The sequence below is a fragment of the Hippopotamus amphibius genome, chromosome 9, assembly GCF_030028045.1.
Source record: "Hippopotamus amphibius kiboko isolate mHipAmp2 chromosome 9, mHipAmp2.hap2, whole genome shotgun sequence".
In the NCBI taxonomy this organism is placed as follows: domain Eukaryota; kingdom Metazoa; phylum Chordata; class Mammalia; order Artiodactyla; family Hippopotamidae; genus Hippopotamus; species Hippopotamus amphibius.
This window is the reverse complement of record NC_080194.1, coordinates 75,746,796-75,818,884: the sequence shown is the minus strand read 5'-3', so window position 1 is coordinate 75,818,884 and position 72,089 is coordinate 75,746,796. Positions and strand designations below refer to the sequence as shown.

The following is a 72,089-nucleotide window of genomic DNA, read 5'->3' as shown; positions in this document are numbered from 1 at the left end:
ATTTAATAACTTTCCGGGGGGGAAGGAAAGCACTACCACTGAATATCTATATCAATTATAAGAAACCCATTGATTTTAGAAACGTTTAAACATGGGGGAACTGTGTCTTAGAAGAGAAAACAAAGCAAGTTTAAAGTTAGTTTGAAGAGCTCTTGTATATTCACTATTTAACATAATCTTACCACAATTTCACAGGGTAGCTACGATTATTATTCCCATTTTACAGGTCAGAAAAACCAAGTTTCCAAGATGTTAATGAACTTGCTCAAGATCTCTCAGCTACTAACCCAAGATGCTAACTCTTTCGTTCTAAATTCTGTGTTCTTTCCACCACCCCATGTTACCTTCCTGTCTTGAACTAGCAGAACTTTTTAATCTAAAACATTTTGCTGATCACTAATAAGGAAAGATAACTTTTAAAAAGACTGCTACAGCAGATTCTTCCTAACTGCTCCTGAGATTCCTTCATGCTTAGCTAAGATTGTCTTCACACCAACTGTAATCAAGTTGGTATAAATCAAGTGCTACAATAATTAATGAGTTAATGGGTCAAATAGAGATACAGCTATTCAGTCTTCCAAGATATGCAGTCTTCCAAGAGCAGATGTGGATCACTGAAAGGTCTAATGGATCCTGGGGTGAATGGCTCGATGCTGCTCACTTCATTACATCTCTCTAGGGAAAGGACGCCTGCTTTTGCAGATTGAAACTTTGAATCGGCTACATTAATTACCATTGGTCTGTTGTGAATCTTCACTTCTTTCTATATCCTTGGCCAAATAAGTATGCAGTGCCCACGAACTTTCATTAACTGGGTGTGTAACTATCCCTACAGCATCTTAGTGATCAGGAGGGGTTTGCAAGAGGCCATCTCCATTACCTAGACTACTGGAAGTGGATTCTGCTGTGGGGTTTGACTATGCCTGGGTATGACTTGGACACCCTTAGGAGCTCATCAGATCTAGAGCTGGAGGTTCATTTGCCTGATGAAGACCTGTTCCAGGGAGGGCAGCATCCAAGCCTTCAAGATGGGAAGGTGGTGCCAGGGGACATCTGACATCCACCAGGCTCTTGCCAGTCAGCGTGGTGGCTGTGGTGTGAGTGGGCAGAGGAGCAAGAGTATACCTTTGTCAACACAATCAGTGCCACAATCTTCGAGAGAGGAAAGGATGCCCCACCTGCTCACATCCTCAGACCCACAGGAAGAGCCCTCAGGGCTGTAATGCTCATCAATGTTTCCCACATTAAACAAAAGGCAAGTGTGTTTTGGACTCCGTCCCCCATCTCACTGTGGGGATACAGTTCCAGAGGCTATAGAAATGAACTGGGGGACTTCCTAGGTGGCACAGTGGTTGGGAATCCGCCTGCCAACGCAGGGGACACGGGTTCGATCCCTGCCCCAGGAAGATACCACGTGCCGCGGAGCAACTAAGCCCGTGCACCACAACTATTGAGGCCTCATGCCACAACTACTGAAGCCCATGCACCTAGAGCCCATGTTCCGCAACAAGAGAGGCCACCACAATGAGGAGCCCAGGCACCACAGTGAAGAGTAGCCCCCACTATGCTGCAACTAGAGAAAGCCCATGTACAGCAACCAACACAGCCAATAAAATAAATAACAAAAAAAAAAAAAAAAGAAAGAAAAGAAAAGAACAAGGAGTTTCTATTTTGGTCTCGACAAATACCAACAAATAAGTAGAATATTTGTTTATGTTTATTCATGAAAGAGTCCCCCACACTACAAATTTAATAGAGATTATTTCAGAGTTTTGATTTGCTGTTAGCTTTCAGGGGCTGGCTTTTTGCTTTAGGCCTAATTTTCCTACTAAGTCACTTAGCATTTAAAGAAGGAGATATTATGACTGAGTGAACAGTTTAGCAAAGACAAGAGAATGAGGCCAGAGAGAGGAGCTGATGATAAATCTGGAACCTAGTGGAGATTCCAAGGGCAACACCTAAGTGACCTCCCCCGCATACCAATCAGGCCCTTTGGGAGACAAGTGGACCCTTTGAATGCCCTCAAGAGAAAACAACACAGAAAATGGAGACAGCATTTCAAATGCAAGAGAAAACTTACTTTACTTCCTCTTTCAACTTACTTTGGAAACAAAATGAGATACTCACAAAACAAATAAGAAAATTGAGCTGGTCGTTAAGAAAATACCCTAACTGTAAAGAAAATCCAAACTGGCTACTTCAAGAGAAACCCCCTTTTCCAGAAGCCACTGAGAGGGGGCCCCACAGTGTCACCCTGGCCCTGTCCAGAGGCCAAGGAACACACAGGAGATTACCTCAGCAGCCCCATCGCCTTAGGAGGCTCGGGTTTTACTCTTCCCACTGTTGTAGAAACGGAGCAGATGTCCCTTTGGCAATTTTTCTCCAAAGGACCTCAAAAAGTAACAGCTGCTACAGGCTTCAGCCATGCCTTCCAGGCACTTCTGAAGATGAGGGAATTTCCTTCCTTCCTCTGCGCCCTCCCCGAGTCTCCACCCACAGAGCATGGTCTGCTCCAGCACAGAGTGCAGGACAGATCTGATATACATAAATCAACATATTACTCATTTTCTAGCACTGCCTTTGACAGCTGTTACATGAGCACATTGTTAGAAACTGTCAGGCAGTGATACACAGTGCCTTTCACAACATATGTTGACTTTTATCTAATGTGGTTCCATAATTAGCCCCTGGGAAAGCAAATCCGGGCATCCACCTGGCTGTGTGATCTCACTTAACCTTTGCTTTCTTCTGAGGAAAGTTAGCAGAGTGGGGGTGGAGACCCTGGCAGCTGGGACCCCAGGACTCAGAGAAAACCAGTAAGGATGTGAGCTGGGCAGGGTTGGCATACTTCTTATAGCATCCTGCCTTCTGCCCTGCTCCAGGGGAAGTATGTCAGTGATCAGAGGCCGAGGAGTCTGGGCGTCCTTCCTGGAAAGAGCTCCCTGGAACCTGGGCCATTCAACCTGAAAGAACTTGAAAGGAAAAGCTAAGCATTGCTTCTATCGTTATTGTTGGTTCTCCTCCGTGTTTCTCTTTCAGAAAAAGACAAAACTTGCAAACCGCAAGTGGCAATAAAAGCACATTTCCACTGAACTTCAGAGTTCAGCAGGTTATTTAGCAAGGTCACTTAGCAAGGGCACTCAGCAAGGTGGCGTAACAGGCAGAGAATATAGGCTTGAGATAAGAGGGGTTCCAGCTCCTTCATTTACCAACGGAGAAACACTTAGAAACCTTGTGATGTGACAGGGCCTCCACTTCCTCAGCTTCAAATGGGAATAAGGGCAGCAGGTGCTGCCACTGAAGCCCGGAGTTGTTCTCCACGGCTCCTCCAGCACCACGGACAGTGCCTGGATCCAGAAATATTTTTAGTGAATGAATTCATGCACAGGGTATTCTAATGAAGACCAAATGAGATGTGGAAACTTGTTGAAGACAGAAAATCTAGTCCAAATGTGAGTTATCTGATTTAACTTTCTATGTCTGGTTTGGGAGCCAAGTCAGAGATAGAGCTCTGGTTATCTTAGAAGCGATGGACCAGAATAGATCTGAGACAATCTGAAATGCATGAACAGGACTAAAGGCATGAGAGCTTTTTAAATATTTGAAGACAACTAGAATTTCCCACATAGACACACCCCAAATCAAAAGGAAAAAATCCTAGAAAAGAGAAATTTCCGAGAGGGTCTTCTCCAGAAAGCTCTGTAGCTCCATACTGGTCCCATCAGTTATAGATCCTGTCTAAGCTATCCATGAGCATCAGTTCTGCCTTTCTCCCTCCATGAGCATCACCTCTGGTACTGCAGTGTCACTGCAACTGTGGGAATTCACAAGGAATACATGCTGCTAGTCTCTTGGTTAAGGCCCCCCTGGGATGCAATGAAGACAGGATGCTGTCCTTGACCTCAAGGAGCTGATGGACCAAAGGAAGAGAGAATCCAACTTAGTGACAGTAAAGTAACAGCTACACACAGAAGTACAGGGTGAAAGAGAAAAGGGCCAAAGGCAGAATCCCAAAGAACAAACATTTAGCATATGGGTGAAAATGAGAATCCAAAGTAAGAAGAAAAATAGGAAATAAATATGTCATAGAAAATGATAGAGAAGAAAATTTCAAGAATAATTCCTTGCTTAACAGTATTAGATGCCATGTAAAGTTCAAATAATATAGGAACTGAGAATGATTCAGCAGATTCACCGACTAGCAATGAGTATATGATTTTATTGAGACATGTGAATGCTTAAGCAGCATAATAATGGAGGATCTGACTAGGAGTTAAAATTATAAATGATATAGCAACTCAGAAGACAGAAGAAAAGATGTCTTAGGACACAGAGGTTAAAGGGTGATTCATCTAGAAAGTACGAATTGAAGTGGGCCTCAAAAGCTTAGTAGAATTTGAAAGAGAAAGAAAGTGGGACTAGGCTTTACAACTAGGGGCAGTGGTTTGAGTAGAGCACTGGGTTGTGCATGTTCAGTCCTGTTCAAGGGCCAGAAGAGAGGGTCTGTGGGAGATGAGGCTGGGAATGAGTCTGGAGTCAGACTCCCAAAGATGGGAGAAAGGCCTTAGACACCATATTCCCAGCTGATCCCACAGGCTTTGGGACAGGGTGAACATGGTGAACTCAGAGACTGGAGAAGAGGAATTAACAACAGTGTATTGGGTAGACTGGAAAGGAGAGAAGAAGCTAGCTGAAGGAAGAGAAGGGCAAACATGGACAGTTACTCTTCTCCATAAAAGCAATATTTTAATCATAAAAGGAATAAGAAAGCACTTGCCCCTCGAACAAAGCACGGAGCAAATCTCCTTGTCCCTTGAGTCAGTGTGCTAGATGTCCTTAGGGCTTGAGAACATGGGCTCTCGAGCCATGCAGAGCTGGTTCCAAGACCCAGCCAGTGATTCCCATAGGACCCTGTCAGGTCGCCTATCTCCTCTGAGCTTCAGTTTCCTCATTTGTAAAATGGAGAAATTCACAGCAGCTCTTCCAAAGGGTTTAAGTATATTAAAAGAGATTTGTGTGTAAATGACTAACAAAGAATAAGCACTAAAAAATGTCATATCATACAATATTACTATTAAAGAATATTGCTCGACCAGGTCAGAAATATCTACAGATGAGGAGCATATGAAATATTTTATAATGCAAAAGTTTACATCTTTTGACTCCCTTCACCCATTTGCCTATTCCCAACCCCTGCTCCTCTGACAACCACCAATCTCGTCTCTGTATCTATGTGCTTGGCTTTCTTGTTTGTTTGTTTTGTTTTGTCTAGATTCCACAGATAAGTGAAATCATACAGTATTTATCTTTCTCTATCTGACTTATTTCACTTAGCATAATGCCCTTAAGATCCATCCATGTTGTCACAAATGGCAAGATTCCATTCTTTTTTATGGCTGAATAATATTCCATTGATGATAGATAGATAGATAGATAGATAGATAGATAGATAGATAGATAATAGATAGATGGATAGATAGATAGATAGATCTGTTTCACATCTTCTTTATCTATTGGCATAAAAACAGACACATAGATCAATGGAACAGAATAGAATAGAGAAGCCAGAAATAAACCCATGCATATATCGTCAATTAACCTATGACAAAGGAAGAAAAAACATACAATGGGAAAAGAACAGTCTCTTCAATAAATTGTGTTGGGAAAACTGGGCAGCCACATGCAAAAGAATGAAGCTAAACAACTATCTTAGACGAAACAAAAATTAACTCAAAATGGATTAAAGACTCAAATGTAAGACCTGATACCATAAAACTCCTAGAAGAAAACACAGGCAGTAAACACTCTGATATCAAACTTGGCAATGATTTTTTTTGGATCTGACTCCAGAAGCAAAAATAAGCAAACAACAACAAACTAAAAAGTTTCTGCACAGCAAAGGAAACCATCAACGGAATGAAAAGACAACCTACCGAATGGGAGAAAATATTTGCAAATCACATACCCAATAAGGGGTTAACATCCAAAATATATAAAAAAACTCATACAACTCAATAGCAAAAAATAAACAGTCTGATTTTAAAATGGGCCAAGGATCTGAATAGACATTTTTCCAAATAAGACATACAGATGGTCAACAGGCACATGAAAAGATGTTCAATATTGCTAATCATCAGGGACATGCATATCAAAACCACAAGAAGATATCACCTCACACCTTCAGAATGGCTAAAAGACAAAGAGATAACAAATGTTGGCGAGGATGTGGAGAAAAGGGAACCCTTGTGCACTATTGGTGGGAATGTAAATTGGTGCAACCACTGTGAAAAACAGTATGGATGTTCCTCAAAATATTAAAAATTGAATTATGATATGACCTAGCAATACCATGTCTGGGTATTTATCCAAAGGAAACAAAAACACTGATTCAAAAAGATACCTGCAGCCCCATGTTCACTGCAGCACTGTTGATGAGAGTCAAGTTATAGAAGTAACCTAAGTGCCCCCACTGACTTTTAGTTAATCAAAAGGGATCTTATCCAAGTAGGCCCGCCTAATCAGAGGCTCCTTTAGAAGAAGGTAAAGTATCAGAGGCATCCTCCCATTGGTCTTGAAGACGCAGGCTCCACTAGTTCTACAGCTTTAAGGAAATGAATTCTACAGGCAACCAGGGGAGCTTGGAAGAGAACCCGAGAGTCAGATGAGCCCCAAAACCAGGCTGGCATGTTGATTACAGCCTAATGGGACATGGAACAGAGGACCTGGTAATCTGCATCCAGACTCTGGTTCATGAAAACTGTAATATAATGAGTTTAAGTTGCTTTAAGCCACCAAGTTTACGGCGATTTGTTATGCAGCAATAGACAATATACCAAGTGCTGGCAAAGATGTAGAGAATTAGGAAACTGTACCTACCATTTCTGGGAGTATGCTTGGATCCCATTTGGAAAGCATTTTGACATTATCTAGGAAGCTTGACACACATGTGCTGTGTCCATCCAATTTTGTGCTTTGGTACCTAGTCTATATAACCTCCTGCCAGGTGTGTATGTACCAGAATGTCCACAGAAGTGTGGTTTAAATAGCCAGAGAGTAAAAACAACCTAAATTAAATGTCCATCATGATAAGAATAAATGAATTGTGGTAGAAAATGGAATACTAATTGGCAGTGAAAAATGAACACACTACAGTTACATGATAAATAATATGGATGAATCTCAAAAACATAATATTGAGTAAAGGAGTAAGATACACAAGGGCACACAGTCCATTTCCATAAGGTTTGCAAGCAGGTAACTAGGCAGTTCCTATCCAGGCATACCTACAGAGGCATTAACTAGCATTTATAGAGGCCACGAAATAAATTTTAGAATAACGATTATCTTCCCCTGGGGGAAGAAGGCATTGTATGGGGGAACAGGAGAACGGGGGTTTTCTGGGGTGCTGGCAATGTTTGTCTTTCCTTTTACACTAGTGTTTGCTTTATAATATTTAAAACTGTACACACACATTATATGTGCTCCTCTGTGTGAACGATGTATCTCACAACAAAAAGAGAGGGTCTGAAGGCTTGAATGGTGTATCTTATCACCATTCATGATAATGGCTTATCATTCATCTGCCAGAAAGTCCTGGAAACGTGGGTTTGGAAGCTCCTCTGACAGGGGGAACCCACTGCCTGCTCTGAGCTTGAGGCTGATGGCTCAGCGCGCCTCCCCCGCCCCCACCCCACCCCGCGGAGCCGTCAGCCTCATGGCACCTGTGCCAGGCTTGGCAGCTGCGGCCAGCAGGAAGGAGCCGTCAGGAGCAGTCACTGGCAGCAGACTAATAATAAGATTCATTTCTTTGAGACTCCCAGGACACAGCCAGCAAGACGGGAGAATGCTAATGCTGCCTGCTAGGTCTCTGGGAGTTGGTTACTTATTTTTATTTTTTAAGGTCAATTGTTTCAGGTCGGCACACTTATTAGAGAAGGGATCAGTGGAAAAACAACGTGTGCCTCTGTTCTAAGACTAAAAGGGAAAACCAGATAAAAGGAAGACATTCATTCACTAACCAGGTCTGAATCCTCCATTCTAGAGCCTGCCTGCAGTGGCCGAGAGCAGAGTCAAGACCCGGGGCTCACAGACAGCCTGAGTCATAAGTCTGTACTGACAACTCGGACTTCCCCTGCTCTCATATGGCTCCAGCTGTTCCTGAAGCTTCTCTCTCTCTTTATCATGATCACTATCACTGGATTAGTTTCCTATTTCGTGTAACAAATTACCACACTGAGTGGCTTAAAACCACCTAGACTTAGTATCTCAAAGTCCCTGGAGGGCAGAAGTCTGGGCCTGGTGTGGCTAGGTTCCCCACTCAGGGTCCAACAAGGTGAAATTCAGGTGTTGCCCAGGCTGCGGTTCTTATCTGGGGCAGAGGAGAATCCGCTATTGACTCAGTCAGGTCATGTGCAGAATTCAGGTCCCTGCAGTTCTAGGACTGAGGTCCCCGTTTCCTTGCAAGCTGTCATGCTCCCAGAGCCGCCCACATTCCTTACCACATGCCCCCCTCCATCTTCAAAGCCAGCAACAGAGAATCTCTTCTGCATCCAATCCCCCCAGGCATCTGCTTCAAATCTTCCTTTATAAGGCTCAGGTGCTTAGGTCAGACCCACCTGGATAACCCCCCTATCTTAAGGTCAACTGATTTGGGTCTTAATTTTTTTGCAAACCTTCACAGCAGTATCTAGACTCATGTGTGCATAACTGGGGAAATGTATGGGTACACTAGAGGCCAAGAATATTGGGAGGTCACCTTAGAATTCTGTCCACTGCAGTCCTCAATTGCTCCCGCTGTTATTCCAGACAAAGAACTCATAGGGACGTGGCCACAGAGGTGGGGTGTCCAGAAATGCTCCAGCCCCAGGGACTCCAGTTCCCAGTACCTGTCTCCATTCTGGCTGCTCTCCTCTCTCCTCACCCCACTTTTCTGCTAAGATCTATACACATCTCCACCTAGACTACTTCACATCCTGCCAAGCCTTTAAGCACTCGAAAAATTCACGGGGACAGGGCCCAAGTGATGGTTCAGAGTACGGATGCACCCAGCATTCCTCACCAGGGGCTCACACAGCAGCCCGTGCAGTCACTACCCCATGTTGGCCCCACAGCCACACCTGACCATCTGACCATTCCTGTGGCTCCTTTGGTCTCCTCAGTGCCTTGCACCCAGTTCATCCAAGGTGAGCTCTTCATTTGACCACGAACCCTCTCCCCATCCTCCTGGCTCTATCTCAGGCTGGCCCTCCCGCACGCCCTACACACACCCACACACAACACAACACAACACACTTTCTGTTCACTTTTGAATCCCTGCTCTCATAACAAAGACTGCTGATGACAAATAGTCTCTCATTCTAATTCTATTCCTTTGTAAGCAGTCTGATTTCTCTCTTTAGATGAGAAATTTAAATTATATATTTTTCTTTTTGTCCTTGATATGTTGCTATTTCACTGTGAGGTATCTAGATGTGGATTCATATTTGTATTATTCTGCTCTGTTCTGGAACATACTTTCAATATGAAGGCTAATTTTTTCCTTTAATCTTAGAAAAAATAACACTATCTCTTCAAATCCTACCTCTCTGCCATGTTCTGCCTTGTATCTTGTATCCCATTCATTCCTCTTGGATTCACTTATTTTTAACTAATAAATTATTTTTAGAGCAGTTTTAGATTTATAGCAAAATTGAGCTGAAAGTACAGAGATTTCCCATATGTCCCCTTCCCCCCACCTCAACACACACATCCTCTCCCACTATCAACATCCCCCACCAGATGGTACATTTGTTACAGCCAATGAATCTACAGGACATGTCATTATCACCCCAAATCCACAGTTTACATTAGAGTTCACTCTCGGTGTTGTAAGTTCTATGGATTTTGGTAAATGTGTAAGGACATGTATCCATCTTTATAGTATCACACAGAGTAGTTTCCCCATCCTAAAAATCCTCTGTGCTCCACCTATTCATCCCTCACTCCCCCTAGCCTCTGGCAACCACTAATCTTTTTACTGTCTCTATACTTTTGCCTTTTTTGGAGTGTCATGCAGTTGGAATCACGCAGTATGTACCCTTCTCAGATTGGCTTTTTTCACTTAGTAGTATATATTTAAGTTCCTCCATGTTTTTTCATAGCTTGATAGCTCATTTCTTTCTGGAGCTGAGTAACATTCCATTGTTTGGATTATCATAGTTTATTTATTCATTCACCTACTGAAGGACATCTTGGTTGCCTCAATTTTTTGGCAGTTATGAATACAATTGCCATAAATATCCATACGCAGATTTCTGTGTGGACATAGTTTTCAATTCTTTTGGGTAAATACCAAGGAGTGTGATAGCTGGACGGTATGATAAACACATGTTTAATTTTGTAAGAAACTTCCAAAACACAATCCAGAGTGGCTGTACCATTTTGCATTCCCACCAGTAATGAACGAAAATTCCTCTTGCTTATTAGATGTGTCTTTTGAAAATATTTTATCCCAGTCTGTGGCTTGTCTTCTTTCTCTTGACATTTTCTTTCACAGAGCAGAAGTTTTTAATTATCCTGAAGTCTAGCTTATCAACTATCTTTTTTGTGGCATGTACCTTGAGGGTTGTACATAAAACAGCATCTCCACACCCAAGGTCACACCCAAGGTCATCTAGATCTCCTCCTATGTATCTTCTAGGAGTCTTACAGTTTGTTTTACATTTAAGTCTCTGATCTATTCTGACTTAATTTTTGTGAAGGGTACAAGGCCTTCGTCTAAATTCATTTTTTGCATGTGGATGTCCAGGTGTTCCAGCACATGTGTTGAAAAGACTGTCTTTGCTGCACTGTACTGCCTTTACTCCTTTGTCAATGATCATTTGCTTATATTTATGTGGGTCTGTTTCTGGGCTCTCTATTCTGTTCATTGATTTATTTGTCTATTTTCCCACCAATACTGTCTTAATTAATGTAGTTTTATAGTAAGTCTTAAAGTTAGGTAGTATCAGTCCTCCAAATTTGTTCTTTCTCCTTCAAGATTGTGCTGGCTGTTCTGGGTCTTTTGCCTCTCCAAATAAACTACAGAATCAATTTGTTGATATCCACAAAATAACTTGCTAGCATTTTGATTGAGATTTCATTGAATCTATAGATCAAGTTGGGAAGAGCTGACATCTTGGCAATATTGAGTCTTCCTACTCATAAACTTGGAATCTCTCTCCATTTACTTATTTCTTCCTTGATATCTTTGATCAGAGTGTTGCATTTTTCCCCATATAGATCCTATATATATTTTTTTAGATTTATACCTAAGTATTCCACTTTGGGGGGTGCTATTGTATTTTTTATTTCAAATTCCACTTGTTCATTGCTGGATTCACTTTTCTACTTGCTGAAATACATCCTTTAATATATTTTTGTGATGGCCTATAGGTGGAAAACTCTATTGTCTGAAAATGCTATTGTGTTTTTCCTAGCACTTGAATAATATTTGAAGTGAAGCTAAAACTCTGAATTGACAGTTATTTTTCATTAGCACTTTGAAGATATTAAACTACTGTCTTACAGATGTAGAGAACAAATATATGGACACCAAGTGGGGAAAGCGGGACAGTGGGGTGGTGGCTGGGGTGGGATGAATTGGGAGATTGGGATTGCCATATATACATTACTAATATGAAAAAAATATCGAATTGTACACTTTAAATATGTGCAGTTTATTGTATGTCAATTGCATCTCACTAAAAGTTCTTAAAGAAAAAATAAATAAACTACTGTCTTTTAGCTTCTATTGTATAGTAGACACTGGTGGTGTCCCAGACACACTCCCTCTACCTGGGCTGTGCTTCATTCCCCAGCTGCTGTGAGGGCTGGGTGCCAGCAGCTCACAGCTGCACCCTTCTCAGGAGATCTGCCCTGGGATGGGAAGAACCCACTCACCCTGAAGTGACAAGGAGGCTGCGCTGCCTCCACCCCTCACTACCCCATCCCACCCCATTCCCTGGTGCCCCATCCAGTGACTGACTAATACAGGGATAGAAACATTTAGCTCTGTTGCCTCAAGGTGGGAAAACTCCAGGTATTTTCATGGATTCTCATAGGGTCAGGCTAAGACTCGCCTTCAGCTCTTGTCTAGTGGCCAGACTCTCCACGGCTCCCTTGCCCTGCCTGGCTCCCCTCACTATCTTTTAGGCTTACCCCTTCAATAAAGAGTCTCCATCTCAGGCTTTTCTAGGGAACTGGACCTAAGACATATTTTAGCTGACAATAATAATTAGAATAATGGCTAAAAATTATCGATCACTTAATGTAGGCCATGCACTGATAAGTCCTTTACTGTATTATCGCACTTAATTCTCACAATGACCCTATGGGATATGAACACTATTATTTCTACTTGTGTTAGTTTTCTGTGGCCGCTATAACAAATTACCGCAAACTGGACAGCTTAAAACAGAAATTTATCATCTCACATTTCTGGAGGCCAAAAGTCTTAAATAACGGTATTGGCAAGGCCACATTCTCTCTGGAGGCTCTAGGGGAGAAACTGTTCTTTGCCTCTGGGGGCCATCTGCTTTCCTTGATTTGTGGCTACATCTTTCCAATCTCTGCCTCCAGGGTTACACTGCCTCCTTCTCTTCTATGTGTCTGTCTTATAAAGATACATATGGGACACCAAGTGTGGAAAGCGGGAGGAGTTGGGGTGGGATGAATTGGGAGACTGAGATTGCCACATATACACTGCTGATAAGAAAAAATATCAAATTGTACACTTTGAATATATGCAGTTTATTGTATGTCAATTGTATCTCAATAAAAGTTCTTAAAGAAAAAAAAGATACATATGATTGTGCTTAAGGCCCAGCTGGATAATACAGAATAAGCTCCTTCTCCCAAGATCTTTAATTTAATACCTTTTTGCAATATAAGGTAGTACTCTTTTGCCATATAAATAGTTGTAAATTCTGGGGATTAGGAAATGAACATATCTTTTTTGGATGCTACCACCAGCTCAGTACATTAGTTTATGGATGATGGGAGAGAGGGCAAAAGCAAAAGTAAAAGTATCCTAAGCAGAAACCACAAATTAATATGGAAGAAATACATCAGTAAAAACAATAAATTTAAATGGCCAGAGCATTTCAGAAAAGAATGAAAACAAAATATAGCTAAATGTGGTTTACAGGAGACACACCAAAATTATAAGTCTCAAGAAGGTTGAAGGGAAGGAGACTGAAGAGGATACACCAGGAAAACACTATTTCAAAGAAAGCTAGAATGGCTATAGCCATGATAGACAAAAACCAACCTTAAGGCAGAAGGCATTCACAAGAGTAAGTTGGAAGCATTAGTTATGATTGGTTAGGTTAGGCTGCGGTGACAAACAACCCAAAAGATCTCAGTGACTTACTCAAAAAAGGTTTATTTGCCACTCAGCAACATGCCCATTGCAGGTTGGAGCAGCTCTGCTTTCAAATGCATTCACCCTTGGACCCTGGCTGATGGGTTAATCTCTGTCTAAAACTTTGATGGTTCCATGACAGAAGGAAAGAAAAAAGCATCATGAACTACGTGCTGGCTTTTAAATCTTCTATTTGAAAGTGGTGCTTCTCACTTCCACTCAACTTCACTACCCCAGCCAAGTTACACAACTAAACTTTATGACAAGGGAAGAGAAGTAGAATCTTCTGTTAGTGGGAGGAGTGAATATTTTAATAATAATACAGTCTACCATACTGGGCCACTGCAGTATGATCAACAAAACAATCCACCAGGAAGTTATAAAAATTGTTATTTTATGTAAATGATGATCTTCCCTCAAAATATATTTTAAACTGACAAAATTACATTAAGAAATGAATATTTTGCAATCATACTTGAAAATTTTAGAATCTTTCTATCCCAAATAGATTAAGCAAGTAGAAGAAGTTAAGATATTAAAGACTCACTCAACAAAGCAAGCAAGTTTGATCAGATAGACATGAATATGGAATGCTGCACCAACAAGTGAAGAACATCCATGGAGCATTCATGAAAACTGAACTTGAACTAACACAGAGAACATCTCAGAGATTTTAGAAGTATTAATAACATAGAATGAATTTTCTGACAAATTGTATTTATATGAAAAAGAACAATAAAGAGACCAAGATAGTCCAAGAAATGAATATGTTAGAAATTTCAATGCATTCTTAAATAACCCCTTGGATATCATAAATTACTACTTAACTAACAAAATATTTAGAATTGAGCAATAAAAATATAATGTATTAAAATTTACAGGACACAGTTAAAGTTGTACTTAGAGGTAAATGCATAGCCTTAAAATGCATTTACTAGAAAATAAAGATTGAGAAATATCTAAATATCAAAATGTAGAAAAATAACTAGGTAATAGACAAAGCTTTTTTAAAAAACAAAATAATAAAAACTAAGAACAAAATTAATAAACAGAAAAGAAAAAATGAGGACCAATAAGAAAGTTCAGCAAGTTTGTTACAGATGTAATAAATTTCTAAAGGTCAGTTGTGTCCCTAGGTGTAAGTGAAGGTAGCTTTAAAATAATATTTTTAAAAACGTTAATGTATATAAAATAATAGAAAAATAATAATGGTATAGAGAAATAATAATAACAAAAGCTATATATTACATTTCTGAAAAAATGATAAAATGTTATTGAAAGATGTTAAAGAAAGCATAAATAAAGAGATATGTCATAAGTGGGGAGATAATACTATGAAACTGATCTTTCTCCTCAAATTAATCTAAATATTTTGTGTAATTGCAGTAAAATGAAAAAAGAATCTTAGAGGACCATGACAAGCTGACTCTAAAATATGTATAAAAAATAAAAAAGATGAAAATTGATCAAAAAATTTTAAGAACAACAAAGTAGGCATAATCATTATATCAGATATTAAGATAATATAAAGCTAAAATTAAAATAATGTGACTGCTGCAGAAATGAAGAAAACAAAATAGAGGGCCCAAGACAGAACCTTACATGTGATGAAAGTTGGTATATAGGACAGAGTGATGAGTACTGGGTAAAGTACATGATAATAAGTAAATCATGCCAAGATTACAAGGTTAGTCATTTGGAAAAAACCAAAATTATATTCCTCACTCCAGACCAAAAGTATATTCCACATGGATCTAAAAACTAAATGCAAAACAAATCTTTAAAAACCTTCAGAAGGGGGGACTTCCTAGGTGGCGCAGTGGGTAAGAATCCGCCTGCCAATGCAGGGGACACGGGTTCGATCCCTGCTCCAGGAAGATGCCACATGCCGCGGAGCAACTAAGCCTGTGCGCCAGAACTATTGAGCCTGTGCTCTAAGAGCCCGTGCACCACAACTATTGAGCCCATGTGCTGCAACTACTGAAGCCCACGCACCTAGAGCCCATGCTCCACAACAAGAGAAGCCACAGCAATGAGGAGCCCGTGCACCACAACAAAGAGTAGCCCCCACTCACTGCAACTACAGAAAGCCCATGCACAGCAACAAAGACCCAACACAGCCAATAAATAAAATTAATTAATTAATTAAAAAAAAAAACCTTCAGAAGAAAATGAAAGAATACATGACTTCAGGGTAGGAAAGGAATTCTTAAGACATGAAAAGCACCAGCCACAAGGAAGTCTTATAAATTTCACATTAAAACTTAAAATCCATGAACATGAAAAGTCACCATACACAAACTGAAAAGACAAACCACAAATAAGGAAAAGACTTATGCATGACATACAGCCAACAAGGATTTACATCCAGAACGCATAGAAACTAAATAAGCAAAAGCAGACCATCCTATGAGGGAAAATTGGCAACTGGAATAAATGGGCTATTCACAGGGGGAAAAAAGCTGAAATGGCCAACATATGAAAATATAGCCAACTCACTAGTAATTATAGAAATGTAAATTACAACAGTGGTATACCATTTCGCACTCATCTACTGGCAAAGATTAAAAAGTCTAATGATACCAAATGTTGGTGAGAATACGGAGCAATGCGAACTTGCAGCAAGGCAAAATTAATACAACCACTTTGGAAAACAATTTGGCTAAGTCTAGTCATGTTGAAGATGTGCATGGCCTTAAGATCTAGCAACTACAACGCTAAGCGTATTCCCTAAGGAAACCCCACGTGTGTTCATTATGAGCCCTGCATGAGAATATTCATTGTAACATTTTTTGTAATTGGAAAAATATAGGAAACAATTTGAAAGACCATCAATAGAAGAATGGATAAATTGCAATAGTCATGCAACCTAATGCTCTACAACAGTGCAAATGAAAAAACTAGACCTACAGTGAGTAACATGGACCAAGGATGCTGTCCATCTACATACAATGAGCAAGAGGTCAGATGTGACACTGTGCGGACCTCTGCGACTGGACGCATTATCTCCACCCCAGGCTGCTTGTTAAGCTCTTTTCCGAGAATTCACGCCAGAGAAAGGCACCCTATCCATGCAGTTGCTCCAGCCAGAGACCTGACAGCCCTTCCCCCTCCCTCCCAGCTAACCCACCACAACAATCGGGGTGCTTCTCCCTGTCCATCCACTTCTTTCCATTTGTCAGCACCACCTCCCACCTGTTTCTACCTGCCCTTATCCCACCTGATCTTCCACAAGAGTTGCCCCCAGTGTGGACAAAGGACTCCCTAGACACTACCACAGGGACGCATGTATTCATGCAATCATCACCTATGACATTTCCACAGTGCGCCAGCCCCTGTGACAAGCACTAGATACAGACTGTTATCCAGACTGGTTAGAAAAGTCATGACGATCCTTGCATTTTTAATGATGGAACATGACAGCCATTAAAAAACAAACATGAAAATCATTTTACTTATAAGTTGGGTAAGCACTCTGAAGGAAAAGATCTGTTCTTTGAGACTGTGTAACCAGGGAAGCCCCACGTACTTCCAGGCACTTGGGAAAGGCTTCTCTTTTGACCAGAGGCTGAGAGGGTCACAGTCCCCTTCTTTTGCCCTGTGGCAAAGCCAGACATAATTCAGCTCCCACCTCCCTTCCTGTCCCACTTCTTCTCTACTTCCTCCCAGCAGCCTGGATTCCTCCCAGCCCCGAAGGTGTCACCTCCCTCGTGTCAGGACCTGCATGCATGTCACACCTGCATCTCTCCCCCTTCCCACCCCGTCATCCAGCCAATCCCTGTCGGGTATGGATTAGCCACGCCTTGCTCTGAGAAGCCACACCTGTGACCCCGAGAAGAGGGTCTGCCTAGGTTTGTGTGTCACATAACTCGTCCCTTCAACATCTATTAGACGCCAGGCTCCATCCATGCAGGGGCGCTTCTGTCTTCCTTCTCACTGGACCCGAGGACGTGGGTAATCAAACATGCTTCACACATAACTACTAAAGAATCAAGTGAATGAATGATGTGCCTGACTTGGCTTTGTAGAAGCTCAACCTTCGAACTGAAAAGGACCTCAGAAGCCACCTAATCTTCCTCCCACCAAATGCACAATCACATACATCACAGCCTCTTCCAAACTTTGCCCCTGTCCCCCAGCTCAGCAGAGAGCTCCTCAAGGACCAGGGCAGTGACTCATTCATCCTGGTACCTCCTTCCTCTATGGGATCACTGACCAGAGAGCTCCAAGAGAATCACTGTCTCCATACACAACCTAGAAACTACATGGTGCAGAGCAGCAAGTAACTTGCAGATTCCGCCAGATCTGGCTACAAACGGGCTTGTCCTGGCTCCTGTTTCACTGAGGGTCACTCCATGCTCACCGCCAACCCTGCCCTGTCCCTCCAGAGAGTCCAAGGCTCACACTGGCACATTCCATTTTCTTCCAGGAACACCCTCTCCCCCTCTCAGTGTCACCATGTGCTTGTGTCACAGGCCAGATGGCTAGCCAAGACCTGGGTTTCTCCCTGGCACTGTGATCTCCACTATAGGGAGTGACTGGGGAGCCAAGGACTGCCGTGCTCACACACATGCATACACATGCACACGCACACACGTGCACACACATAGCACGAGCTCCAGAAATGGAGTTTACCTCATTTCCCATCTTCAGGGCAGCTTCCAGCTTTAAGTCTTCCACTCTTGGCATCAGCCTCTGCCTTTGGGGAGAAAGACAAGCAACCTTAGAGTGATATGGAAATCACCCTCAAACATTAGCAAGCCTTTCGGGACTTGGAGCTGGTCCCAAACCAAATTCAATCAGCCCTTTTTCCCCCCCTACACGGCTGCCTCCAGCTGAGACCCATCTCATACAGTGGAGCCCAGTGAATGAGGTGCACCTGATAAGCCCCGCGAGGGCCCAGCCCCACAGAAAGGCCCACGAGAAAGGAGGAGGGGGAGGGAAGGGAATGGAGCCAGGACTGGGACAGCTGCCATGCTCAGCCTGCTTTTGACAGAGGCTTCTGCCTGCACTGAGAAGGACCTTTGGCCAAAACATAAATTTACACAGCAAGGGAGTGATCCTGCTGGACTGCTGGGCCCAGATCCTGAGTTTTTAAAGACTGAGAATGTTCAGCCTCTCAGTGTCTGGCTCAGAAAGCTCTAAATCTCCCTGGCTTCTCAGATTAATAATTGATATTTGCAAGTGGATATTGTAATACTAGTACCTCTCACCATCTCTTATCCATAGAAACCTAATTGTCAAGGATTCGCTGGATTCGATCCTCTGATGAGACAGTGAAATTTCAAAGGACCCATAAGGAGAGGCCGAGGAGAACCTTCAGCACACAGCCCTATGTGCTCTGAAAACAGAACAGTGTGTGTGTATAACTGTATCTCCCCAGTGACAGGAGAGTCTGGGGGACTAGTGAGCAGAGAGAGAATCAGAAGGACAAGAAACTGACCAAATGAGTGTGAACATAAATGTTGAACAGAAATTCCAAAGAACACAAAAGTGTTTGCCCGAATCCTTCTCAAGACTGGTAGTATTTTCTCCACCTGTCACATGTTATGAACAGACAGCCACTGGCACACGCTACACCAGGGTTTCCCTAGCAAAGCCCCCACCAAATCCTGTTATATCAAAATAAGTATCAAACATTTGGAGGATCTGGATACCCTAAGTGATATCTCTCTCCATGAAATGTCACAGTCTAACAGCCTAACAAGAGTAAATCCAAGGCGAACTGGAAATCTGAAGGCTGTAAATGCCTCCCACTGTGCAGCGGGGAGAGCTCTCTCCTGTCCTCCAAGCAGCAGGGTCTTGTGTTGGGCTGTGTTAGGTTGAGTTTGGTTGGGTTGGGTTGTATTGGGTGGTGTTGTATTGGGTCAGGTTGGGGATGGGTTGGATTGTATCAGGTGGTGTTGGGTTGGGTTGTGTGGGTTGAGTTGGCTTGGATTGGGTTAGGTTGGGCTGTGATGGGTTAGGTTGGGTTGGGTTGGATTGAGTTGTGTTGCTGTGGGTTTCGGTTTCATCATTCTAGTGTTTAAAGAAATGAGACATGAACCTTGGACCCAGACGGTCTTGAGTTTTACTACAGCCCCACAATGCTGTGACCTTAGATAAAGCATTTAACTTCTTAGAGCCTTGGATCCTGGGGTAGGAATGGGAGTAGAAATGGGAATAATATTTACTTGTTTGGTTTGTTTTGAGGCCAATAATTGCTGTTATCAATGACATTTGTGCTCTGTGAGCACTGTCACGCTCATCACAAAGTCCCTGCAACTGTACAAATGTGCCTGTCAGGTGAGGCCATGCATCCCTAGGATCTGCAAAGTTAGTTACAAGAAGGTGAAAGTTGTAGTTGCTGATCCTTCCTGGTAAAACAAAATCCTCATGAATTGTACAAGATGCCTCATGTGTAAACACAGATATCATTTAAAACAAAGTTATTTCTGAACTGTGCTTCAGCACTTTGAACTATGGATTCCTAAGTAGATTCAACCTCTAATTTCCTAATAAATCCCCCATTTCCCAAAAAGGGGACTGAAAACAAATCTCTATCTCCCCTCGAGGACAATCACCTCTGAGAGTGGATATCCCTGCCCCTGGAGCACTGGTCAGCTGTGCCGGCCCCCAGGGTCAATGCCCCCTCTTGGAGATGCCTGTTCTAATGACAGAGACACTTCCCAAATCCAGGGCAGATTTGGGAATCCCACACACAGACTGCGGGTCAAACTCATTTCCTGCCTGTAGTCTGTTTCACTCCTTCCAGGCCCCTTCTCCCACATAGTCCAAGGATGCAGCTGTGTTTGGGCTAACATTCCTGCAGGGGAAAGAGAACATTGCTGCAAGGCAATAAGAGGATGATAATTAAAACAAACAATAAAATGAAAATGTCATCGGCACTTTCAAAGTATGAGTTTCAACCAACAGCACTATATGTGGAGCTGGGGCAATTCCATTTTGGCAAACATCCCCAATGCTCGGAAGAGGGAGACCACCGTGTCCCTCCAGGAGGCAGTCTGGCTGGGGCCCCTGGGGGGCTCCAGGAGAAGCCTGTGTCCTTGGGGCCTGGGTCTTCTCCCCCGCTGTAAGTTTGCTGCCTTTGCAGTGTGATTGCTAGAGCTCTGTAACACCAAGCCTCTGAAGGGTAAGCAGGAAGGAGAGGTGACGTGGGTGGGACTGGAGTGAGATGATTATCTTTGCTCTGGGAAATGAGACAGATTCAAGTCAGCTGGCTCCTGGGAAGAAGATGTGGTCAGGCCAAATGGACAAGGCTGGAAAGAAAGCAAAAGAATTCAACAGGCACCAAGGGGTAAAAGCCAGCCTTCAAGTCTGGCCCACAAGCCTTCAGAAAAGCCAGTCAGGGCTGAGAGCAGAACACCCAGGGTCCAGAGCTGAAGGTACAAGATGTAAATATCAAAAGCACAAGAAAGTTTATAAATTACCTGTGCTACCCCCACACCCAGAGACAACCACCGTTAAGATGTTGGTATACATCCTCTATTCCTTATATTGAGTTGGCCAAAAAGTTCGTTCGGTTTTAAGTAAAAATAAAAGACACTTTTCATTTTCACAAAGAACTTTATTGAACGTGTTTGCTAACCAAATGAACTTTTTGCCAACCCAATACACATATGTACAATGACCTGTAAAGTTCAAGATCATAACTATACAATCTACTGTGTACCCTGCACCCTCCACCTGGAATTCCATGAACACTCTTCCATGTTGCTTCTTAGTCAACACAGGTTTATGATAAATGAAACCCACTAAAAGTAGACACAAAGGGAGTTGATTATATAAACAAGGAATCTGTCCTAGAACCCAGGAAAGGTCAGCCAGGCCCAGTTCCAGCTCCCTAGTCTCCACGATGCATGGTGCCTGGCTGTGCTCTCTCTGCACCATCCTTTTCCGCAGCCCAGTCCCCTGTCTCTGTGACCAGCAGCAGCCCCTCTCATCCACGACATACAACAGCAGCCTACTAAACTCCCAACCCAAACGCCCCAGCCAGGTGAGGTGGCCGACTCAGTTTAGGTCATCTGTATGCCCCTGAAGCAATCAGCTGCAGAGGCAGGGAACTGACGTGCCAGTGCATTAAAGAAATGGACTTACCTACAAATGTTATTTACTGTTTCTTCAAAGGATTTGTCAGGAAAACAGTCTGTGCTAGTCAGGGCAGCCTAACTGCTATTTACAAAAGCCCCCAACACTTATTTCTTGCTCACATCCCAGTAGACTGTGGGCCATCAGGGATGGTGGGGGTGGGACCAGGAGGGGCAATGCTGCTGGGGTCACTCGGGTAACTCGGAGTCGTCCCCTGGTGTTTCTGAGCCCAGGTGGCCAGACGAGGGGACGGTCAGAGGGGAACATCTGACGAATTCTCAGACACACTCACTGCTGCCTCCTGCCAAACGGGAGAGGGCAGGCTCATGGTGTCTTGCTCTCTTGGTCACTCTTGTTTTTTGCAACACAAACACCTCAAAGGCTTAGCAGCTATTGATCAGTTTGCTTCCAGTCAGTCCCTATTTGAAAAAAAACAATCTTTTCTAGACATAATTCTAAAATGTATACAACTTTTTAGTTTCTTTCCTCACCTTCGTGTCTCTCTTTTTCTCAGCAGCTGTCTCAAGGCTTCAGTGGGATGCCATACCCCAACCTCATTTTCTGCTAAGGGACCAAGTTTTGATTTCACTGGGTCAGTGTGTCTCACACACTTTCTCAATCATACCTCCCACTGTTCAGGGAGCAACCAGCTTTCCCAAACCCTTTGAGGCAGATCGTGTCCAAAATATGGCTGTGGCCATTTAGCCATCCAGGCTCTCTGTTCTCCCAAACCTGACACTCAGCCCACTATGCACTAGGGCCTCACTCCCCTCCTTCTAAGCACAAGCAGCCTTAGTGACTTGGTGATAGTGACCAGCAGGAGGGCAACAGGACACTCATGCCTGGCAGCCCAGTCCCTGGGCTGTAAGGATGCTCTTACTGCCTCATGCAGAAGCCCCCAGCCCCCAGTGAGTGGCGTCAGCTCCCACACCTGTGAGTGAGTGAGCTTCCTGAGATCCCAGCTCCCCGCCCTCCAGTTTCCCAGCCGAGACCCAAACACTGTGGAGCAGAGGCAATGACATCCCTGCGATGTACTGCCTGAATTCCTGATACACAGGATCTCTGGACGTAATAAATCCTTGCACTTAGGATCAACTTAGGCTTATAGCACTAAATTTTAGAATGATTTCTTACATAGCAATAACAGCTGGAACATGTTTGATGCCCCAAATTTCCATATTTTCTCCACTCCCTTTTATTTTTCTTGAAAGCCAGCTAATTCTTTTCTAACCTTTTTTTTTGCAATACCTTGCCAAAGACATCCAACAGAAGCGTGTACATGAACAGACACACTCTGCTGAGATTCTACCTTCCCAAGTCCCCTCCTGGAGCTGACGCCGCAGGAGGCATGCAGTCTCCCTTCCAAGTCATCCCCATGCAGCCCTACCAAGTGCTTTAGCCCCACACGCGAGTTGTCCCGCCTCCCAGTCGTTACCACCTGCCGCCTGACTGTTAAGGCAACGTCCCATGTTTCAGACTTTTTGTTCTGGAAGCACCACTTCTGGGATCACTTTCTATATCACTCAGGGTGGCCTAACCTACAAAGAGTCCACAATTCAGCATCCTAACTCTTCAAAGTCTGCTTTTCAGAACATCCCTGGTGGCCCAGTGGATAAGACTCCGCGCTCCCAATGCAGGGAGCCTGGCTTCAATCCCTGATCAGGGAACTAGATCCTGCATGCCGCAATTAAGAGCCAGTGCAGACAGAATAATATATTTTTTTAAAGTCTGATTTTCACTCACATCACACAGCCTGACGTGCACGGGTGGGGGGGCGGGGGGGCCTGCTCTGACTTGGGCTCCTGCTGACCAGTCAACTCCTCACCAGCAACACCCAGCAGCCCTCCTCCCAGGTCCTCTGCGTCCTGCCGGCATGGAGAGTGTGCAGTTAGTCACCTGACCGGGCCTGGACATTGCAAACCCCCTCCTTCCCACAGTCCGTAGGTGCCACATAACTATAAGGAAAGCGTGCCTGGCTCGGCTGCACCCCCCAGGAAGAAAAAACGAGCATCCTGCCAGTCCCTTCCGCTCTGCCCAGACTCAATGAGAAAGGTCAGTACCGGGCCCTGACAGACCCCTCCCCAGAGTCTCTGCTCTGAGGACCAGACCCTCCCAGCAGCTGTCCTTAGGCACCTGCTTGAGGTTTGTCCAAGTACTGCCAGGTTGTGGCAGGATAAGGGCCCAAAGATGTCCGTGTCCTAACTCCCACTCAGTGAGTATGTGACCTTACATGGCAACAGTGGCTAAAGGACATTCACGAGGATCATCAGCTGAGCCCAGCCTAATGACATGAGTCCTTAAAAGCACAGAAACCTTTCCCTGCTTTGGTCACAAAGGTGGGGGCAGGGGGAGGAGAGCACAGAAGAAGGTCAGTGAGATGCAGTGTTGCTGGCTTTGGAGACAGAGTTGGGGACCATGAGCTGCAGGACTCGAGAGGCTGGAAAAGGCACAGGAGGAAACTCCAGGAAGGAGCGCAGCCCCACTGACACTGTGACTTTAGCAGCTGAGACCCATGCTGAACTTCTGACCCACAGAACTGTCAGATAACAAATGTGTGTTTCAAGCCACTGCTGGTGGCAATTTGCGTGGCAGCAGCAGAAAACTAACACAGTCATGAACCACTCCCAGCTCCAAACTCCGAGTCTCCCGTTCCAATAGTGCATTGTGTCCCAAGCTCCTGGAGGAATGCGCTCCATAGTTCTGAAATCTGGAAACTCGGCCAGAACTCAGGCCCGACTTGTCCGCACCTCAGAGATCCATCCTCATCCTCTTCAGTCCTCTGAGACTCAGGCGGCCTGCCCTGAACACTGGTTTTGAGCACCATTCTGTCCACACACTGTGAGACACAGCCCTCCTCCTGGAGCTCAGGAAATGCCGGGGTCTGTCCAGAGGCACAGCTTCGAATGGGACTCTCTGGAGTAGGACAGAGGGATACACCAGCATGTCCTAAAAGTAACGGCTGGAGACGTAGCCCTGGCAGCTCTAGAGAAAGTGTGACCACATAGCCCCCCGACCCTGGTCTCACTATTCTTTCCCCTTTTCTCTTGTTGAGACCCCACCCTCCTTCAAGGCTCTCAGTGTCCCTTCTCTCCACCACCTTCGATAACTCCTCTCCAGAGAGGACCTGGAGGTTATTCCCCTGATGGATATGATGAATAATAACTTAAAAAGAACTGCACATTCACCCATGGGAGATGGGCCCCTTTAACACAAATTCACGATTTAAGCCCAAAAAATGAAGTGTGAAATTTTAGGCAGCTGGTGAGGTGAGAGCACGATTATTTGGGTTTCTGAGTTTTCTCAAGATGCCTTAAATAGGCAATATGCTACTTGCCCAGCCAAAAGTGAAGTCTAGCCCCGTCATGAAAATAAACGCACAGTTGGGGGAAGAGAAGGAGAAAGAGAGCTGGAACTGGATACGAACTGAAGACACAGGCACAGAACTGATAATGTTCTAGCTAAAGTATGAGTGATGAACCCTCTGGGGGTCAAGAGCTGCTTTACAGGTTGTGGGCGGGAGCAGCGGTGGCTGGGCCGAGCCTGGGGCCAGGTCCCCGGCCTGCAGCCCCTGTGGGGAGGGTGCAGAGGAACCGGCTCCGCTGCTCCAGGGCACCACTCGCCCCAGGATGCTCTCCCAGCAGGGCTCAGCCCGACTCCCAGGGAACACACCGGCCACTCCACTGGACAGGCAATGGGGACCGCAGGAGCGGCTCCCACTCCAACCCAACAGCCTCTCCAGGTCCTCTGGGGAATCCCTGACACAAGCTCAACTGGGAGTCCCTGTGATGAGCCATAGAAATCCATTAGCATAATTAGACCCGACACACTGTGATGTCATTACAATCCTGTGCTGTCTGCTCCCTTCATTAATAAGCACATAGTCAGTCAGAGTACAGCTGTCCAGTCCTGTCCTCACTGGCCCTGCAGAAGGGATGGGAGGGGACGGGGTGTCAGTGACTTGTTGCCCTTGACCTCCTGTCTCCCTGCACCCTCTCTGCACCTGCACATCCCAGCCCTCCTGGGCGGAGAGGAGCCTGCTGGGCAATGGCTCTCCTGTGTTTGAAGCTGGAGAACCAAGGCTGATCCCATTGGTCCAGGATGGTTCGTGGAAAGATCACCCTAAGGCCAAAGGAGAATCTGCCCAGGTGCCACCAGGAGAGACACAAGAGCTTGGCAAGCACGGCAGCCTGCAGAATCTAGAGACTCGAGAGGCTGCACAGTAACTGGAGAGAAAGAGTTCTGGCTAAACCACAGAGAGCAGTATCAGGAAAAGTCGGAACCAAAGGAACTTTACACACATTTTTAATGAAAACTATTAATGGCTGTTATTACTCAAGCCCCTCCCAGTTTCATCTCTATTACAACCCTCCAATGCCCCAAATGCCAGAACTCTCTTCGAATTACCTACCAAGAAAGAAATCCCTTTACTTCACAAATAAAGAAAGGAGGCACGGGGCATGATGAGACTCAAGGACCAAGGTCTCCAGCCTGGTGGGGCTGGGGCGGTGCAGCACTGGGGGACCAGGCCGGCCACCAGCCCGCCCAGGGGTCTCACAGCCGTGCACACGACTGGGTAACTGTCCACGGTGCCCAGAAGAAACAAAGTGGAATAAAACTGAGTATTTAACAGAAAAAGCCACCTTCTGGTTGGGGTGGGATGAATTGGGAGATTGGGATTGCCATATATACATTACTAATAAGAAAAAAGGAACAAATTGTACACTTTAAATATATACAGTTTATTATATGTCAATTTTATCTCAATAAAAGTTCTTAAAAAAAAAAAAGAAAGGAAAAGCCACCTTCTGCCTTCTTACCTATAGGGGCATCATTTCACGTCCTCTGAGATAACGGGTCAGACTCAAAAAATACATCAACAGCGAAGTGACAGGAGAATAGGCAGAGCGATTTTCTTGTGTGAGCATCAGTGTCACCAACACGGGACGTGTAAGACCCAACATCTGTCAGCACTACTGGTGTGCAGGGCCCCTGGGGAGCGCTTCCTGTGTGTTCTGTTCGTTAATCCTCCAACTACCAGGTCAGGGAAGGACTGTGACTGCCCCCATTTTCCAACGAGGAAACTAAAGAACAGAAAAATGAAGTAACTTACCTCAACTCAGGTCCACACATGGGAAATCACTGAGCTGGGACTGGACCAGATCAGGGCGATGCCAGGCCCATCCGCTTACCAGGCCCATCCGCTTATCAGCAACGCTGGCTCAGCCCCTGGGGAACTTGCCCTCGGCCCCAATCCTCCAGGTTTGACCAGAGGCCTTCAATCCATTCATTCAACAGGCATTTACCGACTGCATTCAAGGTGCCCAGTGCTATTCCAGGCACTGAGAGTACTTCACTGAACAAAGCAGCAAAAATCTCTGCTGTCTTCGTGGAGTAAACATGTAGAGAGACAGACAATAAACGAGAAGATTAGAAAATGACACACTTCGTCAGAAGGTGCTCAGGACAAGTGCTACAGGGAAAAAGTGCAAGAACGGGTCTGAGATCAGAAATGCTGGAGCCACAAAATTCTTGAGGGCATTATGCTGAGTGAAGTTAGTCCAACCGAAAAAGACAAGGACCGTATGATCTCACTTTTGTGTGAAATCTAAAATAAAAAACAAAGAGCAAAAACCAAGCTGGGTGAAATAGGTGAAGGAGGTCCTGGGGATGTGATGTGCTGTGTGGTAACTATAGTTAAAATACCGTGTTGTGTATATGAAAGTCGCTAAGAGAGTACACGATTAAAAGTCCTCATCACAGAAAAAAAAATTGTAATTACGCATAGTGATGGATGTTGACGACTTATTGTGGTGATCATTTCACAATATATACAAATATCAAATCATTACATTGTACTCCCAAAACTAATATAATGTTATGTGTTGATTACACCTAAATGAAAAAAAATAATTTAAAAATAGTAATTTGCTTGTGGGAAAGTTCTCTCCACCAAGGCATGGGAGATCCTTAGGACTTCACCTTCCAATGCAGGGCATGTGGGTTCGATTCCTGGTCAGGGATCTCACATGCCTCACAGCCAAAAAACCAAAACATAAAACAGAAGCAATATTATAACAAATGCAATAAAGACTTTTAAAAAATGGTCCACATCAAAAAAATATTAAAAATCTTAAAAAGAATCCTCAGTGAAGCAGCAGGACTCAGCCCTATAACAGAGATCAGATTTAAGAGGCTGTCTGTCTTCTTCCATGGGTTAAATTGTGTCCCCTAAAAATTCAGATGCTGAAGTCCTAGCCCCTGGACCTCTTATTTGGAAATAGGGTCACTGCAGAGGAGATTAGTGAGGATGAGGCCATAGTGGAGTAGGGGACCCTATCCAATATGACTGGCGTCCTTATGAAAAGAGGGAATTTGGACACAGAGACACCCTCATGGGAAGAAGGCCATGTGAAGGTGAAAGAAGAGGTCAGGGTGATGCAGCAGAAGCCAGGGGACATCAGAGAATGGTGGCAGACCACCTGGAGCTGGGTGAGGCAGGGAACAGGCTCTCATAGCCTTCAGGAAGAACAGCCCTGCTGATACGCTGATCTCAGACCTCCAGCCTCCAAAATCGTGAGACAATGAGTGCCTTTTTTTGTCATTCAGCCTACTGTAACGGCAGCCCTGGCAAACCAACCACCTTCCAAGCCTATTGGCTCTGGCTCATGGTGGCTGCTATTAAGTTGCAGGGGTGGGGGCGGGGAGCTAGGTGCGAGGTAGGGGCAAAGAAGAAAAAAATAAGCTCACTGAGAACTGTACCTCAGAAAGAACTTTGAATGCTATTACCAGCATTTGGCACTGACTGGAAGCAAATAGTTCAGAAATGCACCAAAGTTTTTAAGGGAACTGAATACCAAAGGAGCCTGTGAGTGGAAAACTCACCCCAGAGGGAAGCAGGCTGGGAAAGTGGTGCCGCTCCCAAGAGGACAGTCTCCCCAGCACCCTCCTCAGCCATGACCACGGCGGGGGGCGGGGGGGGGGGGTGGGAGGCAGAGCCAGAGCTTCAAGAGCAGCAGACAAGGACATTTCTCCCGGGGCAGAAGCAGGATCCAACCAAGGTTACAGCGTCTTCACACTGCCTGCCCAGCGAGATGTCACCACTTCCGTGGATGCTAAGTGCCTGCCACTGGGCACCATCTGAATGGGCAGGGGGACCCCAGTGTTGGGGGTGGAGAGCTTGCCTTTTAGTTCACAGACCTCGAGAAACCACAGGGAATCCTGGCAGGAAAGACCATGCGTCTTCAGAGGCCAGAGTGTGCGACGGGCTCTGCGTGGGAAGGACAGCCCCAAAAGGTACTCAGGGAGCAGAGGGCCACCTGTGGCAGAGCTGGCCGGCTGTACACCACCACCCAGGTTTCTTCTGTGCCCTCTGCTCTGGGCCCATGGCCAGATTCTACTTCCCAGTCTCTCTCACGGTGAAACATGGCCACGTGCAGAGGTCTCACCCAAGGAACACAAGCGAACACAGGGTGCCTTTTCCTGGCCTCTGAGGAGTACATGTATCCCTACAGTGCTTCTCCCCCTCCCCCTCCAGATAAAGAGGCAGCAAGGCCTTCTGAAACGGAAGAACCGCTGATGAAGGATCTTGAGTTCCTCCACCATCACGGGATGGAAAGCCATCTGCTGCTCAGAAATTCCATAGCGGACCGTCACGTCAGCAAGAAGCAAACTTCTACTGTACTAAGCCACTGACGTTTGGGAGCAGCTAGTGTCTGTCATCTTATCAAAAAGATGCAGCAACCCAGTCAAGGCAGGAATAGCAAGAACCTCTCTGCCAAGAGACATGATGGTGTCTGGAGATAATCCCTGGATTCAGATTTACTTCTAGAAGCGGCCCTGCATTAACCAGCTCTGCACCCCAAAAGTCTCAGGAGTCCTACTGGGAAGGAAGGGTGGGTCCGCTCTGGGAGGGTCTCCATCACAGAACGAACTGTCTCACCTTTACCTGGTGGGTGCCTGTGGGTTTCCGAGGAGGACTTTTGTCTGAAGAAACGAGATCCCAAGGGGTGTGCTGATAAAAATAACGTTGGACGCTCTACTCTACCAGAAGCTCTGAGGACCTTTATGTTTGCACTGGACACTCAAAGGCTTGACCCTCTCCCGACCCCCTCCCACCACGCACCCCAACTATCTGATTTCAGAGTCAGAATGCAAAGGTTGCTTCTCTGAAAATCTCACTGGAGCGTGTACCAACCTGCCGCAGAAGAGCCCTGGGTACCCGGGCAGGGGAGAGCGCAGATCAACAAGTGGAAGGGCCAGGGACACGTGGGACGGGCATCCACCCAGGGCCCTCCGCGCAGGACACCCTCTATCTTCACAGCAACCCCATGAAGAAGGCATTATTACCCTGTGATGCCGTTGACAAAACTGAGGCTCAGAGAGGTTTACAACCTGCCAAAGGTCACACTGCTAATAAGTGACATAGCCAGAATCCAGCCCATGCCCACCAGACTCCAAAGCCCTCTCCTCCAGCCCAGCACCACGTACACTGTGCCCCCAACTGGTCAGCTGGTGAGGCTGGGGCCACGTCTTCTCTCTGCCCTTCACATGCCTTTTGCTGCCCTCTCCATGGCCAGGGTACGGAGGAGTTCCCCTTCCCAACAATTACCCAGGAAATCCTCCGGGGAAGCCAGGGATGCTGTGCTGTGTGGGGACCAGGACGACCCTTGAGTACAGGCAGGTCACCCTCCAGAGCTCCTTTCTCCCTCTGCAGCCCTCGGGACTGCAGGCAGACCCTCCCAGCCCCCAGCCCTTCCCACCCTCTGCAGAATGCTCTACAGCTCCCACACTTAAGCTTCCTAAATATTCACCATGGTGTAAAGTAAACGTGCATATTTTCACATCTTGGTATGAAGCCATTTCAAACATACCCAAGGAATTCAGGTAAACCGCCCTCTCTGCTGTTAGCCTGCTTGTTTTCTTCTTTTCCCTCTCTTTCATTCTCTCTTTTCTTCCTTCCTTTCTTCTTTCCCTCTTTCTTCCTTTTTTTTTTTTTCACAGCTTAAATTCCTCCTGACACCAGTCTGTCTAAGTGCTCAGGCAAGGAAGGCTAATTATCAAATTTCCCTACTGAAGAAGATAAAAATCATTTCAAAGCCAAATAAAAAGTATATGATCCTCTGTTTTACATTACCCATGCCCTCTCTTTCAACGGCAATTACAAATCAAGACTTAGCTGATATATGTATACATATATCCTCTCCCTCTTGAGCCTCCCTCCCACACACATAAGAAGCCTGACACATAAGAAGCGTGCAACAATATTTGGTGAACCAATGAATTAAGAAGTGGTGAACATATTTCCATATATATATCTTCATTATGATTTAATAGTTGCACCATATTTCCCTAATATCTAAATTTATTAAACAATCTTTAATTTTGGGGGGAAAAGAAAGACATAGCTGAGAAGGGGATTGTCTGCTCTTGTGGAGAGCGTCACAGCTGATGAGACACATCCACACATGCAGTTTTACCTGAGTGTGACATCTGGGAGACACACAGAGCAGCTGCCATTATCCCATTCAACCGATGAGGAAACTGATTCTCAAATATATTAATTTCTCAAGAGAGTGAGAGGGGTGGGGCAGGGGGGTGAGCTCTGCTGGATCCCAAGCTCCATGGTCTAGGGGCGGGTCAGGCACACAGGCAGCTGGGGACCCTGGCTGCCCAGCTCCTGCCAGCACAACTTTCCTTGGTACTGGAAGCTGGCCCAGGACCAACTCCTTGCTGTGTTTTCTACAGCTCTTCTTTTTTTTTAATCAGCTATAGGTGATTTACAGCATTCTATTAGTTTCAGGTATACAACACAGTGACTGGAAACTTTTATAGATTATGCTCTATAGTTACTATAAAATATTGACTATATCCCCTTGCTGTACAATATACCCTTGTAGCTTATTTACTTTATACATAACAGCTTATACCTCTTAATCCCCTGCCCTACTTTGCCTCCCTGCCCCACACCAGTTACCACTAGTTTGTTCTCTGTATCTGAGTCTGTTTCTTTTGTTATATTCATGTTTGTTTTAATTTTTAGATTCCACATATACATGATAACATGCAGTACGTCTTTATCTGACATCATCAATTTATATTCCCACCAACAGTGTACTAAGGTTTTTTCTCCACATCTTCACCAACATTTACTTGTGTTCTTTTTGATAACTGCCATTCTGACAGGGGTGAGATAATCTCTTGTTGTGGCTTTGATTTGCACTTCCCTAATGATTAGTGATGAGCATCTGTTCATGTGCCTGTTGGTCATCTGTGTGTCTTCCCTGGAAAGAATGTCTCTTCAGGTCCTCTGCCCATTTTTTAATCAGGTTGCTTTGTTTTGTTTTGTTTTGTTGATATTGAGTTTATTAGCTGTTTAATATATTTTTTGGATATTAAGCCCTTTATTAGTCATATTATCTGCAGTATTCTCTCCCACTCAGTAGGTCTTTTTGTTTTGTCAAAGGTATCCTTTGCTGTGCAAAAAAGAAAAAATTAAGTTTAATTAGGTCCTGTATGTTTATTTTTGCTTTTGTTTCCTTTGCCTTAAGAGATACATCAAAGAAAAAAAAAGGGCTATGATTTCTGTCAGAGTGTTTTGCCTATGTTTCTATGTTTTCTTCTAGGAGTTCTATGGTTTCCAGTCTTACATTTAGGTCTTTAATCCATTTGAGTTTATTTTTCATGTGGTGTGGGAAAATGTTCTAATTTCCTTCTTTTACATGTAGCCATCCAGTTTTCCCAGTTTTCATGTTTCTAGTTGTGGCCTTTTCTTTTTCACCCCAAATGAAGAACAGAGCCGGAGGAATCAGGCTTCCTGACTTCAGACTATACTATAAATTTACAGTAATTAAAACAGTATGGTACTGGCACAAAAATAAACATATAGATCAATGAAACAGAACAGAGAGCCCAGAAATAAACCCACACACTTATGGTTGATTAATCTATAACAAAAGAGGCAAGAATATGCAATGGAGAAAAGACAGCCTCTTCAATAAGCAGTGCTGGGAAGTTTAATTAGGTCCTATATGTTTATTTTTGCTTTTGTTTCCTTTGCCTTAAGAGATATATCAAAAAAAAAAAAAAAAAGGCTATGACTTCTGTCACAGTGTTCTGCCTGTTTTCTTCTAGGAGTTCTATGGTTTCCAGTCTTACATTTGGCTCCTAAGGCTAATTAGCTAGAAGGAGCATTCCAAAATGACACTTGCCAGCACCAGTGTCCCTATAGTAGAAAGAGCTCCCATAAATGGCTGCTGTCAGTGTCTGTGTCTGTGTCCCTAGGGGGAGCTACAGTTGCCTCCTGCCTCTCTGGGAGCCTCTCTGGGATCAGCAGGTGGGTCTGACCCAGCTTCCTTTCAAACTACTGCTTCTGCCCTAGGTCCCAGAGCATGTGGGATTTTGTGTGCACCCTTTAAGAGTGGAGTCTCTGTTTCCCACAGCCCTCTGAGTCTCCCGAAAGAAGCCTATTGGCCTCCAAAGCCATTCGTTCTAGGGGCTCATTGTCCCTGAGCAGGACCCCTGGGCTGGGGAGCCTGATGTGGGGCTCGGATGCCTCATTCCTTGGGAATAACCTCTGCAGTTGTGATTATTCTCCTGTTTAGGGGTCACCCACCTGGGGGTGTGGGACTTGACTACACAACTCCTCCCAACCTATCCATCTCATTGTGGTTCCTTCTTTATATCTTTAGTTGTAGATGATCTTTTCTGGTAGGTTCCAGTCTTCATCATCTATAGTTGTTCTGTTTTGGGGAGTCTGTGAGAGGAAGTGAGCTCAGGTCTTCCTACTCGGCTGTCTTGGGAACTCTGTGTCTCTTCTGAACCCCTCTCCATCCCCTCACAGTTTGTTGACAGAAAGTGAGATCAGATATCTTCATTCTTCATAACTTCAATAAGGCCCGATTCTTGTTTTGTTCTCCATTTTCCAGATAGAAAAGTTGTAACACAGTAAAGTGATTTTTCCCTAAGACTCTTCCAAGGGTGGAGTCATCATCTTGAAAGGACATCTCATTTGTCTCCTCATTTTCAGGCAGAACCACCCATCAACTTGGCATCCAGAGCAGGACAGCCCTCTGCCCCCTCCATCTCCTCCACTCTCTGCCCACCTGTCAGCTCTCAAGTTTTCCCAAAGTCTGGAGGAAGATCAAACAGAGCAGCAAAGCCCCAGCACACAGGTCATTTGAATGGCAGTGGGTGACATGAAGATGAATTTCAGAGTTTGGGGCCAAAGAATGAACCTAGAAATGGGCTTGTGTCGGAATATTAATGTCAGAGGCAGGACTGGAGGGGAAGAGGTGGAGGGAGCTGGGGAGGGAAAGAGAGCTGTCTGCTTCTGTCAGGCCCAGGCTCCAGAGCAATAGAGATATACTGGGAGTTCAATTTCTGTTTGCCTGAGCCAGGGAGAAAATCTAATTAAATATGGTGTCTGAGTTTGGAGAAGCCGGGATGGGGCTGGAATATAAAGCATGGCAGCTACCCATAGATCAGAGGGCAATATTAATAAACCCACAGAAAGGGACAGCAGGATCCACGGCAGGTATTGATAAAATGTGAAGCAAAGACAAAGCCAGCGGGGAATATTGCATGGTAATGCTGATAAAGGCACACCAGGGACGCTCCCACCTCTGTGGCCATGAACTGCTGTGAGCGCGGCCCTGCACTCATCCCAGCTTCCTTCCCTCCTTCTGCTCTTCACCGGACTCCGGCCTCACTCTGTTCCCCACAAGCATGCAAACTCAGCATCCATGAGCTCTCCTGAGAGGGACTAGAGCCAGGACAGGAGGTGAAGAATGAACAAGAGGAACAAATGGGGCTCCATGTCAGCAGAGAATGGTGAGGCCACAGAACCCCTTTCTCTGCGATCTCTGAGAATGTGCCAGGTGCACGTTGCTTCTAGTGGAGGAAAGCCTTGCTTGGAGGCGAGGGCTGCCTCACGTGACGTCTGTGGAACTATTCTTTGCTAGGTTGCCCATCGTGGGCTGGACACTCACAGAGTTCCCCAGCCCTCTGACACTTCCAAAAGCCCTGGGGACTTCAGTTTTCAAACAACACCGAACTCTTTAAGGGTGTTAGGGTATAAAACAGTGGGGTTTGGGGTGATATGCCCAGAGACCACCTGTGGCTCCTTCCTGGCTCCCCTAGCTTAGGGGGTTGGGGAGCATCTCTTGGTGGGTAGAAGCACCACCCCTACACTCCTCCACACCGTGTACCCTGATCTTTCTCAGTGGCCACTGTCACAGTTAGTGCTAGGCTCTCAGATCTCAGCTGAACTATGTTGTTCTTTTATCATCTGCATTTAATTGCCATCAGCTGGTATGTTAGGACTACCTTATTTTGCTAAGCTTTCTGTGCTACAGCTAGCAGCTGCTTGGAGTATTTTCAGCAATTTCTATTGTATATTAATCTGTGCTGTCTACAATGCTGCATTCTTTTCCAAGGGCTGTGTGTGACCATAACAGCAGTTATCACTCCAAGTAAGTCCACGACTACCCACATACAACCATACTTTAAACCTATACCTTGACCTCCCACCCACCTCTCCACACCCCACCTCCAAAACACCTAGCAGCCTCTTCTTGGGAACTGAATCTAGAATTGAATGGTGCTGGTTGAAAACCCACCCCAGCACTTAGTAGCTGTGTATTAACCTCTCGGACTTCTCTGAGCCTCAGTTTCCTTTTCTGTTAAATGGGAAAAATAACCATTTCAACCACTCTGGACAAGATATAAAGAGCAAGTGAAACAATCTACGGGAGAAGTGCTCTTCTAGTTCTGAGACTGAGACTCCTATCAGTCACTGGCTTGCAAAAAGGGAATTGGTGTACCAATGAGGAGAGAGCCTGACTTCTGCAGCAGCAGCTTGCATTTGTACTGTGCATCACAGCTCAGAGCAGCCCTTATCAAACATTTCATTTGATCTTGACAAAATCTTATAAGGTTTGGCAACCTAGCTGTCACTGTCTTCATTTAATAGATGAGAAAACTGGATCACAGAGACACCAAGAGATCGTTTAAGATGCAAAGCTGATCGAGTCATTCTGCCGCTGCCTTAAGCTTTCACCTTAGGAGGAAGGCAGCAGAATCCCAGTCAGAACTAAGGCCCACCTCACCTGACCTGGGACATCCTCATGGCCTCCTCCTGAGGCATACACCTCCACTCTCCACACTAGCTGCGTGGCCTTGTCCATCTCCCAGTGGACGTTGCAATTTCCCACATCCTCTACCCTTCTGCTCACTCTGTTCCAGCCACACAGCTGTCGTGTGGAACCTTCTTCCTCAGATGTCCGGGGCTCACTTCCTCACGTCATGCCTCGACGTCCTCAACTCTCACCTCTACAGTAAGGCCGCCAGGGGCCACATCACATAAAAGACCAATTTCCAGTCACCCCCTCTCTCCTCTCTCTGCTTTTCTCCCCTACAAAACATAGAGTGCCACCAGGCCAGTTATCAACTACCCACCTATCTATCTACCTACCTACCCACCTATCTATATATCTATCTACCTACCTACCTGCCTGCCTATCATCTATCTATCTATCTATATATCTACCTGCCTACCTATCATCTACCTAATCTCTCTATTATCTATCATCTATTACCTATCTATCATCTATATGAATTTGCTTACTGTCCACTCCCTGCCCTCCCCAGAAGTAAGAGTAGACTTCCTTTTACCTATCACTCTAAGTCAGATCCTATAAGAGCATCTGGCAAATAAAATGTGCTCAACAGACAACAAAAGTCATCGCTGCTGCTCTTATACTTCATCCTCATAATAATCTCACCCACTTAGAGGCAGGATGTTTCATGGTGAAACTAGCAGGTTGGGAGCTACACAACATAAGCTAAAACCCTGGTCCCTCCACATACAATCTCCATCATCTTGCGCCAGTGTCTTAACCTCTCTGTGTCTGATTCGTCATCTGTGAAGCATGGATACTGGCAGCACGACAGTATAGGGTTGTGTAGAGCAGTAGACGATGTGACCGAGCTTGCAGCAACGGCTGTGTGACCATCAGCATTAACCCTGTGAGTTAGCACAACAAATACAATGATCCTTTAAAAATAAAAGTAAACAACTTAAAGTCTCTGAGAAGTTAGTAGAACAAAGTCACAAACAAGCCTCCGGCAGGACAGGAACCAGAACCCCTCCGGCTCTCTGACAGCCAGGGTACCTGCCGCTGTCCCCTCCTTCTCCCTTCAACACAGTTGGACACAGAAACCCAGAGGTGCCACACGCAGATTCTCCCGGCGCCACCCCACCCTGCACAGAGTGGCTGCAGCCACAGCCACACACCATCTCTTCTCCCAGGCCTGTAACAGACACTATGCGTCGCCTACCCAGCAGCCCCTTCCTCTCTTCTTATAACAGAACCTCATTTGAGGGGGGGACAGCCAGGTGCCCAAGCCCAGGGATGAACCACCACTGCCCTGAGCCAATCACAGAACCTGAATTTCCCTTCGCCATTACTGGCCAGCGAGATGGAAGGGGATGCTGCTGAAGTCTTGGGGGGAAAATTTCCTCCCAGATAAAAGGGCAGAGCCATCCCAAGACCAGACCAGGGGCCACCTCCCTCGGCCCTTCTCCCTGGGGTGCTGCTGTGTGCTGATGCGGTGCTTGGGGCTGCTGCACAAATGAGGAAGCATCATGGGCACTCAGAAGACAAGGAAGGACAGGCATCCAGCCCTGATATCATCGCTGGAGAGCTAGCCTGAACCTCGAGGCCACGACATGAGGTGACCTAAGGCTTGACTGCTTGGCCATTGTTAGCTTTGTGTTCTGTTACTTGCTCCCAACAGCATCCCAGTCCTTTCACCTGGGACCCCCATCCTCCTCCTGTCATCGCCCCTCTGTGGTCCACCTGGTTTTCTGTCTCTTCTTTGTAAGGCCTGGCTGCACTGGCACAGCTGAAACGGACTGAGCCTGTCTTCCTCATGTGTGACTCCCAAACACTGCCTGCTCCAGCCACGCTGTCCCTTAGCCATTCTCTGCAGCTCCTGAAAAATGGACTCCAAGCTTCTATCCTGTCTTCACCCACCAAGTTCACAGCCTCACGTCCGGCTCGGACCCCTCCCTATGGCCTCTGTTCATTCAGTCATCAACATCTGCCCATGCCTGGCAATGGGTTGGTTGCTGGAAAGGCAGCTGTGAACAGGGTGGCCATCCTCACCCTCGGGGAGGTGCCTATGTTGTCTTTGGCAGCTCAGAGCCCAGCTGTAGTCTTCACACCGCCTCCCAACCACCCTATGAGGCAGGCAGAGCAGAAATCAATATTCGTGTGTGTGTGTGTGTGTGTGTGTGTGTGTGTGTGTGTGTGTGTTTAATGTTTTAAATGAGTCTCAGAGAAATTAAGCCAGTTGCCCTTGATTAGACAACTAGGAAGTAACAGAGCTGGGACTTCAAGTTTGATGTTCTTTATACCACAGGAAAACTTAAATTCTAAGAAATACAATTCAAAGAGGACTCCCAGGGTCAGAGACGTCCCGCAGTGATGGAGCAGGCTGTTCCTACAGCCACTCACTCATGTCCAGCAGCAATGAGGTGACAGAGGGCAGCGGGATAGGAAGGAGCTGGGCTCATACTCAAGGGATCGTGGCCAAGTGATCAAAACTCACAAGACCCCTCACTGAGGGTCCTTCTTTGGGGAATTTGTCTGCCTTTCTGCATGTAATTGTTTCCACTGTACCCAGTCCATGAAGAGCAGGGAGGTATACTCCTGGCAACAGAGCAAGCATCCTGATGGGGCCTGTGACGCTGAAGGTGACAGGAAGAGAGAGGGAGAGAGGCCCCTGGAGGAGGAAGTCTGCAGGAGCTGTTCATGCCCATCTGATCTGTCAGCCTCCATGTTTCTTGGAAGGCCTTTTGTGTTCAGAGACAAATGTGAACAGCACTCCCAGAGCACGGCCCCAGAGGCTGTTCATCACTACCGGGACCCTCACCCAAGTGACCTTGGGGAGATGCTTCCTCCACCGGGGTTCACTCAGGCTTCACATGCCCACAACAGATTCCATTCAGGCAGGAGGCCCACAGTCTGTACATCAGCGTGTGGACACTGACCGCGGGGTTGGGGAGGGGATGGTGCCCACCATGGAGAGGCACAGGGGTCTCCAGGGGGTCAACTAGGCTGCACTCTATCTGCTCAGCCTCTACTGGGCACCCACAAAAGATGCACAAAACCTCAATCTTGCCCTAAAGAATCTTACCATCTAGCAAGTCTGCCCTAAATGAAAAAAAAAATTTTTTTAATACAATGCGAAAATAAATTATGCTAAATAGAAATACTGACAGTGAGATGTGGAACTAAATGTGATCCTGTTGGCAAGTTAGGAAACATTTCCAGGGAATGTGGCATTTGAGCTGGGCCTCAAAGGGTGAGCGGAATGTCCAGGACAGGGAACTGCGCGGGGAAGGGGGTATTCCAGCCTGAAGACCCAAGGTCCACACCGAGTCGTAGGAGAGGATGAACCTGCAGGACGGCTCACTGGCATGCGGAGAAGCAGGGCCCTCACCGTCTGAGAGGGGTGGGTCTGACCTGCTGGGCATGGGGCGTGGATTAGGAGAAACTGGAGGCCCCGTCTCATCATCCACAGTAACTCTGGAAGGTATAGAAATGCACAAAACGAAGGCGGGAACGACATACATACAATCCTGCCCACCACCTGCTCTGAGGAAGGTTCATCCAAACCGAACTTCCCGATACAAACCCGGAGGGTCTGGGGTTGAAGCTGGGAGGGTCTCAGATTTGGAGGTCTGGCAGGGAGGCCACCTCGACCCCCACCGCAGCTTCCTCCTCTCCTGTCGTGGGCCCTTCCACCCATCGGGAAATTACTCTTGGTCACTGACAATATCCCAGCCTTCTCCCCACCTCTTCAAAGCCCAGGGTGGTGGACGCCTCGCTGGAAACAGCTTTTCCGATGAAAAAGCCCCCTGAGAGTTGGAGGCAAGGAAAAGCTACCGTTTCTGCCACGCTGCACTGATTGTAATCACATCACTGGGCTTTCGGCAGCGTGCAGGATGCCGTCAGGAGCTGCACGTGCCTTGTTCTGGCCCTGCTCAGAATTACTATGACTCCCATTTCACCCATAAGCCCAAGGCCACGGTCCACCCAGCCTTTGAGTCCCTCGGCGCACCTTGTTGAGTGCCTCCTGTATGGCTCCCAAGGCCAGGTGACTGGAGCCCATCATGAACCCAGCACAGAATAAAGAACAGGCCTCAGAGCCAAGACCCAAGACCAGCTAGACCCCAAGGTCCTGGCCAGGCGCAGAAAGCAGGAGGAAGAGAAAGTACCGATCAAATCACAAGGCTCTCCGCACTCCAGCAACGCGACCACGACCAGTTCTGGGCAGGGCTTTGACAGTCCCATCCCCAGAGCAGTGTGGGGAGGGGGGTCCGGACACCCAGGATGATCTGCCTGAGGACTACTGCACTCTGCAGAAGCGGAGGGCACAGAGGAGCAGGAGCAGACAGCATACACTGTGCACCGGCTCTGCCTCCTCTGGTATCACCACACTGAGAAGGAAACTCGTACCCGACAGAGAGAACAGCCCACGGCTGGAGAAGGTAAGTGACTCAGCCATGGCTATACAGCCAGCAAAGGCAAAGCAGAGACAGACTCATGCTGCTGCCCCCACCCACCTCCTCCCCGAGAGCTGGCAATGGTCCCCCGAAATGGCGCTAACTCCAAGGAATGCACCCTGGGTGCTCCCTTTGTTTCACGAGGCCTCACTGGTCCTGATGGCAGGAGACCCGGGTAGAGAAATGCACACACCCTAGGCTGACAGGTAGGCGTCTCCCCTGCAGGAAGCAGAGCCAACCCCCTCCAGGAAGAATTCAGAAAAAGCTAGAAACCTAAGGGGCCCTGGACAGGGCGGGGATGAAAGGTGAGGGAGTCAGGAAAGGGGGGTGTGGAAGGGACTAGAACTGAAGAGGGCCCCACATTCTTCGTGACTTGTCTCTCTCTGCTTCTCTCCCTTTTGTTAATTCTGGGACCAAAGCAGAGCAGGAGGGCCACAGGTGGTCATGGGGAAATTGGCCAAAGATGCCCCCATAGACCAGGTAGAGGAGGCAGCTCACGTGGGCAGCACTTTTTCCTCCAGGCTGACCCGGGAGTCCACGGGTTTTCCTCTGCTGAGAAAGGGCCTGAGGACAGCTGTCTCAGAACCAGCTGTGGGGGCCTGATAAAAATGCAGCTCCCTGGGCTCCCTCCCCAGCTCACCCAGCAAAATGAGTCAGGCGGTGCTCAGCAATCTGTCGTTAACAAGTACCCTCACATTTTGGTGGGATTCTGATGCCCACCAGCTCTGCACAAAGTAGACACAGGACTTAGGTCCTGAAAAGGGGCTCTGCAGCCCCAGCACTGTTCATAGTGATGCTCCTTCCTTTGGCTGCTACTCCCTGCATAGCCCCCATCCCTCCCCTCGTGAAGGGGGTCCTGCAAGCCCCAAGTGGCATGCAAGCAGAGGCTGGGCTTTGTGGACTAGGAAGGTGACTGCCCTCCTCCAGCCTCTGCCTGTAGCCAGACAGAGCAAGGGGCCTCCTCCCCCATAAAACTGAGGCCTGATGTCCTCTGCCTGCTTCCAAAACAAGGGGCCCCGAGTGGGTGGAGGAGGAGCAGAGTGCAGGTGTTAACGGAGGTGCTGGAGGCTGGTGTGCCCTGCGTGGTGGACACTGTGATCAGAGGGAGGCACCTTCTACAGACCAGCAGCTGGCAGCGCTGGGGCAACAGCATCCTCTGCTGGCCCCAGGATGCCACATCACCCTCCCACCTGGACCAGGCCAAGCCGGGCGCCTCTCCCCAAAGACCCCAAGGGAGCTCGAGGCCAGAAAAAGTACCTTTCCTCAGCTGGCACCAGAGAAGGCCCCTCCCCAGGGTATGAGGGGCGTTCCGGGGTCCAGCTGGTCCCCACTGCATCAAGTCTCCAGAGCCTGAGGAGCTGGCAAACCTCACCTACCTGAGGGGCCAACCTGACTTGACCACACGTACGTAGGTCTCTGACAACACACCCCTCACACACTGGCTCCCAGACACACTCCCAATAGCTTTATTTATGTTTGTCTGGTACTTCAGCATCTCTGGATGCACCAAGAACCTGTCACCGTCCAGCGCCAGCTCCTAGGGGCAGTGGCTGGTGTTCCTCTAGGAGTGACAAATCTCCAACTCTCACCTGGAAGGCGGGACCGGCTGTGGCTGCTGGCTCCCTGGGGGCCTCGCACACCACACAGCTCCTCCCGGGACCAAGCCATTCATTCACTGCCTTAGGAGGGCACCCAAAACGACAGCCCTGCAAGGGTGGAGGTGGCCCCAGCAAGAAGGGGAGCACTAGGAAATGGTACAGCCAACCTGGAGGCCCAGACTCTCACCTGAGGCCCAGCAGGGCATTCCTTCCGCAGGTGTGTGCAGCACCTGTGCCAGTCGGCCTCCCAGCACTCCCTGGGAAGGCAAAAGGAGGGTGGGTCAGCCACACTGACAGACTTTGCCATCTTCCCCTCAAAGCCCCCCACGGGTTCCCTACCCCAACCGAGCTCACTGACTGGGGACCTTGCATCTGCAGGCCTGGGCCCCCACCCTCCTTGACAGAACTGAGCACGCCCCTCCTGCTGTGCTGCAGGGGCCCTCCAGGAGGGGAAGGAGGAGGGGAGGGAGGGGAGTGACCGGGGGGATTTGGGGCATCAGGGTGGCAGGGGAGGCCCAGCCCCACCTCTGCATGTGGGCACCTGCCCAGCAACTGGGCTTCAACCCGGGAGGCATGGAGGGCTTCTGGTCTGCATCCACCCACCTCAGTGCTGGCTCTAAAGGATACAGGTGGTGTCAGCACTTCCTGGGAAGACATGGGCATGGCTGGCGCCGCCTGTAGGTCCCTGGAGCCTGGCCTGAGTGCCCCACCCCGTGCCCTGGGGTGGTCTCAGAGCTTGCAGAACCCACCTGCACAGGCGGAAGCCCATCCCCTCCCTGTGGTCTCCTTACCTCCACCCACTTCTCCCTGCCGGGCGTCCAGCATTCATGTCCTGATTTGGCTGGGTATCTGAGACCCTCCTCTGGGCATGGACCAGAGCCACCCCAGCTCTCAGTAGACACTCAGGGCATTGGAGAGGCCTCCATCCTGGGGGTCCCCACGACGTTGGGCCCCTTGCACCTCACTCTGGGTGGCAGACTCAGGAGGTGCCACTCCCATGTCCCTCGTATCCCAAGGCTCCGCTTTGCCAAAACCCAGTCTGTCTTCTGAGACACCAGAGGCCAAGGCTGGGTCTCCGTCCTGTCTCTGCCTAGAATTAAGTTCCCATTAGGAAACGACACACACCCCCACCGCCAGCACCACCTCCACCAAGTCCCAGCTAAGGCTGCCACATGCAGCATGGGGACCAGCTCCCTGCCCACCTGCCCATCCCCTCGCCCCGCCCTCCCCTCCCGGAAGGATCCATGACCCACAAAGCCTTTATTAGCTCTTTCAGCTCCATTTAACTACACAAATGGCTTGGTCACAGGTGACTGGTCCCAAATTTGCCAGTGATTTTCTTTTAATTTACCGTGGCTCAGTCCCCCTGTAATACAGGTAGAGGAGGCATATTTGTTCCCAAACTCCCCTCCTGGGGTTAATCATACACAGAACAAAACTCCATTTGAGCCACTCAGTGATTTCATTTCCACCCGGGGTCTGGAGGAGCTGTGGCTACAATACTAATGCCGGTCCCGTTCTCTCCACATTCCAGGTGTTTGTGCATGAGAGCAGGTCAGCTCCTTACCATCACCTCCAGGCGGGCCCAGGACTGCAGTCTCCCTTCCTTCCCAAGGGTGCCGGCGGCCCCGCTCCTCCACGTCACCCCTCCACTCCCCTGGCCAGCATGGAGACCCCAGCTCTTTTTCGGGGGGTCCTCTGGCAAGTTCCACGGGGTTATCTTGCACCCACCTGCGGGTTCCCTGCCTCCCCTCCCCCTGTGATCCCCACTACACCCCGCCTTCCAAACATTCAGGGCCAGGCCCACATCCCTCAACATCCTCCACACCTTTGTGTAGGGGAAGACTTTTGCCTAGAAGACCCCCTGGTCGCCAGAAGGTGACATTAAGTGAAGCCTCTGCTAAATGTCCCCTGTGCTGGGAAGTCCACCCTTTCTCTCAAGCAGAGAAGACCACTCCTTCCTCTGCTCTCCAGTCTATCCTCACGTGACTCTGCATTACCTGTGTGCCTGCCCACCCTCCACCATCCTTAGCCCCTGAGGATGCGACAGAACGTTGGCCAGGCAGCCCCGCGCTCCAGCTCACAGCTGGGTGTAAACACTCAGGACATATCATTTGAGTGAGTAGCCCCTACACAGTTCATGTACGTGGACACGAACTACAGTCATCATTAAACTAAGATGCTCAAAGGCCTCCCATCTGCTCATGCTTCCCAAGTGGCGATAAAATCTAAACCCTGCATTGCACACAGGCTCTGACTCAAAGTGGACACTAGTTCACCGTCAGGAAACCTTTATTTGCATGGAAATAGCACCATCTGGTGGTTTCTGGCAAAACTGGTGCTCAGTTTAGACTGTGAGGGGGGGCCTGTCCCTTCGCTGAACTGTGACCTAGGGGCCCGAGGCCAGGAGGTCTGGCCAGCTGAGCACCACTTGGTGCCTTCCCAGGAGTGTGAGGACGAGTCAGGAGGGCACAGCCTCTGGGACTGTGGAGAGAGGCCTGTGTACCTTTTCCCTCCCTCCGCCCCTCTGCCAAAGTCTGGACTGCAGCCCTGCCCACAAAGGCCAGGCTGGTCCTGCCCCAGGCCCTCTCACGGGCCACCCCTCAAGCCTGGGCCTGTTTGTCCATCACACGCTGGATATCACCTGCAAGGCCACCCCACGAGACCCATGCCTGGCAGAGAAAGCTCGTCACCAGCTATGCCCATGCCCCTCCTTCCCCCCACCTGACTAGGTCACCTCTGTCCCGTCTCAAGCCCATCCTCTTGCCCATCCCCTCACTCCCTGGGGACCCCTTCTGGGATCCCTGCCCCCATCCTACACCACAGCCCAGCTCCACAAGTAACACTCCCACACTTCCTATCTCCACTGGGGCAAGGCCCCACCTGCGTGGCCTGGCCCGGACCCCTCTCAGCTGCCTCCTCTGTGCCCCTCTCCCTCCCACTCCCATCCAGCCAGAGCAGCCTTGCCGCATGTCCTCCTGTCTTGGAGCCCCTGCCTGGCCAGTCCTACTGCCACTCTTCTCACCCCCTCCTCCGCTGCATAAGCAGACACAGGGAGGCTTGGAGGGGACACTGATGGGGAAGAAGTGCAGGCACTCCTGACCTCTAGGAATAGTGGGAAAGGTGGGTCAGGAACTGTCCTACTTTTACCCCCTCCCCTCCACAGTGTCAGGCTGCCCAAGGTCACCACCACCACCATCCACCAAAACAAGCCCACACCCCAGCGTACTGCACAGTGGTGGGGTGGAGACGGCCTGGATTCCAATCCCGGCCACACATTTAATGGCTGTGTGGCATCAGGAAAGCCACTTAACCTCTCTGAACTTCCAGTTCTTCATCTGCAAAATGAGGTCGAAAGTCAACCTCAGTTCTCTTCTCTGATCAGGACAAGTTCCCATAATATAGAGTACTTCTCCTTTATGGTAGTTGTGAAAATTGTGACTAATTCAGTCTAAAACTTGTCTCCCTTATCAAAATGGAAGTTCCACCAGTGGGTCTTGTTTACTGCATGACCCCCAGCCCAGCCCAGGGTCCACACACAAAGTGGCTGTGAAAGGAGGCCTGGAGCCAGGCCAGGCTGGGCTCCATCACTCCTCAGTCACAAAGTGACTCTGGTCAAGGTACCCGCCTCTTAGTCTTACGTGGTCTCCTTACTAATAATAAAAGTATCTATGTCAAAGGGCTGCTTGGGTTAAGTGCTTATAGTGAGCACACGGTAAGAGCTCACCAAACACTGGCTGTTATTCTACTAGCCACTTAATAAACACGTGAACAGATCTCCCGTCTCTGGTCTGTGTGTAAAAAGTTGGAAGTCCTCATCCATGCTCACAATAAGAAAAAAAAGCTGAATAAACCGAAGAGCAACAACTCTTCCCAGATCTATCAGAGAGCTGAGGTCGCGAGGCAAACCGCTGACCTGAAACTAGGAGAGAGAGACAGGTGGATACAGAGATTCATGATGTACTAGGGCCGAATTCCAGGAACCAGGGCCAAGGAGCAAGGCTTAAACTATAGTTGATGAATTACTGGTAACTCAGCATGGACAGGCTTGAGAGTTAACACCTCCAGGGGGCCAGTCTCAGGGAGGCCCCCACACTTTCCAATTGTTACCTCCAGGAACCCCACCAGGTTCTCACAGTGAAGATCAGAGAAACCTCCCCACCCTCCTTCTCCCAGCAAGAGGAGGGGAAAATAGACATTTTGAAATATGCTAGAGCATTCTGTTTTCCTTAACAAAGTCCTGCTCTCAAAGAAAACTATTTTGCCAGAGCCTACTTGGTTTAGGGAAGGAAACTATTCAACTGTAGCCCCCTCCAGCTTTCCTGTCTCTCCTGAGGTGGGGGCAGGGTAAGAGCTGAGATACACACGTGGAGGTCACAGGCCAGAGGCACAGGTTAAATGAGACTGAGACCTAGTCAGAGGATCATAGGATGCTCCCCTCCACCCCACCCCACCCCCACATCAACGGGGCTCCTATAAAGTAAGAGGGGATTACAGCTCAAAGAACTGCAAGCTTCAGGCCCTATTTAAGGAGGACTCTCTAGGGAAACACAAAGACAAAAGCAAGGACATGAAAGGAAATTTTAGCCTCTGACACCACAATTGTTAGAAAGAGTAAATACAGCCTGACTCCTAACCAGACAAATATAAAACCTCACACTGAAGGCCTGTCAACCTCAGTTCCCTCTATATCATACATCTTACCTGGCTTTCAACAAAAAACTATAAGGCATGATGAAAGATGAAGAAACAGAGCAAGCATCAGAACCAGACTTGGACATGGCAGAGATGTTGGAATTATCAGACTGGGAACTTAAAACAACCTTGATAAATGGGCTAAGGGTTCTAGTGGAAAAGGTGGACACCATGCAAGAACAGATGGGCAATGTAAGCAGAGAGATGGGAATCCCACAAAAGAATCAGAAGGAAATGCCAGAAATAAGAAATACTGAAATAGAAATGAAGAATGGCTTTGATGGGCTCATCTGCAGACTAGATGTGGACAAGGAAAGAGTTGGTGAGGTTTAAGAAATGTCAATAGGGATTTTCCAAATGGAAAAAAAAGAATGAAAAGAAGTGGAAGAGAATATCTAAGAACTGGGGGACAATTACAAAAGGTGTAACATTTGAGTAATGGGAACACGAGGGGAGAAACAAAAAGAACAGAAAAAAATATTTGAAGTAATAATACTTGAGAATTCTCCAAAACTAATGACAGACCCCAAACAACAAATCCAGGAAGCTTAGAACACCTAGCAGGATAAATGCCAAAACATCTACACCTGAACATATATTCAAACTGCAAAAAATCAAACACACCACACACACACAAATCCTAAAAGCCACGGTGGAGGGACCTTACCTAGAGAGGAACAGGATAAAAATTACATCCAACTTCCCTTCAGAAACCATGCCAGAAAGAAGAGAGTGGAGCAAAATACTCAAAGTGTTGGGGAAAAAAACCCAAAAACCTCGACTTCTGTATCTTTAAAAATTGTCCTTCAGAATGAAGTCGAAATACTTTCTCAGACAAAGGAAATTGTCGCCAGCAGACATGCCTTGCAAGAAATGCTAACAGCTCTTCAGAGAGAGGGAAAAGGATGTAGGTCAGAAACATGGGTCTACATAAGTAAAGGAAGTGCTCTAGAGGAGTAAATGAACATAAAATACTTGAGTGAAACAGACACACCCCCAGGAAGTCTTCCTGCCCCAGTGCAGCCCTGCCCCTAACACTCCAGGAGCCCCCAGAACTGCCTGCTTCACACAGTTGGTGGGGAGGGCTGTCAGCTGTCTCCCCACACGGCTGCAAGCCTGTGTCCCCCGGTCAAGACCATGAAGTGCTCAGGGTCTGATGAATGAACGATGGCAAAGCACTCACAGCAGAGGCCGGGATGGTGGTTAAACATTGCATCTCTTTATCAGCAGTTCAGCAAGAAGATTCCAGTGCTGCCACTGTCACAAGGAAGGGCTCACCCGCTGGATTCTCTCTGCCCAGGCGTGGTTGCTCCTCAGGTCAAGGAGGGGTGGACATCCTTCCAACACAGGCTGCTCCTTGACCCTGAAGGGCATCAACCTGGGAGGCAGGGAAATGCCCAGGGGCGCATCACAGACATGTGGGAAGGCCGACAGACAGGGCTGGCGAGGCCTCCTAAACCCACTACTCTCGACATTCCCAAAGCAGGATGCAGGAGCGGGAAGACCCGTGAAGAGGGAGGGAGGGAGGGGTGTCAGGCAGAGCTGGGCAGGAGCCTGGCTCTGCACCTTCAGGCACAGAGGTCCCTGCAGGCACCCCTAACTCCTCATTCCCACTGACATTAGCAAACCACTGACACAGCGCTTGCCACGTGCTGGACCCCATGGTCTGCAAGGCAACATTCTGAAGTCAGGAAACTGAGGCACCAGGGCATGAAGCAATCACCCAGGCCAGAGCTGGAGGAAAGCCAGCGTCTGCTCCCCAGGATGGCTACACCTCTGCCATGAGTACAGCTGCACAAGCATGCCCTCCTCTTACAACTGTTTGGATCAGATGAGAAACCTAGAAAAAGTGTCCTGTGTAGGAGCTGGCATACAGTAAGCGCTTGGTAAATGCCAGCATACACCGCTGTGGCCCTCCTCTAAGTGTATTGATGGTCACCTCATCAGCCCCCATGACGGCCAGTGTGGTCTCTCCCACCTAGCAGGGGTGCAGCAACCTTTCCTGGACAGATGTGCCCTGCAAAAACATTGCCTGCCCTTGGCCTGCCGCCTTCCAGAGCCACACAAATAGCCACTGCCATGACTACTGGTACTGCGTGCAGGCCAAGAGGCCACTTGACCTAAAGTCACGGCCCTAATTGGTGGCTGGGCCAAAACCTGCATGCCCTCACTCCCACTCCACTGTTGTGTGACCTTGTGACTCAGAGTGGGGTAGGCAGACCAGCAGTGGCCACGCCCAGGAGGGCTAGCAACTCAGAACTGCAGGCCCCACCGCAGCCTCGACCACAAGGCCCCTGAGACCCCTGGGCCCGTGGACAACTGAAGAGCACTGTCTGTGACCCCACGTTGAAGAGTCAGAGACACAAATCTGACCTTAACTCCAAGGCCTTCTGGAAATCTGAGAGGCATAGCAGGGGCCTTGGCAGCTGCCTGCTCCCCACCCCCACTGGCCCCCTCCCTGGTATTCTCAAGTCCCCACCCGGCCCGCCTTCTCCCTGCCCAGGGGGGCCATCCTCTAGGTTTGGCCCCTCACCTGTCAGCTCTCTCACCTGCTGCTCTCAGCAGTCTGAGTAGGAATGTCTGTTGTGAAGCTCCTGAGATGTCTCATCCGTAAGATGGCATATGCTGCAGGGGACAGAGGAGAGGAGAGAAGGGGGAGACCAGAGGGTGGCAGAACCCCCAGAGCACAGACCCAGACCACGGCACAAGGCCAGGTGGGGCGGCAGCCTGAGCCTGGGCCCAGGAGCTGAGTCCCGGGAAGAGGCACTCAGCCCAGAAGGGCCCCAGGCTTGGCCAGGCCCAGGGCTGGAGCTAAGGGAAACCCACAGGGAGGCAAGCAGCCCCGCAACCACCTGCCTCCAGTTACAACACAAATCAGCTCGTCCCAAATGCTTACCTTCGTCTCACCTGCTCTATCCGATCTCGCATGACGTCATTTCTTACCTCACTCGGCACTTGAAAGATACGGGTATGGCTGCAAAACACAGTCAAATGTTGGGTTTCCTAGGTTCCTTCTCTACCCATCACTGTGGAACCACCAGCGCTGGAATCACATGGACCATAGTGCTGACCCTATCGCCATGAGCTTTTGAGCTGGTCCTTCACCATCCTTGTAACAGTAACACAAAGTGTTCTTTTTACTAACCAAGTACCCCTGAGCCCCACAATGATCCTGGGCAGGTAGCAAGTGGTCCTAAGGAGAGTCGAGGAGACGGAAAGGTTACACGCCTTTGCTAGAGTTACACAGCAGTCAGAGGCCTTGAAGCCGTGAATTCACCCCTCTGAATTCTTCTCCAGCTGTGTCAGCAGCTCTCTATGATCAGCACTATGCCATATTCGCTCTGGTTTGGGGGTCCCTCTAGAAAATTGTCACAAAGAAGCTGCAGGCTCCTCTTTGCTGCTGTTGTTTTTGTTTTACTTCACTGCTCTGGACTTGCCTTCCTCACCACAGTCCACTTCATGCTCTTCCCAACTCCACACCCCCACAAGCCCTCACAAACCCCTCATCCAGCAAAAGCAGCCTGCCCACTGGACCCCCCATTCCTGTGCCCACTGGACCCCCATTCCTGACAGTGCCTTCTGGGTAATGCCTCATTCTAGGTGCTCTGGGGTTTTCCATGTGAATTCAGCATTGATACCGTCTGTGAGAACCCGCAGCCCACACGTGCTCTGGAATACGTCTCATACAAAATGGAGCTGGGTCGGTGTCCAGAGAGAGAGAAGAAAGGATAGAGGGCCTGAGGGGACAGGGGATGCCTCCAAGAAGAAGGGGCCACAGAGGCTGGAAGGGGTTGGCTAAGCTGACAGGCTCTTGTCCATGTGGAAGGCCCACCCTGGCTCCTGTATGTCCAGTCCCTGCCCAGACACGGGTTCGCCCAGGCCAGTGCCCTGCTAGGAACCCTTCTGAGGCCCAGGCAGCAAAGCCAGGAACCTGTGAGGCCCAGCCCCCTACTGTGCCCTCACAGGTGCTCCTGTTGGTGTCCCCAACATGTCCTTCAGTGCTCACACACTTATCCATTCAGGTCACTTGTATGCTTTCAAATGGGGGACTTCATTTATGCTGCTCTCTCTTCCAGAAGGCCTAGCAAACATCAGGTGGCTGGTATACATCTACCATATAAATAAGCATTCAGTGGTGCTTAACAAAGGGATATGCAACCCTGACTACATAGTTAATGAAACTAATAGGAGGACACCACAACCAGCAGATCAGAGGGGGAACCAGGCAGTTTATTGGTTTGAAATCTCCATAGAATATCCAGAGTGGAAAATGTGCAAGTAGATAAACGAATGATTCCTGTCCCACGTCTCCAAAGCTTTAACCTACTTATGCTATACAGCTAAGGTCTAAAAAAGATCAGAGGATGATGTTCATATTATCCAAACCGAGGAACTGCAACAGCTAGAGTTGGTAGCGCAGCCAGGTCAGGCGCGGACAATCCTCCCACGTGCGGGGCGGTGATTGGGGGACAGTCACCAATATTCATGATGTGAACGACCTTGGCAGGTTTCTCAGCCCAAAAAAACCTTTCCTAGGGAGGTCTCAAATTAGACCCTTCCTCTTATGCAATTCTTGAGCATCTGAATCCTCTTTTAAAATGCTAATGCCACTGGAAGGGGTAAACACAGGAAAACTGTACATCCTAAAGCAAAAACACATTTCTTGAGAAATGAATCTTCCTTGATGGGAGAGAGCAAAGCTGGCACTGGGGGCACAGGAAGGAAGCCGAATACAGAGATAAGAAGGGGCTCCTTCACAGCAGGGGGGGAGCCCATCTGAATCCCACAATGAGTCTACTGGGAAAAGAGACCAGAAGGAAACTGGGAAGTGTGTGCTGAGAGGGTGAGCCTGGTTCCAAGCCCAGCTCCCCTGCCTGGAGTCTTGGCCTCTTCAGAGTCAGGAGAGGAGGTGTGGATGGTCTGTGCAGGTGACAAAGCAGCTACTGTGGAGCACAGGATTCCAGCCTCAGGGCTGAGAAACCTCCCCTCACCTCAGTCCAAGAGGAGGGCTTTGGCTTTTGCATTTTAAGAGCTTATTTTCTTTTAGCTCTTTAAAGTGCAGCCACTTCTGAACAAATCAAGTGCAAAAATAACAGAAGTCTGAAATTTATTCAGAAGCATTTAAGAAATGGTAAGGAAGCCCAGTTTTCCAAACCTTCCAGTCATTTTAAAATTTAGGAATGAGCTGGGCTTTCAAGATAGCAAAAACATTCCCTTAAGACCCCAAAGTAAGGCTGAAAAACTTCTCAGCCAAAGGAGTCAATGTCTCTAGAGAAAGAGAGCCATGGGTTTGTGTTGGCCAGGAATCTTGAAGAGTGGGGCTTGTGCCTTCTCTGCCTCCCCCTCCCCACTGCCTGGCTGGGGGCAAATGAGATTTTTACCTCCATCTTATGAACTGGATTCTTGTTCTTTCCTCCAGGACCTCTTGACTTTGATTTGTTAACAAACCAGACTTTGAAAGGTGGTGCTTCACCTGGGAAATCCAGGTGGGGTCCAGCGGTTACTGCCCAGCAAAGACTCCATGGCCAGGGTGGAGCCCAGCCTGGACAAGCTCTGCTCACTTGCCCAGGACCCTCTGCAGTAGGACCCGCCTCCCCCTTCCCCTCCCCCATCCCCCCAGGATGGTCGGCTCAAAGGCTCCATTACCACGTCTCTGGTCACATGTACATCTTGGCCATGTGTGGGAGGGCAGTTGGTGGACATCTTCTTCTTTATGTCCTGGGAAGCCTCTTCTTCAGTCTGAAAGGTGAGTAATTTCCCTCAGAAAGTGTCACTCTATTTGGCCCCAACTCTCCCTCCTCTTCCTTTTCCCTTTTCTTCTTCCCCATCACAACACACATGCACAATGTATCGCAGAGTTCCTGCAATTAGCTTGTCTGCTGCTACCTTCCCATGAAGTTCCAGGGACTCAGTAAGTCACGGGCCCAAGGTCCTCCTGAGACCCCCTGCAGTGGGGGCCACGCATCTGAAACCCCCTCCCATGTGCTTGAGAAGCAGGGTCGGGTTGGTGGTGATGCCAGCAAGTCTCTGGCGAGGAGACAGCCCAGGTACTCCCTGACATGTGGTGGACCAGACACGGCTCCGGCAGGCTGGTGGGCAATGAGCTTGGGTTTCCTGGTTCCAGGGGGAGGGACATCCAGTTCCCTGTACCCACTGAGGCCAGCTCTCTACAATCGGGGGTACCCTGAGTCCCAAAGGAATCTTACCTTTTTCAACCAGTGCTGTACTACAGACACAGCCTCGCTCTCCACAACTTCCACGTCCTGCAACAAAGTGTAAGTCGACGCTCTCAGAATACAGCGAGACCCAGCCCCTCTTCCATTATCCACAGGTAGCACTGTGAGATCTCTCTGGAAGTGCAGCAATGGCTCAGAGGGGAGATAATACCTGAGATACCTTTCACCTGGCTACCACCAGCCCCACTTACTGAACTGACTTTCGGTGGGAAAGGGAACCCGGCACCTTTCCGGGCGAGAATGTACACAATCCATGTTGTAATTATCATCTTTGGACTTATGCCAGGCCTCCTTCGTGGCTCCCTCCTTCCATTGAAGCAGTCTGAGAACTCCGCTGGCACAAGGAGGTCCTTGGAGGGAGGTGCCCACCTGATTGGCTGACCAATGATGATGTGACAATGACCTCCTTTAATCCCCATGGTCAGAGTGGAGACAGAAAGGAAAGGTCAGGAAGTGTCTACTTTAGTGATGGCCACAGCTCAGAAATGGAGAGGTCGGGGGTGGGCAGTCAGGTTATGAGCCTGAGGAAGATACAAGGGGGAAGCTACCAAATCAAAGATAGAAATTATGGAGGTTGGCACAGGCTTATGGCTGGTCACCCAGTCGAGTTATGTTGAAGCAGAAAGAGATTTTATAGTCAAAAGAATAAGTCTGTAACAAAATAAGCTGGGCCCTCTAGACATTCATCCAAACTATGCCATAGGCATTTCTCACTCTTACTTTTACAAACGAGGAGAAAGGGCTTGTCCACCCAGGAAACATCAAAGATGGAGATGCAAAACTCTCAACAAGGACATTTTCTTCATTTTTGTGACTACTTTGTTTACACAAGTGATTCAAGTCATAAAAAATAATCCTAACAATAAAAGGTATAGGGTAAAAAGTGAAAGCGCCACTTCTTGTAAAGGATATTTCCTGATTATCCCAAGTTGCCCATGATGGACAGCCTAGGTGGAAGGACAGTTAAGAGGAAATGAAAGGGTGATTCTGTTGTGACTTCAGAGTTGGGGGCAAACAACTGACTGGGGCTCAGATAGCTGCTATTCCCATCTAGAACCTTCACCAGGGAAGTGACATTCAGAATATCCTAAAGCAAATGTTTAGCTGCTCTCAAAAGTAGTAGCCTAATCCTGAGACTATTCTCAAGGTCTCAGAATGAGGGTGGTAATCCTGTCTCTACCACTAACTTGTTATGTGATCTTGACCCAATCATTAGTCCCTCTGGTCCTAGTTTCTTTGTCTTCAAAATGAAAAGGATAGAATAACGCCTCTAGTTTTCACCTAGCTCTGACAGTCTATAAATGTTCTCACTCTCATTCTTCTGAACAGTATAGAAAACCTTTATCTTACTCTCCTCAACTTCCCTAAAATAGCCACTATATCTCCTCACTCTCAACAAATCACCTTGATTTTACATCTTCCCTATTGGTCAGAATAAGCCAGGCTACGCCTAGCATTAACAAACACATCCCCAAATGAAAGAGGATTATTTCTCACTCTCAAAGCACAAGTTCAGGGTAGCTATGCTCCATGTGTTGACTTAGAGATCCAGGGATGAATCTGTCCTCTGGCTCCATGCTGTCAGGATGTGACCTCTGTGATTGCCAAAGAATAGAAAGAGAATACATGGAGGAATAAAATCACCTCTTCTATTTCAGCCCAAAGGCTTCTTCTTAAAGCTTTTCGGCCACTACTAGTCATATGACCCCAAATCAATGCCAAGGGAGACTGGAAGTTGCAAAACAGAAGATGAAATTACTCATCAACACCTTTTTCTGCCACTATCTCCTAAAAACAATTTGCATCCTTATTGATGTAATTTTACTGTTTGAATACTTAAAACGTCAATGTTATTCAAAAATTAAAACAATGTGAAAAGATAAACTCAGGGAAGTTTCCTCTCCTCTCCTGTCTCTTCAACCTTGTTCTTCAGAAGGATTTTCATGAGTTTCTAGGCTGTACATCTGTTTATGTTTACAAAATGAAACAGATATATAAATCTATTCTCACATTTTATTACTATGTTATGAAATGCATATAGTAAAATATATAAATACATTCACAGCTCAGGAAAAAAAATTTAAGCATGTATGCACGCTAGCACATGCACACAAAACGTGTGTGTGTGTGTGTATACATAAATACACACATATACACATTTAACCACCACCCAGATCAAGATACAGAACATTTCCAACACCCCAGCAGGCCCCCAGACCCACAAGTGGACCAGCATTTTGACATCTATCACCATAAATATTTTGCCTAGTATCCCACTGTATTACCATAACACAAATTATCTATCAAATTTACAACTGATGGACATTTGTGTTATATCTAGCTTTATGATTTTTAAAGTAATGTTGCTATGAACATTCTTTTTTTTTTTTTTAAACTTTTATTGAGATACAATTGACATACAGTAAACTGCATATATTGCAATCAATCTTTTTTTTTGGGGGGGGGGGTACACCAGGTTCAATCATCTGTTTTTATACACATATCCCCGTATTCCCTCCCTTCCTTGACTCCCCCACCCTCGAGTCCCCCCCACCCTCCCTGCCCCAGTCCTCTAAGGCATCTTCCATCCTCAAGTTGGACTCCTTTTGTTATACAACAACTTCCCACTGACTATTTTACAGTTGGTAGTATATATATGTCTGTGCTACTCTCTCGCTTCGTCTCAGTTTCCCCTTCACCCCCCGCCCCCTCCCATACCTCGAGTTCTCCAGTCCATTCTCTGTATCTGCATCCTTATTCTTGTCACTGAGTTCATCAGTACCATTTTTAGATTCCGTATATGTGAGTTAGCATACAATATTTGTCCTTCTCTTTCTGACTTACTTCACTATGTATGACAGATTGTAGTTCTATCCACCTCATTATATATAGCTCCATCTCATCCCTTTTTATAGCTGAGTAATATTCCATTGTATATATATGCCACATCTTCTGTATCCATTCATTTGTTAATGGGCATTTAGGTTGCTTCCATGTCCTGGCTATTGTAAATAGTGCTGCAATAAACATTATGGTACAAGTTTCTTTTGGGATTATGGTTTTCTTTGGGTATATGCCCAGGAGTGGGATTACTGGATCATATGGTAGTTCTATTTGTAGTTTTTTAAGGAACCTCCAAATAGTTTTCCATAGTGGCTGTACCAACTTACAGTCCCCCCAACAGTGCAGGAGAGTTCCCTTTTCTCCACACCCTCTCCAACATTTGTGGTTTCCAGACTTTGTGATGATGGCCATTCTGATTGGTGTGAGGTGATACCTCATTGTGGCTTTGATTTGCATTTCTCTGATGATTAGTGATGTTGAGCATCTTTTCATGTGTTTTTTGGCCATCTGTATGTCTTCTTTGGAGAAATGTCTATTTAGGTCTTCTGCCCATTTGTGGATTGGGTTATTTGCTTTTTTGGTGTTAAGCTTCATGAGCTGCTTGTATATTTTGGAGGTTAATCCTTTGTCCGTTGTTTCATAGGCGATTATTTTTTCCCATTCTGAGGGTTGCCTTTTAGTCTTGTTTATGGTTTCTTTTGCTGTGCAAAAGCTTTTAAGTTTCATGAGGTCCCATTCGTTTATTCTTGATTTTATTTCCCTGATTCTAGGAGGTGGGTCAAAAAGGATGTTGCTTTGATGGATGTCATAGAGTGTTCTGCCTATGGTTTCCTCTAGGAGTTTGATAGTGTCTGGCCTTACATGTAGGTCTTTAATCCATTTGGAGTTTATTTTTGTGTATGGTGTTAGGAAGTGTTCTAATTTCATTCTTTTCCATGTTGCTGTCCAATTTTCCCAGCACCACTTATTGAAGAGGCTGTCTTTTTTCCATTGTATATTCATGCCTCCTTTGTCAAAGATAAGGTGCCCATATGTGTTTGGGCTTACCTCTGAGTTCTCTACTATATTCCATTGATCTTCCTTTCTATTTTTGTGCCAGTACCATACTGTCTTGATCACTATGGCCTTGTAGTATAGTTTGAAGCCAGGAAGCCTGATTCCACCAACTCCATTTCTCCTTCTCAAGATTGCTTTGGCTATTCGGGGTCTTTTGCATTTCCATACAAATCGTAAGATTTCTTGCTCTAGTTCTGTGAAAAATGCCATTGGTAATTTGATCAGGATTGCATTGAATCTGTAAATTGCTTTGGGTAGTACAGTCATTTTCACGATGTTGATTCTTCCAATCCAGGAACATGGTATGTCCCTCCATCTGTTTGTGTCGTCTTTGATTTCTTTCAGCAATGTCTTAAAGTTTTCTGCATACAGATCTTTTGCCTCCTTAGGCAGGTTTATTCCTAGGTATTTTATTCTTTTGGTTGCAATGGTGAATGGGAGAGTTTCCTTAATTTCTCTTTCTGCTCTTCCGTTGTTAGTGTATAGGAATGCAAGAGATTTCTGTGCATTAATTTTGTATCCTGCTACTTTACTAAACTCATCAATTAGTGCTAGCAGTTTTCTGGTAGAGTCTTTAGGGTTTTCTATATATAATATCATGTCATCTGCAAAGAGTGACAATTTGACTTCTTCTTTTCCAATTTGGATTCCTTTGATTTCTTTTTCTTCTCTGATTGCTGTGGCTAACACTTCCAAAACTATGTTGAATAATAGTGGTGAGAGTGGACACCCTTGTCTTGTTCCTGTTCTTAGAGGGAATTCTTCCAGTTTTTCCCCATTGAGAACGATGTTGGCTTTTGGTTTTTCATATATGGCTTTTATTATGTTGAGGTAATTTCCTTCTATGCCCATTTTCTGGAGAGCTTTTATCATAAATGGATGTTGAACTTTGTCAAAAGCTTTTTCTGCATCTATTGAAATGATCATATGGTTTTTATCCTTCAATTTGTTGATATGATGTATCACGTTGATTGATTTGCGTATATTGAAGAATCCTTGCATCCCAGGGATAAACCCCACTTGATCATGGTGTATGATTTTTTTAATGTGCTGTTGGAGTCTGTTAGCTAGTATTTTCTTGAGGATTTTTGCATCTATATTCATCAGTGATATTGGTCTGTAGTTTTCTCTTTTTGTGACATCTTTGCCTGGTTTTGGTATCAGGGTGATGGTGACCTCGTAGAATGAGTTTGGGAGTGTTCCACCTTATGCAATATTTTGGAAGAGTTTGAGAAGGATAGGCGTTAACTCTTCTCGAAATGTTTGATAGAATTCGCCCGTGAACCCATCTGGTCCTGGGCTTTTGTGTGTTGGGAGATTTTTAATCACTGCCTCAATTTCCGTACTTGTGATTGGTCTGTTCATGGTTTCTATTTCTTCCTGGTTCAGTCTTGGAAAATTGTATTTTTCTAAGAATGTATCCATTTCTTCCAGGTTATCCAATTTATAGGCATATAATTGCTTGTAGTAGTCTCTCATGATGTTTTGTATTTCTGAGGTGTCCGTTGTGACTTCTCCTTTTTCATTTCTAATTCTGTTGATTTGCATCTTCTCCCTTTTTTTCTTGATGAGTCTGGCTAATGGTTTATCAATTTTGTTAATCTTCTCAAAGAACCAGCTTTTAGTTTTATTTATTTTTCTTATGGTTTCTTTCCTTTCTTTTTCATTTATTTCTGCTCTGATCTTTATGATTTCTTTCCTTCTGCTCACTTTGGGGTTTCTTTGTTCTTCTTTCTCTAGTTGTTTTAGGTGTAAGGTTAGGTTGTTTATTCGATCATTTTCTTGTTTCTTAAGGTAGGACTGTATTGCTATAAACTTCCCTCTTAGAACTGTTTTTGCTGCATCCCATAGGTTTTGGGTTGTTGTGTTTTCGTTGTTATTTGTTTCTAGATATTTTTTGATTTCCTCTTTGATTTCTTTAGTGATTCCTTGGTTGTTTAATAGTGAATTGTTTAGCCTCCATGTGTTTGTATTTTTTGCAGTTTTTTTCCTGTAATTGATATCTAGTCTCATGGCGTTGTGGTCTGAGAAGATGCTTGATATGATTTCAATTTTCTTGAATTTGCTGAGGTTTGATTTGTGACCCAAGATGTGATCTATCCTGGAAAATGTTCCGTGTGCCCTTGAGAAGAAAGTGTATTCTGTCGTTTTTGGATGGAATGTCCTATAAATATCAATGAAGTCGAGATGGTCTAATGTGTCATTTAAAGCTTGTGTGTCTTTATTTTTTGTTTGGATGATCTGTCCATTGATGTAAGTGGGGTGTTCAAGTCTCCCACTATTATTGTGTTCCTCTCGATGTCCCCTTTTATAGCTGTTAGCATTTGCCTTATGTATTGAGGTGCTCCTATGTTGGGGGCATAGATGTTTACCATTGTGATATGTTCTTCTTGAATGGATCCCTTGATCATTATGTAGTGTCCTTCCTTGTCTCTTTTAATAGTCTTTACTTTCAAGTCTAATTTGTCTGATATGAGTATTGCTACTCCAGCTTTCTTTTGACTTCCATGTGCATGGAATATCTTTTTCCATCCCTTTACTTTCAGTCTATATGTATCCCTTGGTCTGAAGTGGGTTTCTTGTAGGCAGCATATAGAAGGGTCTTGTTTTTGGATCCATTCAGCCAGTCTGTGTCTTTTGGTTGGAGCATTTAATCCATTGACATTTAAAGTGATTATTGACATGTGTGTTCCAATTACCATTTTCTGAATTGTTTTGGGTTTGTATTTGTAGGTGTTTTCCTTTCCTTGTGTGTCCTACTTAGAGAAGTTCCTTTAGCACTTGTTGTAAGGCTGGTTTGGTGGTGCTGAATTCTCTTAACTTTTGCTTGTCTGGAAAGCTTTTGATTTCTCCATCAAATCTGAATGAGATTCTTGCTGGGTAGAGTATTCTTGGCTGTAGGTTTCTCTCTTTCAGGACTTTCAGGATATCCTGCCATTCCCTTCTGGCCTGCAGAGTTTCTGTAGAAAGGTCAGCTGTTATCCTGATGGGTTTTGTTGCTTTTCTCTTGCTGCTTTTAATATTTTTTCTTTGTGTTTAATTGTCGTTAGTTTGATTAATATGTGTCTTGGTGTATTTCTCCTTGGGTTTATTCTGTATGGGACTCTCTGTGCTTCTTGGACTTGGTGAATTATTTCCTTTCCCATGTTGGGGAAGTTTTCCACTATAACCTCTTCAAAGATTTTCACAGACCCTTTCTTGTTTTCTTCTTCTTCTGGGATACCTATAATTCGAATATTGGTACGTTTAAGGTTATCACTGAGGTCTCTGAGACTGTCTTCTAATCTTTTTATTCTTTTTTCTTTTTCCTGCTCTGTGGCAGTTATTTCCCCCATTCTATCTTCCAACTCACTTATTCGTTCTTCTGCCTCAGTCATTCTGCTGGTTATAGCATCTAGAGTATTTTTAATTTCAGTTATTTTGTTATCCATTGCTGTTTGTTTTTCTGAGTTCTTATGAACTGTTTCTTGTACTTTCTCTATTTTGTTATCGAGATTTTGTATCATTTTTACTATCATTACTCTAAATTCTTTTTCAGGTATTTTTCCTATTTCCTCTTCATTTATTTGGTCTTGTGGGTTTTTTTCCTGCTCCTTTGCCTGCATGGTGTTTCTTTGTTTCCTCATGGTTGTCCAAACTTTTGGGGTTACTTGTCCTGGCGATAGAGGTGTTTATAGAAGACTGTCCAAGCCTCAGACTAATGTCCAAGTATTGGATTAAACGAATATTAAGTCTAGGAAACACATACATATATAAGACACATAATTACTGAATCCGTTAGGACATAAGGCTCTAGAAAGACCTGACAGAACCCCAGTGTTCTATCAGATATTCAAAGAGAAACCCAACAGAAATTGACAACTGAAACAGAACAAATCAGAGACAAAAGCAAAAGCAAACAAACAACAAATAACACCCTACACCTACAAACATCAATCCAGGGAGATTTTGTAAGCTAGGATCAAATATAGAAAAGAGCTGGAGTACCACCAGAGAGAATGGAGATTCTCAGAATGTAATTAGACAACTGTACTAAGAACTAAGATAAAGACAAAAGCCTAATATTAAATACCAAGGCAGTGCGTCATCTGGAGAATAGAGCAAGGAGTCTGAGCAGACCGATAGTGTTGCTTATAAGTATGTTAAGATAAAATAAACTTAAAAAGGCTGGAAGAAAGGGGAAGAGAAGAGCGTAGTGTGGTTGGAAATATGCAAATAAAAAGAAAGGAATAGAAATATATAAAAGATAGGGATGAAAGGAAAGTATGAGAGATATTTTGTCCGTACTACCAAAAACTTAGCTAGATGTAGAAGTATATAAAAAGGCAAAAAAAAAAAAAAAAAAAAAGAATAAAAAATATCATTAAAAAATTATGTTATAAAACTTGTAGATCCCTTAGGGCTAAGATCGTATTTAATAAATCCAAAAAAAAAAAAAAATGCAGAACTGATCCCAGAATGGACCAGTTCAATAGGTATTGATACTACTATTTCTGTTTCCTTAGCGTCTCAGCTGTAAGTGTCCTTCTCCTTGCCTTGGGTTTTTTTTGCGTTATTCTGTGACCAGCAGAGGTTCCTTTATTGTTCGTCTGTAAGCGTCGGTGTGTGGGGAGGGAGAGGGTACAATAGTGGCTCCTTCTCCTGGGAATGAGTGAGCAGTGGCACACTGTTGTTTCAGTCAGGCTTGGAGGTGCCTGTTGCAGAGCGCGCTGGTGGCTCAGGCGTAAACAGAAAGTCTTAGAGTTGGGCCTCTCTCGGGGTTTTTCTTCTTTTTGATGCTGTTGTTTTTTTTTTTTTTTTTTTTCTCTCAGCAGCCTCCCTGCTGCTGGCGTTGCAAGGGGTTTTAATCTAGCCCCACCCGAGTGCCTGAGGGTGCTTGTTATCCCTGAGCGCCTTAGGTGGCCCGCAGGGCGTCTCTCCACTGCCTGTTGCAGAGGCACTGAAAGAGAGGGAGAGGCTACTCGCGTGGCTCCTCCCCAACGCCTGTGAGCCTGCAGCCTCCAGCCGCCATCATGGCCGGGCAGCTCTCAGGGACGAGCACTCCTCTCCGCAGACCTCCTCCCTCCTGTCCTCTCGGTCCGTCGCCCTACCAGCAACAATGTTTCTCACCCTGAACCAGCTCTCCAGTTCCCACGCTCCCGCTCCTGGACCCTCCTGGACCCTCCGTTCAGCCGCGGATCGATGTCTCGGTCCGGGAACGCTGAGCTGCGCTGCGGACCCTCCGTATGTTTCTCACTCCCTCCCGTCTGCCACAGCTCTGCCGCTTCACCCTCTTTGAGCCCTCGTAGATGCCTCCCTACCGGCTATGTCGGGCTCCCCGCAGCCGTTTCTGGTGTCCGAGGCCGTCTGCTGGTGTTCAGCTGGTTCTCTGTGGGAATTACTGCGTCCTTCCGTGCATTCCCAATGCATCTGTGGAGAGGGATGCACTCCACGTCTCTCTACTTCGCCGCCATCTTTTTCTCCTCCTATGAACATTCTTATACCTATCTTTTCCTTCGCATAAGCACTAAATCCTCTGCATATTTACATAACAAAGAGCAGAGCTGCTAGGTCATAGGCTTTCCATATATTTAGCACTAGTATATAACAAAGAGTACTGCAAGGTGGTTGTACCAACTACTGCCTGTAATAGTTACTTCACATTTCTGCCAATACTTGTTATTGTCACTCTTTTAAAGTTTAGATAGATGATTGGAGATATAATGATAACCAGGAATAGTCTAATTTTCACTCAATTAAATAACGAATGGTGTTATGCCTCTGAGCTATACAGGAACTCTATTTTTGAGGAACTGTCAAAATCTTTCCTAAATGGCAGCATCTCTTCACATTCCCACCATAAATACGTGAGAATTCCAATTTCTCCGCATCTCTGCCAACATTGTTATTATATGTCACTCTGGTATTAACCTTTCTGGTGACTATGAAGTAGTATCCCATGGTGGTTTTGAGCAGTATCTCCCTAATGAGTAATGATGCCGCGCACGTTTTCATGTGCTTATTGGCCACTTGTATATCTTCTTTGGAGAAATGTATATTCAAGTCCTTTGCCATTTTATAATTGACCTATCTGTCTTTTATTGTTGAGTTTTAAGAATTCCTTATACATTCTGTGTGCAAGTGTCTTATCAGATACACGCTTAGCAAATATTTTCTCCCACTACATGGGTCGTCTTTTCACCTTCTTGACGATGTCATTTGAAGAACAAAGTGATGAATAGTCATCATGTATCACACATGATGAACTGGACATTTGATGAAGTCCAATTTATCTATTTTTACTTTTGTTGCTTGTGCTTTTAGTGCCACATCTAAGGAACTGTTGTCTAGCCCATGGTGATGAAAATTTATTCCTATGTTTATTCTAATAGTTTAATAGTTGTAGTTTTTACATTTATATCTATGGTCTATTTTTAGTTATATATGGTGTGAGGTGGGGGAGAGGCGAATCTCATTCTTGTGCATGTGGAACCCTATTGTCCTAGCCCCATTTGTTGCAAAGAATTACTTTCTCCATCAAACTGTGTTCATACCCTTGTCAAAAATTAATTAACTATAAATGTAAGGGTTTGTTTCTGGACTGTCAATTCTTTTCCATTGATATATGTATCTATCCTTACACCAATGCCACAGTGTCTTGGTTACTGCAGCTTTCTAGTATGTTATGACATTGAGAAGTGTGCATGTTCTTCTTTTTGTTCTCTTTTTTGTTCTTTTTAAAGATTATTTTGGCTATTGTGGGTTCCTTGCATTTCCATATGAATTTTAGGATCAGCTTTGTCAAGTCTTGCAAAAAGAAAAAAGAAAAAAAAAAAGCCTGTGGCATTTTGATAGGGACTGCATTGAATCTGTTGATCAGTTGGAGAGTACTGTCATCTTCACAGCAAGTCTTCCTTTCCAAGAACACGGAGTGTTTTTCTATTTATTTACATCTTCTTTAATTTCTTTCAACAAAGTTTTATAGTTTGCAACGAACAAGTCCAGTACTTCATTTATTAGGTTAATTCCTAAGCATTTTACTCTTTTTGATGCTATTGTAAATGGAATTCTTTAGTTTCATTTTTGAATTTATCATTTCTAGCATATAGAAATATAGTGGATTTTTAATATTAATCTTGTACCTTATAACTTTGCTGAAATCATTATTTATAATAGTTTTTAGCGGTTTTCTTAGAACTTTCGACATACAACATCATGTCTTCTGCAAATAGAGATAATTTTCCTTCCTTTCCAATCGGGAGGACTTTTCTTTTTCTTGCATAATTGCCCTGGCTGTACATTGTTAAATAGAACTGGAAGAGAGTAGATGTTCTTTTACTGCTCCTGATTTTAGGAGAAAAGCACTGTATTTTATCATTGAGTATGACATTAAACGAGAGGTTTTTGCAGATGCCTTTTATTGGGTTGCGGACATGTCCTTCCTATTCCTAGATTTTGAGTGTTTTCTTCACCAAAAAGCATTGGATTTTGCCAAATGCTTTTTCTGCATTTGAGATGATCATGTGGTTTTTGTCTTTCACTCTATTAATACGTTATATTAGTTTTTGATTTTCAGATGTTAAGTGAATCTTGTATTCTTGGGATAACTCCACTTGTATATAATTCTTTTTATATGTTGCAGGATTCAGTTTGCTAGTATTTTGTTGAGGATTTTAGATCTAGATTTATAAGAGCTATTGGCCTATAATTTTATTTTCTTGTGATGGTCTTGTCTGGTTTGGTATCAAGGTAATACTGGCCTCATATTAAATGGAATGAGTTGGAATACACTCCCTTCCCATATTTTTGGAAAGAGATTGCAAAAGATGGATAATTCTAAACATTTAAATATTTGGTATATATTTAAGTTTTAAGAAACATCAAGTTTTCTTCAAAAGAGGCTGTGACATTTTACATTCCCACCAGCAATGTATGAAGGTTCGCATTTCTCTATCTCTTCATAACACTCATATTGTCTGTCTTTTAAAATCATAGCCATTCTAGTTGGTATGTAAAGAGGTATATAATTTGGTTTTACTTTGCGTTTTCCTAATCATTTATAATGTCAATAATCTTTTCATGTGCTTATTATCTACATATGTTTTAGATGGTGTAATATCTATTCAATTTTTAAAATTAGGTTGTTTGTCTTCTTTTTGTTGAGTTGTAAATTCTTTATATATTCTGGACGCAAGTCTTTTATCAAATGTATGATTTACAAACGTTTTCTCCAAATCCATGGCTTGTCTTTTCATTTTCTTAATAGTTTCTTTTTTTTTTTTTTTGAAAGGAAAAAGGTTTTATTATTGATAAAATCAAATTCTACATTTTTGATGGAGTATGCTTTTGGTGTCATATTTAAGAACTACAAGGTCATGAGGATTTTTTCTCTATGTTTTCTTCCAGAAAGTTTTATAATTTTAGCTCTTACATTTAGGCCTATGATCCATTTTGAGCTATTTTTGTGTGTATAGCACGAGGAAGGATCTGAATATATCTTTTCGCATATAAATATATAATTATATCAACATCAGTTTTTGAAAAGACTATCCTTTCCTCCCACTGAAATGCCTTGGCAGCTTTGTTGGAAATTCAATTGACCATAAGAGTTTATTTCTGTATCTCAATTTTGTTCCATTGACTTACATGCCTAGCCTTATACTAGTACCACACTATCTAGATAATTATAGTTTTATAGTAAGTTTTCAGACAGAGTAGTATAAGTTCTCTTTTTTTCTCAAAAGTTTTCTGGCTATTCTAGGTCCTTTGAACTTCTGTATAAAATTTAAAATTATCTTGCCAATTACTTTTTTAAAAATCCTATTGGAGTTTTGATAGGTATTGTTTTGAAGCTACAAATCAATTTTTTCTAAGTTGTCTAATTTGTTGGCACAGAGCTGTTCATAGTATTCCTACAGAGCCTTTTTAACACTGTAGGGTCAGTGGTGTTCCCTCTTTCAATTCTGATTTTGGCAATTTGTGTCTTCTCTCTTTTTTCCTGTTCATCTTAGCTAAATATTTGTGTTTATTGTTGTTGTTGTTGTTGTTAATCTTCTTGAAGACCACCTTTTGCTTGCATTGAATTTCCCTATTTTTTCCTTTGTTATTTTTTTGGTTTTCTATTTCATTGATGTTTAATCTAATCTTCATTTTTCCCCCTTTTGTTTGCTTTGGGAATAAATTCTGCTTCAAGAATGCAATGTAAAAATTCTGGCTGAGTTTCCAATCTGCAGGCCTGCCCTACAGATTTTGGATTTGCCAGCCCCAACAATCACATGGGTCAATTCCTTAAACTAAGTCCTGCAGATACACAGATAGGTAAATAGATGATATAGATATAAAGATGACATAGCTATCCTGTTGATTCTGTTTCTCAAAGAAGTCTAGATAATACAGACTTTAGTACAAGAATAATTCTAGAAGAACAGAATCTTAAGGATGTTTTCTGAATTGGCTCTGAGGTTTCTGGAATTGGTTCTCCAGTAGTAAAGAGCATTTTCCATGACAAGATGTGGTAACAGAGATACACATAATACAACCACTGGATACTCCTAATCAATTACTTGTAAGAGGTAAGTTCTAGGTGCCTTTGTATTTGATAGTTTAGAATGTTTTTGTCAAACTGACAAGTATAATAAGATTTACTGACTGCTCCTAATTACACTAGACAAAGTGGAGAAAGAAAAGAATGAGCTTACGAATTCAGATCCCCAGTTTAGGACTTCATAAATGACCTGAAAGTTTCTACAGCTGCCCTGAAAGAAACCTTTATCTCCTGTCACGGTGCTGAGGTTGCCTTAAACCAAACCCACAGTTTTCTGCAAGTGGCTAAATTACAACACAAGTTGAATTTCCAACCTTGCAAGGTGTCTGCTGGTAATGTGAAGGTATTGATTGAGAAGTAATAGGATCCTGACAATTGGAATGGGAAGATATGGGCAGACCCTGATGAAGCTGGGGATGCTGAACACTGACATTCTGCTGAGTCTTCTTTGCCAGCAGAAGCAGTTCTTCTACCGAGTTTGAAGAGATTAATCCTGCTTTGCCTCAGGAAACCTTAATGACCTACCCCAAGGTACTTGCCTCGCAAGACACTATTGATTCTCCACAGGGCCCATCCTCACTACCTTTCTTGACTTCTACACTTATAACTGCATCCAGTGGTCCTTAACAGGTGAGGGACAAAGTGTGTCCCCTGAGGAGCTGTACAACACTCCAAAAGAACATGATTTTCCCAACTTTTACATACATAAATTCGGGAACTATGCAGGTGAATATTAAGGGTCTAAGATAATGGTGGAAGGAACCTAAAGCCAGGTCTGGACTAATTTATTGATATGGGCCCACTGAGCAGATTCTCACTTACTATTACAGCTTGAGGAGTTAGAAGAGGTCCTAATGGTTTGTTTGGTTGAAACATGGACCAGCAAGCAACCTACACTCAATGTATTTGAAAGGCCAGAACTGCCCCGGTGTACTTTAGAGAAAGGTATCCAAAGGTTTAGGGAGGCTGGAATGCTAGAGTGTACTTACCATTTAAGACATGCTCACCCACCCTAGGAGGGTCCAGAGGACTCACCTTTCACCATGACTCCAAGGAATCTATATGAGGGAAGCTTCAGCATCCTCAAAGAGCTGGTCACATTTCTCTGTAGGTCAGAAATTACAGTGGTAACTGCTGTCACTGAACTGGGGAGATCTACATGCAATGGGGTACTTGGATCCTGAGTAGTAGGGGCCAAGTGGCAACATTTAATGATCAGAAGCAAGGTGGGCATGGTTACTGTAGTGGACAGCTGAGTCAAAGTAGTAATAAAAAGTCTGACTTACAGATACCTATGCTGTTGGCTAGTTGCTCATGATGTCCTTAAAAATGAAATAGGGTTATAGCGCCGGCGGCGGTGGCCTGGGAGGTTCACAGTAAAGGTGCTAAGAAGGAAAAGCAAGACAGGAAAAAAATTAAATATTTTTACTGAGATTTAATTAACTCAGGAGTCAAAAGATGGCAGTGAAGCAGAAGGACATGGAGTGCATCCCTCTCCACAGAAAGCATTAGGAATACACCAAAAGACGTAATAATTCCCAAAGAAAACCAGCTGAACACCAGCAAATGACATCAGACACCAGAAAGGACTGCAAAGATCCCAACATAACAGGTAGGGAGGCATTTGCGACTATCAAAGAGGGTAAAGCGGCTGAGCTGTGGCAGACGGGAGGGAGAAACACACGGAGGGTCCGCACCACAGCTCAAAGTGCCTGGACTGAGACATCAATTCACAGCAGAACAGGGGGTCTGGGAGTGGGAGCGTGGGAACCGGAGAGCTGATTCAGGGTGAGAAACATTGTTGGCGGTGGGGAGACGGACCAAGGGCACAGGAGGGAAGAGGTCCGCAGCAAGAAGTGCCTACCGCAGAGGGATGCGAGACCATAGTGGCAGCTGGATACTGCTGATTCATAAGTAGGGGGAAGGAGCCGCTGGCGCAGCCTCTCTCTTGGCGCCTGCGACAGACAGAGGCAGGACCCCTGTGGGCTAAGTTAACACGCTCAGGGGTAACAAAGGCCCCTGGGCAAGGCTGGCTTAGAGTACCTGCAGCCGAGAGCCAAAAATCCCACAGAGCGGCCCAACTCTGAGACATTCTGTTTACACCTGAGCCACTGGCATCCCACTGCAACAGGCACCGCCACATCCAACGGAACCGCAGAGTCCCAGAAAGGGTGCCACTGCTCACTCACTCCCAGGGAAAGGAACCACAACTGTACCCTCTCTCTCCCCACACACCAGCTCTTACAGACGAACAATAAAGGAAGCTCTGCTAGTCACAGAATATTACAAAAAACCCACGGTGGGTAGAAGGACACTTATAGCTGAGACCCCAAAGAAACAAAAATATTAGTATTGATTCTATTGAACTGGTCCATTCTGGGGTCAGTTCTAGTTTGTTTTTTTTTTTGTTTGTTTGTTTGTTTGTTTGTTTTTATTAATTACGTGCTTAGTCCTAAGGGATCTACAAGTTTTTATAACATATTTTTATTCCATTTTTTATTCTATTTTTAGCCTTTTTATATATTTCTATTTCTAGCTAAGTTTTTTGTAGTGCTGACTGTATCTCTCCTACCTTCTTTTCATCTCTATCTTTTATACATTTTTTTTTCTTTTTATTTTCATATTTCCAGTTACACTATGCTCTTCTGTTGCCCTGTCTTCTATCCTTCTTTAGTTTATTTTATCTTAATATACTTACAAGCAATATTATCGGTCTGCTCTGTCTCCTTGCTTTATTCTCCAGATGACATACTGCTTTGGTATTTATTATTAGGTTTTTGTCTTTATCTTAGTTCTTAGTGTAATTGTCTGATTTCATTCTGAGACTCTTCAGTCTGTCTGGTGGTACTCTAGCTCTTTATTATACTTGATCCTAGCTTTCAAAATCTCCCTGGATTTCTGTTTGTGTGTGTGCGGTGTTATTTGTTTGTTTGTTTGTTTTTGCTTTTGTTTCTGTTTTGTTCTGTTTTGGTTTTGAATTTCTGATGGTTTTCTCTTTGAATGTCTGATAGCATACTGGGGTTCTTCTGTCGGGTCTTTCTAGTGCCTTATGTTCTACTGGATTCAGTATTTGTGTGTCTTATACATGTATGTGTTTCCTTGACTTAGTATATGTTTGACTCAACACTCTGCCATTAGTCTGGGGCTTGGAAAGTCTTCTTTAAACCCCTTTATAGCCAGGACAAGCAACCTCTGAAGTTTGGACTACCATGAGAAAACAAAGAAACACCATGCAGGCAAAGGAGCAGGAAAAAAACCCACAAGACCAAATAAATGAAGAGGAAATAGGAAAAATGCCTGAAAAAGAATTCAGAGTAATGATAGTAAAAATGATACAAAATCTCGATACCAAATACAGAAAATATAAGAAACAGTTAATAAGGACTCAGAAGAACTAAAGAACAAACAAACGGCAATGGACAACAAAATAACTGAAATTAAAAATACTCTAGATGGTATAAACAGCAGAATAACCAAGGCAAAAGAACGAATAAGTGAGTTGGAAGACAGAATGGGGGAAATAACTGCCACAGAGCAGGAAAGAGAAAAAAGCATAAAAAGAATGGAAGACAGTCTCAGAGACCTTGGTGACAACATCAAGCGCACCAACATTCAAATCATAGGCATCCCAGAAGAAGAAGAAAAAAAGAAAGGGGCTGAGAAAATCTTTGAAGAGGTTATAGTGGAAAACTTCCCCAACATGGGAAAGGAAATAATTCACCAAGTCCAAGAAGCACAGAGAGTCCCATACAGAAGAAACCCAAGGAGAAATACACCAAGGCACATATTAATCAAACTAAAGAAATTAAACACAAAGAAAAAATATTAAAAGCAGCAAGAGAAAAGCAACAAATAACACATAAGGGAAAACCCATGAGGATAACAGCCGACCTTTCTGCAGAAACTCTGCAGGCCAGAAGGGAATGGCAGGATATACTGAAAGTCCTGAAAGAGAAAAACCTACAGCCAAGAATACCCAGCAAGAATCTCATTTAGATTCGATGGAGAAATCAAAAGCTTTGCAGACAATCAACAGTTAAGAGAATTCAGCAGCACCAAACCAGCCTTACAGCAAATGCTAAAGGAACTTTTCTAAGTAGGAAACACAAGAGAAGGAAAACACCTACAAAAACAAACCCCAAACCATTAAGAAAATGGTAATAGAAACACACATGTCAATAATCACTTTAAATGTAAGTGGATTAAATGTTCCAACCAAAAGACACGGACTGGCTGAATGGATACAAAAACAAGACCCTTCTATATGCTGCCTACAAGAAACCCACTTCAGACCAAGGGATACATATAGACTGAAAGTAAAGGGATGGAGAAAGATATTCCATGCACATGGAAGTCAAAAGAAAGCTGGAGTAGCAATGTTCACATAAGAAAAATTAGACTTGAAAGTAAAGACTATTAAAAGAGACAAGGAAGGATACTACATAATGATCAAGGGATCCATTCAAGAAGAACATATCACAATTGTAAATATCTATGCACCCAACATAGGAGCACCTCAACACATAAGGCAAATGCTAACAGCCATAAAAGGGGAAATCGACAGTAACACAATAATAGTAGGAGACTTGAACACCCCACTTACATCAATGGACAGATCATCCAAGCAGAAAATAAATAACGACACACAGCTTTAAATGACACATTAGACCATCTCGACTTCATTGATATTTAGAGGACATTCCATCCAAAAATGACAGACTACACTTTCTTCTCAAGTGCACATGGAACATTTTCCAGGATAGATCACATCTTGAGTCACAAATCAAGCCTCAGTAAAGTCAAGAAAATTGAAATCATATCAAGCATCTTCTCAGACCACAACGCCATGAGACTAGATATCAATTACAGGAAAAAAAACTGCAAAAAATACAAACACATGGAGGCTAAAAAATACACTATTAAACAACCAAGAAATCACTAAAGAAATCAAAGAGAAATCAAAAAATATCTAGAAACAAATGACAACGAAAACAGAACAACCCAAAACCTATGGGATGCAGCAAAAGCAGTTCTAAGAGGGAAGTTTATAGCAATACAGTCATACCTTAAGAAACAAGAAAAATATCGAATAAACAACCTAACCTTACACCTAAAACAACTAGAGAAAGAAGAACAAAGAAACCCCAAAGTGAGCAGAAGGAAAGAAATCATAAAGATCAGAGCAGAAATTAATGAAAAAGAAAGGAAGGAAACAATAGCAAAGATTAATGAAACTAAAAGCTGGTTCTTTGAGAAGATAAACAAAATTGATAAACCATTAGCCTCATCAGGAAAAAAAGGGAGAAGACACAAATCAACAGAATTAGAAATGAAAAAGGAGAAGTAACAATGGACACCACAGAAATACAAAAGATCATGAGAGACTACTACAAGCAACTATATGCCAATAAATTGGATAACCTGGAAGAAATGGATAAATTCTTAGAAAAATACAATCTTCCAAGACTGAACCAGGAAGAAATAGAAACTATGAACAGACCAATCACAAGTGCGGAAATTGAGGCTGTGATTAAAAATCTCCCAACACACAAAAGCCCAGGGCCAGATGGATTCACAAGTGAATTCTATCAAACATTTAGAGAAGCGCTAACACCTATCCTTCTCAAACTGTTCCAAAATATAGCAAAAGGAGGAACACTCCCAAACTCATTCTACGAGGCCACCATCACCTTGATACCAAAACCTGGCAAAGATGTCACAAAAAAAGAAAATTACAGACCAATATCACTGATGAATATAGATGCAAAAATCCTCAACAAAATACTAGCTAACAGACTCCAACAGCACATTAAAAAAATCATACACCATGATCAAGTGGGGTTTATCCCTGGGATGCAAGGATTCTTCAATATACACAAATCAATCAATGTGATACATCATATCAACAAACTGAAGGATAAAAACCATATGATAATCTCAACAGATGCAGAAAAAGCTTTTGACAAAATTCAACATCCATTTATGATAAAAACTCTCCAGAAAATGGGCGTAGAAGGAAATTACCTCAACATAATAAAAGCCATATATGAGAAACCAAAAGCCAGCATCATTCTAAATGGTGAAAAACTGAAAAAAT

General features: G+C 45.2%; 1 protein-coding gene across 1 annotated transcript; it reads right to left on the bottom strand.

Moving 5' to 3' along the window:
- Nucleotides 1-47,530: 47,530 nt before the first annotated feature.
- Nucleotides 47,531-52,916, bottom strand: SPATA19 (spermatogenesis associated 19). Its single transcript, XM_057695577.1, has 7 exons — nt 52,761-52,916; nt 52,540-52,596; nt 51,980-52,072; nt 51,715-51,806; nt 49,230-49,307; nt 48,883-48,958; nt 47,531-47,696 (listed from the first exon to the last, which is right to left on the bottom strand). The coding sequence occupies exons 1-6, from the start codon at nt 52,836-52,838 to the stop codon at nt 48,892-48,894; spliced, it is 465 nt and encodes a 154-aa protein (XP_057551560.1). The 5' UTR covers nt 52,839-52,916; the 3' UTR covers nt 47,531-47,696; nt 48,883-48,891.
- Between the last annotated feature and the right edge of the window lie 19,173 nt (nt 52,917-72,089).

Bases quoted from the DNA above. Each gene is read 5' to 3' on its own strand.
- SPATA19 (XM_057695577.1), bottom strand. From the start codon at position 52,838: ATGATAATTACAACATGGATTGTGTACATTCTCGCCCGGAAAGGTGCC. The intron at 49,308-51,714 runs GTAAAAATCTCA...TGTGTTTTGCAG, and splicing joins ATCCAGTTCATAAGATGGAG to CCATACCCGTATCTTTCAAG. The intron at 48,959-49,229 runs GTAAGCATTTGG...TGTCCCCTGCAG, and splicing joins ATAGAGCAGGTGAGACGAAG to CATATGCCATCTTACGGATG.